Genomic DNA, 67,387 nt, shown 5'->3' with positions numbered 1-67,387 from the left:
GGGCTCACATTGTAAAAGAACCAGGACTTCCTATATTCGAGTTAATATCTGGTGATTGTGATGTTTTCAAAAAGACAGAGAGAGAGTGTGTGTGTGAGAGAGAACTAAACAGCCATGGGGTGGGATTGGCTATAGCTCAATAGCACAGCACATGCTTCCCCCCCCCCCCTGAAGAAGCATGTGAATCTCTACGTGGCATTTCTAATTAAAATGACCCTCAGATATAGAGTGAAATGGTCAGCTCATTGCGCGGACAGGCAGAGTCCCCCAAACTTTAGGCAACCCCCGAGCGGAATAATGACACACGACAACGTGCTATGGGATTAAAATTGGCCACAACTTTATTAAGATTCAGATGTAGGGAGACCTTGGCTCAGGCATTGGGTGTTTATCCTTCCCAGCCCTCAGCCGGGGATCTGGGAAACTGCAGGGTTATCCAGAATGTGTGGGGATTGGGCTAGCTCTGGAGAACATATGTTCAAGCAGATAGCCTGCCCCCGTTTGCTGCCACTGGTGGGGGAAGAGTTTGGATTTGATATCCCGCTTTTCACTACCCGAAGGAGTCTCAAAGCGGCTAACATTCTCCTTTCCCTTCCTCCCCCACAACAAACACTCTGTGAGGTGAGTGAGGCTGAGAGACTTCAGAGAAGTGTGACTAGCCCAAGGTCACCCAGCAGCTGCATGTGGAGGAGTGGAGACATGAACCCGGTTCCCCAGATTACGAGTTTACCACTCTTAACCACTACACCACACTGGGGAGAGCAATGACAGCCTCTCAGCGTATGGACAATGCCTCCCCCCAATACCCCTTTAACGGGGAACCCTGGTATCGCCACCACACTGGGGGCATGGAGTCACCACCCCACGCCCCCCCCCATTTAGGAAGATGACTAAAGGATTCCGCCCAAGGCCTGAAACCACCAAAGTTGTGACAAATTGCTACGGGAAAGGTGAAACCTGCCAATGCAGGGAAATTCCTTTCCGGCCCTTCAACAGTGGCCTTGGCATAGCAGCACCTGCATGCCTGTGTGCCTGTGGAAAAAAGGTTAACCTGTAAAGTAAGCATTAATTGAGGGAGTGGAGGGTGGGAGAAGCTCTGGAGCCGACTGCTGCTTCTCAGGTAAGCTACACTCTGTATTGTGCGGGCTGGGTAGTCCCTCCCCTTACCTGGCCAATCCCTTGGCAATGCCTCCCCCAGGCGGGATTGGACAGTTAACTGGGCAGGCGGAGACCTCAGGTATCCCTTCTGGGGGAGGTCGCAGCCAGCCAAACTACCAGGTGTCGCCCAGGAATTCAGGGGGCTGCGCGCGACCACACAAATGTCGCCCCCCATTTAATGTGGGGAGCGGTCATTACTACGTGGTGCACAGTGTTCAGTGGGGTTTGCTGAGACCCTTGGGGGGTCCAATGCCCTCAGACCTGAAGAAAAGCCCTGTTTGTGTTCTAAAAGCTGGGAGTGGATGGTGAGAGTGAGTGGTTGTCTGAATACTATAGTGTGTTTTATTTTGTACATTCTGCTGCCTTGCAATGCTCTTCAACGTCACGTTGGTATTGTCAATATGAATATTGTTTATGGATCTTTAATGTAATTTTTTAATGTAAATTGTTTGACATTGGTTTTATTATACTTTGTGTGTGTGTCACCATCATCAGTAAATTTATATACTGTTCAAAATCCATAAGTGATTTACATAAAACATGGTAACGATAATTTAATTTTAAAAAGTAAAAAATGCATACGCAACATTTAAAAAAAATACAAAGAAACATATCAGCAAAACCACAGAAGCCGTCAATAAAAAGTCAGTTTTGTTGTTGTTCAGTCATTCAGTCGTGTCCGACTCTTCGTGACCCCATGGACCAGAGCACGCCAGGCACGCCTATCCTTCACTGCCTCTCGCAGTTTGGCCAAACTCATGTAAGTAGCTTCGAGAACACTATCCAACCATCTCATCCTCTGTCATCCCCTTCTCCTTGTGCCCTCCATCTTTCATAACATCAGGGTAATTCAAAAGCATCAATTCTTCGGCGATCAGCCTTCTTTATGGTCCAGCTCTCACTTCCATACATTACTACTGGGAAAACCATAGCTTTAACTATACGGACCTTTGTTGGCAAGGTGGTGTCTCTGCTTTTTAAGATACTGTCTAGGTTTGTCATTGCTTTTCTCCCAAGAAGCAGGCATCTTCTAATTTCGTGACTGCTGTCAAGTCAGTTAAATACCAATAAATAATAAAACAGAACAATGTGGTGAATCTTAGGAGGCTGGGAATGCCTGCATACAGGGGTGCCAACTTGAATTAAATATTGGGGGGGAGGTAAGCCGTGCCCCCATATAATCAATCACATGACGTGGTACACGCACACCATTTGAATGGCAAGGCCCATCAACTCTGGGGGGGGGGGCATGCTCCTCTCAAATATTGTACTGGGGAGGCCAAAGGGACCTTGGCCCTTAAGAGTTGGCTCCTATGCCTGCTTAAATAAAGGGGTTTGGTGTTTAAAGCTTGCTTCTGCCTCATGAACAGCACATGGAAGGGTGTTTGACCACTGGCCATGTTGACTGAGGCAGATGAGAGTCCAACAATAGCTGGCCACAGGTTCCTCATCCTTGTATATTATAGGTATACTACAATATACACCAGGGGTCAGCAAACTTTTTAAGCAGGGGGCCGGTCCACTGTCCCTCAGACCTTGTGGAAGGCAGGACTATATTTTGAAGAAGAAGAAAAAGAACGAATTCCTATGCCCCACAAATAACCCCAGAGGTGCATTTTAAATAAAAGGATACATTCTACTCATGTAAAAACAAGCTGATTCCTGGACCGTCCGCAGGCTGGATTTAGAAGGTGATTGGGCTGGATCCGGCCCCCGGGCCTTAGTTTGCCTACCCATGATATACACACTACTGTAAAGTGCTTTGAGATCTACAGATAGCAAGCTATCAATAAATGGAATTCATAATAAGAACAATTATAGGACCATCACACACACACACCCAACACAAAATCCACTTGCAGTGTCCTGGGTTTCTTTGAAGACAGGCTTCTATAGTTCATAGTCATGTGGTCTTGCCAGGAATGTCTGCAGGCTGGAATCCTTTCTTCATTGAGTGCTGCAATGCTGCAAGTGCAAGCAGGATGTTGTAAACCTGCCTTAAAAGGATGAGTGGAGTCCCCCAGCCACTTCATTACTTACATCAGGTAGTCACAAGCACATGCAAATTTCTTTTCTTTTCTTTTCAAAAAACATTTACCGGTACTTTGTTCCCAACTTTTCTCAAATGGTCCAAAGAAAGACCATTTGAAAGCTGAAACAGTGAGAATTTGTTGGAAAAGATGGACCACATGGTCTTTTCAGGGTCCACCAAGAAATTTCCATTCAGCCTCCATGAAGGGCCACCAGCCATAGCCTCCACCATTAACTCAAGGTGGGAGAGCAGGTGGCTGCACTGAGGGAAATAAGGCAAGTTCCAGGTGGTAGAAGCCCCATCTCCCTGCAAACCATCCCAGCTGAAGACTCAATACATTCCCTCTTCACATTCCATCCAAAAGTGGGAAGCAAATGCCTCCCCATTTATGCCAATAGCAATGGGGCTTGAGCAAACAGCCCTTTGAACCAAGTGCTGATTCCCTATTCCCAGGGGTGCTGATTGGTGTAGATACCTACAGAGTTTGAGGCAGAACAATGAGCAGCCTAGAATCTTCATGACCCAAGGAATCAGGCGGTCCCCGAGCACCAATCACATGCCACTGCTACTATAATGCCCCCATATTTGCTGCACTCTTTCACTATATATAAGGGTCTGGTGACTTCTGTTTCAGTGTATCTGAAGAAGTGTGCATGCACACGAAAGCTCCTACCAAGAACAAACTTAGTTGGTCTCTAAAGTGCTACTCGAAGGATTTTTTTATTTTTTATTTTGTCTTTCAGTATTGTTAGGGGCAGGCACCAGGCCGCAGGGCCTCAGTACCTTCTGTAACACATTGGGTGACTAGAATCATAGAGTTGGAAGAGAATCATAGAGTTGGAAGAGACCACAAGGGCCATCCAGTCCAACCCCCTGCCAAGCAGGAAACACATCAAAGCATTCCTGACAGATGGCTTTCAAGCCTCTGCTTAAAGACCTCCAAAGAAGGAGACTCCACCATGCTCCTTGGCAGCAAATTCCACTGTTGAACAGCTGTTACTGTCAGGAAGTTCTTCCTAATGTTTAGGTGGAATCTTCTTTCTTGTAGTTTGAATCCATTGCCCCATGTCCGCTTCTCTGGAGCAGCAGAAAACAACCTTTCTCCCTCCTCTATATGACATCCTTTTATATATTTGAACATGGCTATCATATCACCCCTTAACCTTCTCTTCTCCAGGCTAAACATACCCAGCTCCCTAAGTCGTTCCTCATAAGGCATCGTTTCCAGGCCTTTGACCATTTTGGTTGCCCTCCTCTGGACACGTTCCAGCTTGTCAGTATCGTTCTTGAACTGTGGTGCCCAGAACTGGACACAGTACTACAGATGAGGTCTGACCAGAGCGGAATACAGTGGTACTATTACTATCCTTGATCTAGATGCTATACTCTATTGATACAGCCAAGAATTGCATTGGCTTTTTTAGCTGCTGCATCACACTGTCGACTCATGTCAAGTTTGTGGTCTACCAAGACTCCTAGATCCTAGGTGACGGCCAAGCCAGGCCAGCAACAAGCCAGCATCAGCACCACCAGGATTAAAGCACATAACGTGCATGGCCCTAAATATGGAAGTTGTTCATCTTCATCTGCAAAGTGCACCTGGCCTACATAGATGACAGGCCTGTTTGGTATCTCCTTTAACAGAGTCAAGCACAGGAAGACGCCACATGCCCATAGCAAATGTTAAGCCAGGCTTGGATTAAAAGTTTCCTGTCGCTAATGATGGGAAAACAGAGGTGGAATTCTGACTGTGTTCCTGCTAATGCTCTGGTCTTCCAGAATCACCCAATTATTATACGTATCTCTCAATCTGGACCTCGTGCCATTTCTGCTGGTTGCACGAGACCTTTACATTGGTCATAGAGTTTGTGCTCTTAATTAAATGCTGGGCATTCCCCGTGTTGCTCAATGACAGCGTTGTTGGCATGCCATGTTTTCGTTCTTTTGGATGCACTTGAAAGCCACAGTCACATCAGTGTCTGTGAGAAAATACTTTGGGTGTGCTCTTATACAGATGTGCTCATATATATGTATTTATGTGCTCACACAGAGAGACGCACATTGGTATTTATCTGTTGTAAAATGCTTTGAGATATTTCAGATAGTAAGTGGTCTATAAATATAAACAATGAGCAAACGGGCGAACAAATGAATAAATAAAAACAGTTTGGTGCATACAGATCCATGGTATCTAAGTCTCAGAAACCTAGAAACCCTTTTAAGAGCAGATATCCACGCAGTCTCACCACCATGTGAGAAGCTGGCCATGGGTCCCACCTGACGTCATGTCTCAGGTGGCTCCAAAATGCCTCAAATTGGTTTTAATGAGTGTGGTTTGCCTTTGTGCCAGCTCTGACGCTGATTGCATCAGCTGGATTTTGGGAGTCAGGAAGCAGCTCGTCAACTTGGATCTGTTGCTGAGAAGCGGAGCGTTTGTTGTCTTCCAAAAAGTGCCCTGCCCTTCCTTGACACACCCATGTAATACTTCCGTTTCCCTCCGCCTTTCCAGGGAATACAAGAGATGGGTTTTTTTAATACTCCCAGTGTTATCACTCTAGGTTGTTCGGAGCCCCAAAAGAAATGTGATTTGGCACTGTCAGGTGTGCTCAATTTGTATTGAAATGGTTTTTTTTTAAAAAAAAATGCATGCACATTAACAATATTAATTTAAATATTGTTCGACTTCCAAATCCTTCAACTTCCAAATCGTTTGGAAATCAAAGTGCGTCTTCTGGTTGGCTGCAGGAAGCTCCTGCAGCCAATCGGAAGCTGCGGAAGTGGGTTCCAAAGAACGTTCACAAACCTGGAACACTCACTTCCGTGTTTGCGGCATTCGGGAGCCAAAACGTTTGACTCACAAGGCGTTCGGGATCCAAGGTACTGCAAATGTTTTAGACAACCTCACATATACAAATAATATTTGCCTCCTTTGCAAATCCCCCAGGGACTGCGCGCCAAAATTTGGTGGCCCCAAAGTAAAAGAAAGTAGAGAAATCAAGTGTTACAGGCAGATTCACTAGGTGGCTGGCAAGACATTAAATAAAACAGAGGTTGGTTCATGTTTGTAAGCTAGTGGTTCACCATTCTTACCACTCTTTATGGAGAATGAGACGATCAGTGACTACTAGCTATTATGGCTATGCTCTGCTTCCATAGTGAGAGGTTGTAATGCTTCTGAATACCAGTTTCTGGAAACCACAGCTGGGTAGGATAGTCTTGTGCTCAGGTATTGCCTGCGAGTTTCCAGCAGGCATCTGACTGGCCACTGTGAGTGCAGGAAGCTAGACTAGAGGGGCCATTGGCCTGATCCAGCAAACTCTTCTCATTTTATTATGCCATAAGTCATGGATTGCCAATCTGGTGCCCACACAAGCACAGGCAACCCACAGAGACCTTCGCTGGCACCCACAGGGTCCCTCCCCACTCCTCCCTCCAGCCTGTGTTGAAATTAGGCTCGAAAGAAGTATTCTCTTGTAGCCAATGAAGCAACATGTGCTCAATTGTGGTGCATCTCCAGATTGCAGATGTGTCCATGGGCTCAAAGTTTGATGACTCCTATGATTGGTGTTGGAAAAAGCAAAGTCATTCGAAAGAAAGCGCCTCAGGTAAGCTGGCTGGTCAGTTTGGGAGAAGGGGGGGCACATCAGGGGAGGGAGAGTTGGTGACAGTGGTGGTAGGTAAACATCAATGCATGGAGCATACCACTCTTCAAATATCTCAAGGGCTCTCACATGGAAGATGGAGCAAGCTTGTTTTCTCTTGCTCCAGAGGGTAGGATTCGAACCAGTGGCTTAAAGTTACAAGAAAGGAGATTCCTATGAAACATCAGGAAGAGCTTTCTGATGGTAACAGCTGTGGAATGGACTCTCTTGAAGGTGGTGGACTCTCCTCCCTTGGAGGATTTTAAGCAGAAGTTGGATGGTCATCTGCCATGGATGCCTGAGATTCCTGCATTTCTAGGGTTGGACTGAATGACCCTTAAGGTCCCAACTCTACAGTTCTATGATTCTTCCTGCCATGGTACGCAAGTCTGTACTATTATGTTCATAGCTGAGTAGGAGAATCAATGCCAGGTTCAGAATAAAGCAAGCGACAAAGTGTGTATTTTTGCAAAATAAGCAAATGTCCACAAACGTTTATTTATATGATCCGTTCTAGGTTTAGATTTCATTCCCCCCCCTTTTTATTGCAAAGCCTCATTTTTTAAAATTTTCATTATGTGCAATGTATGAATTGCTTGATTCAGAGCTAAGCTACCAAAGATAAATCTACACAGCTTTGATTCACTGGATTCCTTCTCTGCTTTCACCCGAGTGCAGCTGTCAGCAATGTGTGTGGTAAGATCAACCATTGCAATCCACCCCATTGGGAAGGCTTGGCGAGTTAATGCTCCATTCAGTGTTTCACCTGTGAAAACAAGGATTGTTCTGGGTGTGGGTGAAAAAAAAAGTCTATGCCTCAAGCTTCCTACTGTGGGGGGGGGGGGTGTCTGCCTCCCTTCACAGGCTCCCATTCATTAGCATAGTCAAACACTCCAGTTGTGCGTTCCCTCCATCCATTAAGAATAAAGGCTGGGTTAGTGGGAAGAGTTTATTTCTTGCCGTTTCCCAAGAGAGGAGATTTCAGGATAAATGTATGAAGCTGCCCTCTCATTGCTGCTTGGAATACTTTGCTTAGGAACAAGCTGCGTTGGGAGTTATTTCGTACATATGCGAATGGTGCCTTTCGGGTTGCCACCACCTGTCCTATATAATACAGGATTGTCCCGTATTCCAATGTAAAATGTGAGGTCCTGTATTGCCGCCCGCCCTCTCTGCCAGGTTAGGGATCCTTTCCAAATCCATGTGTTTAAAAGGGTGTGTGGAAGATCATGTATTTAAGCTTGGGTAGCCAAGCACACAGATTTACAAATTCGTGTGTGCGCGCGTGAATGTGTGACAAATTCCAGAGGGGCCATCCTGCTGTAGATTGCAATGGATTGCTTTGAAGTCACTTCAGCACCAGATTTTTTTTTTGGGGGGGGGGTTGTTCCCCAACTGCCCCACCCTGTATTTTGCCGGAACAAAGATGGCAACCCTAGCGTATGCATGAATTTTTAACAATACAAGTGGGACTGCATAAAAATGTTGCAGTGAGATCTCCCTGTTTGAGATTCCAGCCACTCTGTTCTATCCCCTTCCCTCCCATCAACTTTTCTGCTTAATCAGAGAGACCGAGACAAAGAGGAAGGGGAAAAGATTAAGATCCGTTGTCCTATTTCCCGCCACAGGAAGTAGGTGATGTGACATCAAACAGTCTTGTCTTCTCTAAAAAATACAGGAACTAGGTGACTCTTGGGTCCCTTCAACTCTACAATTCTACAAACCACTGAGTGAGTGCACAGTCCTCTATTGGGCTGTTTGTAGGGGAGATTCCCATTGTACTTCAGTAAGCCAGGGGCTTCCCCCACCACCATGACTGCCAATGACTCCCTCTTGAGCATGGGCGACACCATTTTGGTTACCTAAGACAGTGTTTTTCAACCACTGTTCCGTGGCACACTAGTGTGCCACGAGATGTTGCCTGGTGTGCCGTGGGAAAAATTGAAAAATTACTTTATATATAGTCAATATAGGCACAGAGTTAACATTTTTAACATTTTCTAATGGTGGTGTGCCTCGTGATTTTTTTCATGAAACAAGTGTGCCTTTGCCCAAAAAAGGTTGAAAAACACTGACCTAAGAGGCAACACTCACAGCCTAGCATCATAAATTGATGGAGTGACTATAGTAGCAGCTACTTTGAAATAAGCCCCACTGAATTCACTATGACTTTCTAGTAGTAGTTTTCAGTTTACTGTACAGTATTCACTTTATTGCCAAGTTTGCACAACTGGTGAGATAAGGATTGAGCAAAAGCAGTTAAGAGACTTTCTCCTTTAAGGGGTAAATGGGGAGTCGTGACATCATCCATCAGCCATTGCCATAGAATTTAGACTGATGTGAGATGGAATCCAGCAAAATCTGGAAGATCTCATGTTCCCCTTTCCCTTGCTGTAGGTACCAGCTTACTTATTATTTTCCAAGGGTCCACACTTGAAAAGACAACAGAAGCCAATTAGAAATCTTCAGCAAGTTTATTGGGTCCATTTATTAAAAATTTACATATAAAAATGATTGTTTAAAAATAAGACTACCCTGCCCTGCTTTTCACACACATATTTATATATATAACTTTTTTTAAAAAAAAAAACTGTTTCTTTTTCTTTTTTTAAAGAGGAGGGAAAACAACAAATTCTCCATCAATACTGTCAAAGTCAAGTTGTGGAGTGGGAGCAGAGTATTCCAATCAGAGATGGCCCAGTTTGGGTTTGTTTTGGAGCATCTTATTCTAACTTACATATTTTAAAATAATATTTCCTTTTTTTGAAAAGCAGGTATTTGTGTGCAACTGAAGCAGAAAGCTGTAGACAAAGGAGCTGATGGGGCTGCTTTTCACAGTGGAGGATAACAAAGGAGAAAGCAGCACGGTGTTCAGCTTGAAAATGTGAGAAGCTGCCAATGTCTCTCCCTCCATAAGCAAGCCTTTTCTTAAAAAAATGAAAATGAAATATGAAATTTAGCAAGGAAAGGGATTTCTTTTTTCAACCAGGCATGTTGAGGTCCGAGGCCCTTGAGTTCTCCGCAAAGCCCCAGGAGAGACTTCATTGGCTGCCAACTAACCCCGGTCGCTCTTGAAGATGCTGTCTGCCTCACTTCCTGCGTCTTCTCAGAACCATCCACCCGTTGGGGGCTCAACCAGTTCCGACCATCCATTTCAAGCCAAGGCAGGGAAAGTATTCCAACACAGGGTTTCTTTGGTTTTTTTTTAAAAAAAGTTTTTTGTCTTTGTTTTTTTTATTATTATCTAGGCAAGTATGGAGCAGTTTCAGCTTCCCCTCAGGCTCGTGTTATATGAAAACCAACAACCATTTACAACAGGAACGCCAATGATGAGTTAACAGGATGTGTCTGCGCCTGTAAGGTGAGGTGTCTCTCAGCCCCGATCATTTTCTGCCAACCTGGTTTTCCAGCTGGTCAATTCTGGCAGTCATCTGAGCAAGTGGCTGCGTTAAGGAAACCAGCGCACGCAAGATGGTGTGAACAGCCATTCACAACTTAAGGCAGGGGAAACTAACCCCCCACTTTGGTGCCTGACACACACACACACACACACCAACAACAACAACAACAACAATTTTTTCCTGTCTCCCAACTATTATGTATTTATTTGCTGGCTGCATTTCTACCTGATCTTTTTCTCCAAGGAAGGAACTGAAGTTGGCTTACTGTCAGGGGCTGGACTGAGCAGGAATGGTGGGGAGCGCCGCCCCCCTTTCTCCTGAATCTTCCCGAGAACAGGAGGATAGTGTAGATTTAGAACAGTGGTTTGCAGAAGGACATAGTTCATAGTCTGCAGAGGGCAGAAGCTGGGAAATACTGGAAGAGGAACAGCAAGAAGGAGAAGCACCAGGGGAGAGACATCTGACAGACTCAGTGTCCTTGGAAAGCATTCCTGGACCCCCCCCCCTCCCAGGACTAGGCAGGCATTGCGGGTAGTAGAACAGAGAGCTCAGAGGCAGAAAACTCAGATTAACAGGGGTGATGTTGAATAGGAAAGAGGTAAGGGGGTGGGACTTGGAGCAATGCCATTATTTAGGGAATACTACCTTCCTTCGTCACTCTCTCTGAATTATTGAATAAATTGCTTGGTTAGAACTTTTATCATTTCTCTGCTTCTTGGCTGCTACCGTGGGAAGGATCTGATTCCTCGAAGCCTGACACTTACGTGGTTAACTCACCCTCCTCATTTAATCCCCAACACCTTACTTTGAAATAAATCTGGCGGGAAGGTAAATGGCGTTTCCGTGCGCTGCTCTGGTTCACCAGAAGCGGCTAAGTCATGCTGGCCACATGACCCGGAAGCTGTACGCCGGCTCTCTCGGCTAGTAAAGCGAGATGAGCGCTGCAACTCCAGAGTTGTCCATGACTGGACCTAGGGGTCAGGGGTCCCTTTACCTTTACCTTACTTTGAGGTAGGTTAGGCTGAAAGGCAGCAAGCCTGAACCAAGGTCACCCAGTGAGCTTCATGGCCAAGTGGGGATTGGAACCCTGGTTAGACACAGAACGCTGATGGGGATGCAAATCCCCGTGTGATGGCCTGGGACTCGGGCTCAGACTCGGAACCAGAGGAGTCTCAGTCTGCACCAGATCATCTGCCCCAGACATCATCTTAGCTAAGTCTGGTGCCTGATCCTGAAGAGTCCCAGTCTGCACAAATCCCCCTGCAGCTGGGCCGAGTCAGGGGCCTGAGCCGGTCCTGGCTCCAGATGCGGAGATTACCTCGTTGCCTTCAGCTGGGCCATCACTTACAGCTGTTCCACCACCAGTTTGGTCAGGGGAGCCTGAGGCGGCCCCTGGGTCCAGTAACCCACCGGTGTCTCCCAAGCTGCGGAGACTCAGGTCTGAGAGAAGGAGAGACCTGAGTACTCGCAGGAGGAGTGCTCGCCTTTGGGCGAGACAGGGAGGTGAGTCGCCGGGGAATCGGGATTGGCCGTTGCCCCAACAAAGATAAAAGGCTGTCGGACCCCACCCCAGGTTGCGGGAGCAACATTGCTGTAAGCCAGATCCTGCACCTGTCCTTGACTGGTTTCCTGCCCTGTGTCTTGCCCTGGCTCTGTCGGACTGACCCCTCACTGAACCTTCGGATTCTGGACCAGACCTGGACTTCATTTCTTGGATTACCCCCGGGCCCAGCACACACCCCTTCTGTCCAGGTAATCAGATAATTATATGATGAATGGAGAGGCACAACCCTTTCTCAGCTCAGCTAAAGAATGGGGACTGTGTGCATGTGCCTGCCTGAATGAGCACGCAGGGATGTGAAAGTGTGTCCATGAGTGTGGCATGGCTACACCCACCACTGACATGTGAACCCTGCAGAGTTGGCTAAGGGTGAATGTTCACCCTGCAGGGGCTTTTTCCCTTCATGGTGGAGTCTTCGCCATTTCGGGCAGCTGGCTTTGGGAACAAAACCATGAAGACAATTCAAAATCTCATTAGGATAGCGTGCAGAAATGCATTACCTTGCGGGAAACTACTTGGGGGAAAAAAGGTGCATATATTGGAAGAAATTCACACAGAAATGTTGGCAAATTTTCATGCCTTTTTTTTTTTTAAAGAATCCACAAAATGATGCAAAAATGTGGGGACCTGAATTTAAGGTTATAAAAATGAGAAAACTGAAAGTAACAGGTTCACTCATGCCTAGTTCCACCCCAAAAGCATGATTTTAGCCTAACATAATCAGAATGAGTGACAGTGACTTGCATAGGTCATCGAGTAAGCTTCATAGCTGAATGGGGCTTTGGGCTTGGCTTTCCCCACACCCAAACCCATCCATTCTAGCCGCTGGACCACATTCCCACCCCTGAAGTTATTGCTTGTCACAAAGGTGGCATCAAGAGCACTCAACTTCAGCAGACACTCTGTTGCGCCTGGTGAGCACTTCCCCCAATACTCTGCCCTTTTAGGCACAATTTGCCCTCTAAAACCCTGGGGAATGGGATACTTAAAATGAGAATCTAAATCCTTCCAAGAAAGGGGGGGGGGAGGCAACATAACAAATGTTTCTGCCCGCTTTCACTTTTTGCGAAGGTTATACCAAAAAGGATATTTTTATCAGTGAGGTCTTCCAGGATTGCAAGACTGTTTGTCTGGAACTGTACCAGGGCCTCACATTCACACGGGTTGCGGAATTCAGTTTCTCCCTTGCCTTCCTCTGAAATAACATAAAATATATTAGAAACATATTCAGATCAGCACTATCGACACTTGATAGCACCAGAGGCCCCTGATTCCATAGAAAACCTTCTTTGGTCTGATGTGATCATCACCTTGCCACTGACTTCTGCACAATGTCTGGGCTAAGTTGGTTAACTGAAGGCAACCAAAATGTGAAATGCAGTTAGCTTTCTGTGATTAAAAAAAAATTGTCCAAGGGCTGCAATGAAGAACTGAAAGGAGTCGGGGGAACAATTCTCAAATTGCCACAGGCTCCTGTTGTGAACTTAATTGACATACTGCATACGATATCTGCAATGCTCTAACTTTCTGATAGGGAAAAGCCTTATTTATTATTATTATTATTATTATTATTATTATTATTATTGAAAGTCTACCCCTTACCATCTCTAAGTCTCTGTGCTATGAGGCTTATTCACACATGCACTGAACAGGGATACAAGCTGCCTCTGCAGGTGTAGAATTGTTAATGTGACCAATAATAATAATAATAATAATTTATTATTTATACCCCGCCCATCTGGCCGAGTTTCCCCAGCCACTCTGAGTGGCTTCCAATCGAGTGTTAAAAACAATACAGCATTAAATATTAAAAACTTCCCTAAACAGGGCTGCCTTCAGATGTCTTTTAAAAATAGGATAGCTGCTTATTTCCTTGACATCTGATGGGAGGGCGTTCCACAAGACGGGCGCCACTACCGAGAAGGCCCTCTGTCTGGTTCCCTGTAACCTCACTTCTCACAATGAGGGAACCACTAGAAGGCCCTCGGTGCTGGATCTCAGTGTCCGGGCTGAATGATGGGGGTGGAGACGCTCCTTCAGGTATATAGGACCGAGACCGTTTAGGGCTTTAAAGGTCAGCACCAAGTGTGTGCTTGTTGATTTATACAGCTCAATTGTTGTGCACATGGCCACACAGATTCCACACCTGTGGAGCACCACAAGTGAAGAATTGTACCGCAGCTCAACCACTAGACATGTTCACATGATACACACTGAACACAGGTTCAGGCTGTCTCTACACAGCTTCCCCCTTTCTTTTAGGGGGATACTAAATTTAGCGTTAAATGACCTGGAAAGCGATGTAATGTGAGACAGGACACAGGATCGTGTGCAGAATGAGCTATTTGCTCACAGGATTTACTGGAACACGGCATTCAAATATCTAACGGTAGAAGCACAGTGGCAAAGGTTGCCGCCCAGATTCCGCCATCGCTTACCAGGACAGATGTTGACTTTGAGATTGTCGACAATGTTAGTCATGGTGTTGAAATCTGCAGAGTACGAGAAGTGCTTATCTACTGGCTCAGAAGCAATCGCTCTCAGTTCCTCTTCAACAGCTTTGCCGACTCCGACTGCAAACATGGTAATTCCTGCAGAACCGGCAACATGTACAGGATACAAGGGTTTCAGTTTTGGGGAACTCAGGCAATTTGTTTGAATCTCAATAGCCAGTGCTATGGGATGCCATTCATACACAGTGCATGAAGACAGAACCAATCGTTTCTCAGAGAGGGAGGAGTTCCAGAGCTGGGGTACCACCACCAAGAAGGCTCTCCTTTGCTGATGCAGCCAGGAGAGCCTTCCTGGCCAGTCTTCATAGTTGGTCAGGTCTGCATGGAAGTAGGTCTCTCGGGTATTAGTAGTCACTATTATTATCACTATAATTTGTGGATTTCTATACTGCTTAATGCCAAACTAGGCTTCTGCACAGTTTAGAAGTACAGAAACCAAAGGCACAAACATTAAAACGCAAAAGATCCATAATTAAAATACACAATAAAACAATCCCATTAAAATATGAACATCCATCGCTGAAATATGCAATAAAACAATTCCATTAAAGCAACACAGCAATTAAAGCAGGAGACTCAGGTCAAGAGACCCAGGGGATGACTGGGCAATGAGGTGCATCATCGATAGCTGGTGGAAAGCCAATACAGATGAGGCCTCTCTTGTTTCTGTAGCACATGTGTTCCATAACACCAGTGCTACCAGTAAACAAGCCTGCCTCTGCATCACCACACGCTGGTCATAATTAGGATGGGGCAAATCTAACACCCCTTCGCCTTCTTAACCTCAGTTCTTGCACCAACCACAGAGCGCTCTTCCAATACCTCCGCCCACAACATGAGGGAAGGGTTCGTGACAAAAAACAACTGAAGTGGGAGAGAATCATGGGAGTTCTATGGGACTGGGTCAATAGTGGAGTCCAGATTAGGAGCCCTTGAGGTCCCAGGATACAAAATGGCTCATCCCTGTCATGTAGGCAATGAAGTGGAATATCACGCAAGAAGAGAGTGTTATAGACAGGAGAGCACAGAATTAAATAATTAATATTGTGTGTTCAGTTTGATCTGCCTTGCTCTGTCCCATCGTGATCATGCTCTTATCCACCTATGGGAAAAGAACAAGTCTGGAAAACCTGGAACCAAATGACTGAAAAACAGAAAAAGACACAACTTTCAATGAGAAGTAAGCTGCAGCTTCCAGGCATAACATTGGCAAAGGATGAAAACTTCTTTTTCCTCCATTTCTTGTTTTGGGTTTAAGCTGCCTGTCCTCTTCTGGGCAGGGATAAGGAAGGCTGCTGGACCTTCCCTTTTCCTCATCTCTTGGGAGTTCAGCAACTGACTAGAAAGCAGCATAACCGCCTCACTTTTTCTACGCCCTGTAATTTGACACTCCTCTGCATTTTCCTTTTGGCAATAACAGGAGGAAACGAGAGAATTCGCTAATTAGCCACAAATTCCTTACACTGCTCAGAAATACAGAGGCAGAACAAACTGGCTGGAATGCTCTAGCAAACCTCTGGCCAGCCTGGTGCCAAGAGCAATGGAGTTATTTGGCTCAAACCCTTAGAATGCAGGCACTGCCATGCCAGACAGTCGTCCTATAAAGTAGCTCAGCCCTGTCTGCACTGCAGCTTTCAAACTGGTTTCAAATAAACAAGCATTCCCTCTCCCCATGAGATCCTGAGAACTGTAGTTCTGTGATGAAGGGGTCTCTAACAGAATCCTCAGCAAGCCCAACTGGCTACAATTCCCAGCATCCTTTCAGGGAAACCATAACAGCTCATGAAAGAAACCTATTAGAATTTGTAGGTGCTAGAAGGAGGAGAGAGAAGGGAGCGTCTCTTGGTGGTACAGCATGTCTGCATGCAGAAACTCTAGGTTCAATCCCTAACACATGAGTCGGGAATCTTTTCCTGCCAACTGGATGGATCCCACACTCCTCTACCCCTGATGGACCATGTTGCCACATGGGAGAGGGGCTGCCCATCTGTCAATCACCGGGCTTCACAAGGACATCAAGGTGACAACTTCTAAGGGGCTAGCAGGGGGGGGGGAATATTATCTCAACCAGCTTCAAAATTTCCAGAAATCTTACATCTCTCCTGGCAGTGGCTTTCCATGGTTTCTTTCAGACAGCCCTACTTGGAGATAATGGAGACTGAACCTGGGACCTTCTGCATGTAAAGCAGGTGTCCTACCACTGAGACACAGCAGCAATTCATAGTCCAACCTCTATGGTCAGAACATACCTAGAGAAAAGAGTTGTATGGCAAAATGCGTACAGTTAGAGATCAAGTGCTTTAACTGATTGGAGAAATTCAGAAGCAACCTCCTTTCAGCTCCTCACCCATGAATAAAAGCTCCGCAATACCTATAGACAGATCCTAGTTACACATCCCTGCTGCATCCTCACCTGACTCCTTTGCTCTTCTCGCCCACTCAGAGATGTCATCTTGAGAGCGGCCATCTGTGAAGACCAGGCCCACTCTGGGCACATTCTGGGAAAGGGGCCGGGCCCCTTCTGCCTCCGAGAAGCTGTGCTCCAGCATGTGCTTGAGGGCCAGGCCTGTCATGGTGCCCTTCTCCATGTACTGCACCCTCTGCACCGCTTTCTTGACGTCAGCCACCGTCGTGTGCTTGTTGAGAGGGAACTCCGTGCGCACACGGCTTGAGTACTGGACCAGCCCCACGCGCGTGCCATGAGGGGACACGTCCAGGAAGTCCACAATCTGGTTCACAAACTGCTTCACCAGCTCGAAGTTCTGAGGCCGGACGCTCTTGGAGCCATCGATCACCAGGACCAAGTCAATGTGCCCAGCTTTGCACTCTATAGCCCAAGGAGAAAAGGGGAGGCGAACGGAGACAAGCGTTAGCCTTTTCTTCTGAAATAGCAGCAAAGTGAGATATATGGTGGATATTGGGCCATCACCCTCAAGTTGCTGAAAAGTCCAGACTGGGCACCTCCAAGCTTCACACAGTTGGAGAATTCCCTCACAATCCTGTAGCACTTCTGCTACACTTTACAAGACCTTTGGAAACCCAATCCCAGTACAACTACAATGTACCTCACACACACGATTTTCAGCAGGCAATCTCTTGTGCCTTGCCTCTTGCATCACCAGCATTCTGGTTCCTCAGCAAACCACACAGACAAACTGTGGGTCAACAGTGCCCTCTTGCTACCAACTGACACCACAGCCTAATTAGGACATGCAAATCCCTCTGTGAGATTGGGTTACAACCTGACATCCTGGATATTGTTATTATAATTACTATTCCTTTTAAAGTTACTTTTAAGTACATCATTTAAAAAAACTTGAAAATGAACATGAAGTAAATTTCATACAAATACAATACTGATACTGTTCATCTCTACATTTTAGCCAATGTTTTTCAGTAAGAGATTATGGTAAGCACAACTTTAGAAAGTTAAAAGCCAACCTGAGGTTCCGGAAGGTAGCAGTTCTCTTGGCAGAATTGTATGAAAGGAGACCAGCTCCCCCTGAATTTGTTCCTATAATACATCAGGTACTCTTGCTCTTAGATAAGATGTTAATTTCGTCTTTATAGAAAAATGCTAAACTCTGATAAACTGCTCTTTCCAACGAGGGAGTACTATGTCTTTTCATCTTTGGGCAAATAATTTTTGTGCAGCTGTTAAAATATGAGACGCAAGTACTATGTGTTCCTTCTATATAGGAAGTGGTGTGTGTGTGTGTGTGAATACAACAGCACCAATGCAAGAACTAGTGGTACATCATGATTCAGGATTCTGCTTAGTATTTTAATGATCTCACTATTCTGAACACCTCATATTAACTTTATTTATTTAATCTTTTGCTTCCTGTCACATATTTTTGCAAATAATACACAAACTCCTCTGTTGAAACCTTAGATCCCATGATACAGGAGGCATTCTGTCTTCTCTGAGGCCATTGCCACCCAACTCAGCAAATCCAGTCTAATAACACACAGCAACTAATGCATCCTTCAGCTCCTCCTAACCAATCATGCATTTCTGTTATGTGCCAACTGGGGCACTTTTTGTTGTATTTTCAAAAGTATCTCTGAATGTGTGTCCATCTAAGAGATATCAGGAATAGTGATCCGTCAGGATCAAGACATCGCCACTTACCTGCCTGCCATCTATTTGAAATACTCTGTGTCATGTGAGTTGTCATGGCTAGGAATCTGTTTCAGGTATCAAAGAGGAGCCACGCATGAAGAACATTCCATAGCAAGGGAAACCCCTAATACTCACTGTTGCATGTCTTCTTGTCTGCCTGGAGCTGCTGACCCTCTGGGCAAAGACAGTGGTAAGAGCCTGCAGAGCTGACGCACTTAAATTCACATCCATGCTCTACGCTATTGCAGAGGTCGCTGGCTGAAACACAAATCATGGGGATAATTTCATTTAGCTACGGAGTTCAGCATGTTGCACCAGGCGGAGAACCATTAGGATCATATGGTGAAGAAACTATAAACTATGTTCTCTGCTGCTCCCAGAGGGGAGGACCAGAACCAACGGAATCAAATGACAAGAAAGGCAATTCCAACTAAATTTTGGGATTTACTTTCTGACAATAATAATAATAATTTATTTATACCCCGCCCATCTGGCTGGGTTTCCCCAGCCACTCTGGGCGGCTTCCAACAAAATATTAAAATACAATAGTCTATTGAACATTAAAAGCTTCCCTAAACAGGGCTGCCTTCAGATGTCTACTAAAAGTCTGGTAGTTGTTTTTCTCTTTGACATCTGGTGGGAGGGCGTTCCACAGGGCGGGTGCCACTACCGAGAAAGCCCTCTGCCTGGTTCCCTGTAACTTGGCTTCTCACAGCAAGGGACCCACCAGAAGGCCCTCGGCACTGGACCTCAGTGTGCAGGCAGAACGTTGGGGGTGGAGACGCTCCTTCAGGTATACTGGACCGAGGCCGTTTAGGGTAAAAGGTGTTCAAAAGGGGAACAGGCCAACATGGAAGGTGGTTGACTCTCCTTCATTGGAGGTTTTTTAACCAGCTGGATGGATTATTTGGTTGTAATTCCTCCATTGCAGGGGGCTGGACTAAATGGCCCTTGTGGTCCCTTCCAATTCCACAATTCTATGGTTCCAAGGCAAATTAGAAAGGCAATATTGCCTTTGGTTATGTTGATCACCAGGATTCTCCAGCACTCTAAGCAACATGTTTTATACTGAAGTCACAGCCCATAAATCCAGTGCATCACAGTCCTTTCCACCAACTCTATGGGTGTCTTCTTTTGAGACATCCCAACTCATTTTCAAAACAGTCATTTGGCAAACCTAGTAATGAATCATAGCCAGATGTCGCACTCTACGTTTTAGCTCACTTGTTTGCTTTTCTTTTTTGCTCACCCCCCACGCACCAATGCATATGGTGTCCTCCGCCACAGCAACACAATGCAGCACTTACCCTGGCATGACTTGCCATCACCCTGCAGGGTGTAACCATCACGGCACCGACAATAGTACCCGTTGAGGATATTCACACAATCATGCTGGCAGCTGTGGTTGCCGAAGTTGCAGAAATTGATCACTGGAAGAAAGTGAGGGGGAAATGCTTTCGAGGTGATCAGGACTCATTGCTCTTCCCTCCTGCAAAATGTCTCCATTCCTCCTAGATCCCAGTTCCCTTTTAATAGCTACCAACCCAGCCACCCCTTCCCTAATATTATGAATAATAATTGTTGTTTGTTTGTTTGTTTGCTTGTTTGTTTGTTTATATATATCCCGCTCATCTGGCTGGGTTTTCCCAGCCACTCTGGGTGGCTTCTAATAAAAGATTAAAAATACATTAAAACATCAGTCATTAAAAACTTCCCTAAACAGGGCTGTATTATGGCATACAGAGGCAGAAAAGGGCAGCCAAAATTAACAGGGGGCTGGAGAAACTCCCCTATCAGGAACGACCACAATGTCAGGGACCAAGAGATGACATGATCTATTATGATGGCAATATACTAGTTCCATGCCTCTTGATACCAATTGCTGGGGGTGGGGGCAACAGTGGGGGGAGTCCTGCTTCTGGGCTCCGCAGGGGAACCTGATCAGCCACTGTGAAAAAGAAGATCCAGTTCTAGAGAGGTTTCTTATCTGATCCAGCAGGACCCTTCTTATGCCCTTAGATGCAAGATTACTCACTGCTACATGTCTTCTTGTCCTGGTTGAGCTGGTAGCCTGTCCGACAGCGGCAAGTGTAGGAGCCGAGAGAGCTGACGCATTGATGCTCACAACCGTGTCTCCCATCAGCACAGGCATCGATGACTGCAGAGGTTTAAAAAAAGGACATGTCATGGTCTGGGCAAACAAAAGCCATAGGTAAAGCTTGTCCACCCTTGTGTACTTGGGCACTGGGAGTGCCACCAGAGGGTATCAGGTACAGTGATTTATGTTGATAAGAAGCTAGGGGGTAGTAGGCAGATCTGCTGGTTTTTGACTTCTCATTTTTCCAGTTCCGTCCTCCACATTTCCTCTTCGTTTTGCAATTCATTTATTTTTGAAGTCTTTGTGAAAATTCATCAGCATTTTTGTTTGGATTTCTCCTAATATATGCACTATTGCATGCAAATTTTGCCCAAAATATGCATTTCTAAAAAGCAATTTACCCAAATCCAATGCACATCCGTATGCTATTTCCCCTTATACTCCAGGATGTGCATTTTTGTCCACATTGCTCAGCCAGAAAGCTTCACTGCAAAATCCAGAGAAGTGCATTTTCATTTATAAATTGTTTTGGAAACTGCAGACTAGGAAGGTTCCTCCTTAAATGTTCACTGAATCCAATTTCTCTCACATGCTTACAAGAGGTCACAGGCACAGGCACATTCTCACTTTCACAGAATAACAAAATTGTAGAGTCGGATGGGAACCCAAGTGTCATCAAGAATCTTTAACCTTTTCAGACTCAGGACCCACTTTTAACCAAAACATGCATCTGGGAAAACTCTTCTCAGTCTTTTACCATATATTTGCATGTTGGTATTGCTGCTGTTGCAACCCGCCCTGGATCAGCCAGTGATCCACGAGGGTCCTGACCCACCAGCTGAAGTCCAGTGATCCAGCACCACAACCTACAATGCAGTTATCACAGCTGTTTCTCTTATTTCTTTCCTGCACAAGATGATAAAGAGTCTGGAATCCAAGCCTTGTGAGGAACGGTTGAGGGAGTTGGGGATGTGTAGCCTGGAGAAGACTGAGAGTGGTATGATAGCCAGCTTCAAATATCTTAGCACCTGTCGCATGCAAGATATGAGCAAGCTTGTTTTCTGCTGCTCCAGGGACAGGACACAGATCAATGGATTCAAGGAGGCTCCAACTAACCATGAGGAAGAACTTCCTGATAGTAAGGACTGTTCTACTGTCCACCTTAGAAGGTGGTGAACTTGCCTTCATTGGAGGTTTTTAAACAGAGGTTGGATGGTCATCTTTAGCTGTGATTCCAGTATTTCAGGAGGTTGGATTAGATGACCTTGGGATCCCCTCCCAACTCTACAATTCTATTATCTATGTAGAATCTATTATCTACAGATCCATTTCTGAGTCTCCCTCCCACCCAGCACTGCTTGTTTTACAAGGGATTCTTACACAGAATAAACAGTCTCGGCTAATGAAAGCCACATTTTTTCCATATCGGCACATGTTCAGCTTGCATCCACATTATACAGATGGTTCATTGTTGAACCTTATTACTCGTTGGCAGATCAGCAATGACACGGTTGCAAAACAAAATTCATCCAATGTGCAAGTTGCATTGTAATCTAGGCTTAGGAACTGGGAGAATTACTGTCCATCTCATCAGCCCTAATAACTGTCTGACTGAATGTACTGATCTTACTTACTGGAGCACGTCTTTCCATCAGCATTGAGCTTGTATCCTGGGTTACACTGACAATAGAAGGAGCCTGGGACACTGACACAAGTGTGCTGGCAGCCGTGATCCAGTTCTGTGCACATATCAACACCTGGAAGATGCAAGATGGCACAAGGTAAATAGGGGTTCGCCCACTTACATTACACATGAGAATGGATATACCAGGGTGAAGACAGAGAGTAATGTTTTTAGTTAGTGGGGCCAATTTGGAAGTTTGGAAGCATATCTCTCTCCGGGCTAAGCACTGCAGTGCGGGTGGGGGGGTGATATTACAGGCTGGTAGCAGAAGCTGGCTGTGCACAACACTGACTGGCTGGTGCCTGTGGCGCGACCAGGTATGTCTCTCTCCCCCTTGTACATGCAGCAATCCCCAGAGCATTTTGTACACTTAAAAATGTTTTAAAAACTTAATAAGACAACGGATGAAGGGATAAACCCTCGCAATTGCTTTAGATTCACATTTATAAACGGGGCAGGCAGATTGTCCGAAACTCGCAGAGAGCGGCCAAGACTGATGGATGAACCAGCATTTGATTACCCCTGAATCAATTCACTGGCTTACATCCACCCCATCTCCACCTCTATTACAGGTTGCGGGCAACACAAGAAGCAAGAACGCATGTACAACGCTTGAGTTATCTTCTATCCTGGTAACCTCAAAGGGGGAGTATGCCATCCTACCCTTCCCCTCATGTTCTGATCTCACACTGAATCACTTTTGAATGTCAACAATGGCCACGAGAGGTGGCTTGACCACCCTGCCACTGCCGCCATCACTCACCGCACAGCTTGTCCTGGAACTGCTTGCCGAACTGTTGGATGAGGTCAAAGGACTCCACCAAGAACACATGCTCCTCCAGTGGGGGAGAAGCCATGGCCCGGAGGGAGTTCATGTCTGCCCGCTGCACGCCCACGGCATAGATTTCAATGCCGGCTGCTCGTGCCTGAGCTGCCACATCCGTCACGCGGTCCTGGGGCCGCCCGTCAGTCACGATCACTGCCACACGAGGGATCTTCTTGTGAAGTGGCCGCGCCCCCTCCTGGGTGGTAAAGGCCACGTTCATGGCATACTGGATTGCCAGCCCCGTCATGGTGCCTTGAGCCAAGGGGACAATGGCATTGATGGCCTTCTCCATGTCCGCCCGGGTGAAGAAGGACTTGAGAGAGAAGACGTTCTGGACCTGGCTGGAATACTGGATCACCCCTACCCGGGTGGCGTTGGGCCCTATATCCAGGTTGTGAATGATGTCAATCATGAAGCGCCGCATGGTCTCGAACTCAAAGGGGCGGACGCTGCGTGAGCTGTCAATCACAAAGACAATGTCCAGGGGGCCAGTCTTACACTTTGTCGTCCCTGGAGGAGGGAAATAAGAGAGATCTCATTTCACAACTTTCTCTACCAAGGTGGGGGAAACCTCTGGCCCTCCCAAGTATTTGCTGGAATCCAGCTCCCATTATCCCTGACCATGCTGGCTGGGACTGATGGGAGCAACATTTGCAATTTGTATGCCACCTTTTCCCTCTAAGGAGCTCTGGGTGCCGTACATGGTTTGCCCCCTCCTCATTTAATCCCCACAAAAACCCTGTGAGGTAGGTTAGGCTAAGGGGCAATGTGATTAGCCCAAGGTCACCCAGTGAGCTTCATGGTCTCCCATGTGTGCATGGTCCAGTATAAATCCAACATTCGTGCACTTTTATTATGTCAAGGACATGCTGCAGAATACCCCCTCAAAAAACCCAGAAGTGATCATATTCCCTTCGTGAGAATTAATTCACGGGGTACTCCTTGCTATGATTAATACAGCTCTGATTCAATTGGTATCTGTTGTCTATATATCTTTTTGACTGGCAGCTTACCTAAGAGTTTCGGTCGGGCTTCCAATGCTGTAAAGGCAAAGAGGAGGAGAGGGGCAACGTATAGCAGCTTCATCATTCAGTTTTGAGATGGCAGAATCCCAGGAAGAAGTCTAGAGGATTTTCTGGGGGGAAAGAGAGAACTTCCAATGAGATTCTGCAACGTTTCCTTCACTTTTTCTGCACTCTATGCTGCTTTAAGCTGCAAATGCTTACCATGTCTACTCAGAAGTGAATCCTATTCAAATCAATGGGGCTTGCTCCCAGGTAAGTGGAAGAGTAAGGACTGCAGCCCAACTCCAAAACCAGAATTTTGAAGGTAAGTGTTCCAACTTGCTATGAACTGGGCAAGTACAAACGACAGCACAATCCTAATGATGTTTTACTCAGAAGGAAGCCCCACGGAATTCAGCAGGCCTTACTTCCTGGTGAGTGTGTACTTAGGATTGAGACCACCACCATCATCTGCTTTTGATCTGTGCTGGGGGAAACAAGCAGACACAGATCCAGTGCCTGGATCCATTTTGGAACACAACATACAGTAAGTATCCACGCCCTTTCAGCAACTCTGCAAATTTCAGCACGTTGGGCTCCAAGTTACTGAACAAAGTACGGTACTCTTAATGCAAGGGCATTTCACCCCCACCCCCACCAATTTTGTGGTTTAGTAGTATTGCTGCAGAAATACTGTGTTACAGTTCCCCATCCATAAGGCACTGTAAAATTGCAGTCTGCCTTTCAGGCACAGAGCTGTCCTGGCAGCTGGACAAACCTTGTTTCAGCATATAAACCGGGAACAATTTATTGAGGACAGGCGCTCTTTTCAGCCTCCTTTGAGTCAAGCATCTTGCTTATGCCTCTGAAGGGCAGAAGGAGACTGTGCAAAAAGGAAAAGTCCAACGGGCAGCCCTATACTCAAGATGCTATTCTATGGAAGGAAGTTACCACCCTTGAGTATCAGAGCCAAACTGCACATAATGTTGGTCACGTACGTAGCTGTGCTCTTAAGTGCAGGGGCTGTTGGTGTTTTGGCAAATGGCTAGCATGGGTTACCTGATCCAGATCGGAACCCTAGTGTGGGGAGTACAGTGATTTAACCCACCCTTTGCACTCCCCTCCCTCTGCTAACATCGTGCGATGCCAGGCAGATATGACCCTGGCCAAAGCCATGTGGCTTGCATTTGGCACCAAACTTAAATGGCACTGAACACAAGCTGGGAGCACACTTTGCCTGCCCCACATCGGATGTCGCATGAACCCTGGCAGGCCTAATTTGGTCCATGGGCTGGCGATCCTTCCCCATGTTGTAAATCAAGCAACAGAGCAACCCAAAGCAAGGAATAGGATCAGCATCAGACCCTTCCAAGAACAGGAACTTTCAGTGGGAAAAGAAGGGCTAGCAAGGGGAGTAATTTGAGACATACTGAGGTGAGGACAATGCAAGGATGGGCACCGTGCCCAGCTTGGCAAGAGTAGATAGGTTATCTGATCTGGAGTAGCAGAAAGCAAATAATGAGCAGTGCTCTGGAGATGAAATGTGACAGAGATAAAAGAGAAATTGGATGGCCCCAGCTCTTTGCTTCAAAGGATACAACTCTACCAATTGTTAAGGTCATGCCACTGGGCCATGAATCACACTCTCCCTACCACAGAGGCATAGCTCTCCTGTGATCAAATTCAGGATAAGCTTCTAAGTACGGTATCTTGCTAGAGAACCTTGGATGGTTTTCATGGAAGCATATTCAGGGTGCTGCTCTCAATGGACTCACAGACAGCAACCAAGCATTTCAGGCTCTTTTGGGGATGGAAACAGACAGACAGCCATTCTAAGGCCCTGTTTTTGGGGGCCAAGAATGAGCTATGTGCCTGCATGTAGCAGCTGAATCCTACTAGGCTTTACCTACTTAAATTGCAGAGTTGGGAAAGGTTCAGAAAAGGACAACCAAAAGGATCAAGGGATGGAGCTACTCTCCTAAGAGGAAAGGTTGTAGCATTTGGAATTTGGAAGGTTAACTACAGGCATCTGGTTGGCCACCGTGAGAACAAAGTGCTGGAGTAGATGGACCACTGGCCTGATCCAGCAGACTCTTCTTATGTTCTTATGTAATTGTTCCGCAGCATGGTGATCAAATTCATTTGGGTTGTTTTATTAGCTCTTCCTGCTAAATAAATTTACCGAAGAAGGGGGAGCACCATTGTGCAATGCTCACAAAACCACAATTCACATAGCAATGGTAGCTGCAATGGTAGCAGCAGCTTGGGGGGAGAGCACTGCATTTTCACCAGAAACAACTTTTGATATCTAAGAGGAGGGGGAAATGCAATTTTGCTACAACAGAAGCATATGGAAAAATGACCCAGATAGCTCCCCACAAAAGCTGCTAATATTTAGGATAACTGCAAACTGTCCCCAAAAGACCCCCAGAGTTTAATGACATCATGGAAATAGTGGCTTTGGCCAAAAATCATGGCTGAAATTGCTTGCAAACCCATGAGGTTGGGAAACGGTTTTCCAGCTTTCTAATAAGAGGGACAAGCTTTGAATTCTATATTATTATTTTTTAAGATGTGGTGTTTTGATATATCCACCAGGGGCCACTGCAATGCAAAGCAGCTTAGCCTGCTGGTTTCCTTGCTGGCTCTAGGGAGGATTTGTGAATGGGGGAGGAAGAGTGATACCCCGGCAAAAGGCAGTCAAAGGGAGCCAGAGGTGTAGGAAGGTCAGGTGGTGCCCGGTGCGGAAAATTTCTTGTCACCCCCCCCCCCCATTGATGTCCCCCCCCCTGCAAAAATGGTTTTCCGTTATTTCATATTTTCTTACAAAGGAATAATAACAAGTAATAGTAATAATAATAAAACTTTTATTTATATCCCACCCTCCCCGGCTGAAGTCGGGCTCAGGGTGGCTAACATCAGATACATAACATTGGTATAAAATCAAACAATAATTAAATTACCTCCTAAAAACATCTCAAAATCAAATTAAAAGTCTAATTAGATGGCTTTCCACAGGGTTAGGGTTGGGAACAGTAAGTGCTCCACTGAACTGAAATTTCAGCCTTCACGACATAGGAAAACAGCCAAGTAAACAGCTACTTTGGTGGAGGAGGGTCAAGATATTAACTGATTTGCCTGAAATTTCATATATAGGTATATAATCCCTAGTATAGTAAGATAAGACCTTTGGAGCAGATATTTTTAAAAAAAATTATGAACACTCTAGTATTTTTATGAACCACTCTAGTAGGGTAGTAGGCCTAATTGTTCCTTGATAATTTGTCACCCCTCCATTATGGAACCTGGGGCGAACCGCCCCCTATGCCCCCCTTGCTACGCCCCTGAAGGGAGCTTCTGCTTTTTCCCACGAGGAGATAGTTGGGAAGGGAAGGTTTAAAACACTCCTCCTGCTGCTATCTTGAAAACAATTGCATCCCCCCTCCCCATGATGCATTACCAACAAAACAGTTATGGGGCCTCGAATCCTGGAAGGCACCGCAGGTTGAGAGATGGAGTGAAACTAGCTATCCATGCCACCCAAATGCTGCTGTTGGCATCCGCCTGTCTCGGAAAGTAAACCGATGGGAATCAGCTGTGCATCAAGCGGGGAGAGAACAAGAGAAAGGAGACAGCCCCTGTTCCTTTCCCTTCTGGAAAGGAAAATAATGAAGAAAAGCAAACTTTCTTTGTATTTGCTTGGAAATGGGGGTGCAAGGTGGCTATCTGGCAGGCCTGGGCAACCTTCCGTGGATCTTAAGCTAGGTCCCATCTGCACTATACATTTAAAGTAGCTTCATACCACTTTAAACAGTCATGTCTTCCCCCCAAAGAATCCTGGGATCTGTTGTTTTATTAAGGGAGCTGAAGAGTTGTTAGGAGATACCCCCCCCCGCCCCATTCCCCTCAGTGAGCTACAGTTTCCAGAGTGGTTTTACATACTATCAATCCCTTTTCCCAGGGAACTCTTGTGAACTGTAGCTCTATGATGGAAATAAGGGTCTCCTAACAACCCTCAGCACCCTTAGCAAACTAAAGTTCCCAGGATCCTTTGGAGCGAAGCAAATTCAATGAAGCTGTCCTCTGTGCACTTGCAATGGCTGTCTGAACCATACACGCCTCACTTTTAATTGCAGCTTTTAGATGGAAAACACTGGAGGATTTCTCAAGAAACTGCAGAATTGTAGCCTACAGATTGTGGCTAACACCATGTCTTTACAGCTTCCAACACTAGTGATGGGAGCACACTGAAGCCAAAGTAAACAGTAATGTGTGTGCAGCCTGAGAGAAACCAGAACTAACAAAAATTTGTCCATCCCTACACTGGTCACCTGAAAAGGGGGAGTGATCAGTTATTTAGACTGCAATCTAAACGTATTTACTGGGATATAAGCATCACTGAGCACAATGGTGCCTACTCCTGAGTAAATATACATAGATTTGCTCCGCTAATCTTTCCCAATGTTCAAACGCTGCCTGGTCACCAAGAGGTGAATTTTATCCTCCACAGGCAACTAGGCTATTAACTCCGAACAAGACAGAACAGTGGCCCATTCTACAGATTTTCCCCAGCATCCATAAAACAGCATTCAAAATTAGCCTTCAAATGACCGCAAGCTAAACAAGATTTTGTTCACTGCTCCTAATCATTTTACACCTTGTCACTTCATGCCATTTCCTCATTTCTAAGAACTTGTATTGAGCACCTACAGTTAATCTAAAGGCTCTCTTTGTACGCATACAATATTCTCTCTTTGCACCAGAAAGCTTTCCTCCTTCATGCGTCTTCAAAGTTTGACACAAATTTGTCTCTGAGCCAAAAAGCAAACCCAAACACCTCCATTCATACAGCTGTCAGTTAAGAAAATTGGCAATTTTTCATTCATTGGGAACTGAATACTCCCTGAGGGGATGCCAGGGGATCCCGGTTCCTTCTGAGCATCAAAAGATTCCAGTCAAAAGGGGTTAAAAATGCAAATATATGCTAAGGAAAACATGCCAAAAAAGCAATTAAGGAAATCACATCTGAACTATTCTAACCAATAAGACTTTACTCAGGCAAGCCGTTTTTGAGAAGAAGAAAAACTGCCTTTGCAAAAAGATTTTTTTGGGGGGAAGTCTTAAGGTCTCATAGACACAAAAAGAAGCAGACAAGGTTTCTTACATTCATGATCTGACATTAGTGGATCCAGTGACATTTATCAGGACTCTTGAACTGCAAGCAGGAAGACTAAAACAGACAATCACAAACCAATCCTACCCATGTTTACTTAAGAATAAGTCCCGTGGCTAATTAAATACTTATGCTTAGAACTGTGTTTTTATTACTCTATGAATGAAGCTGCAATCCTAAAACATCTTATCCCATTCTTCAATAGAGTTTATTTCTAAGTTAGTGTATACAATTACAATCTTAGCCCCACTTACCTGGGAGTAAGTACCTTTGCATTCAATAGGACTAATTTCTGAGTGGACATAGTCAGGATTGTGCTATCTTAGGCTGTGATCCTAAACAACAGTAGGGCCCTATGCATGTCTGCTCAAAAAGTAAGTCCCAGCGACTTATTATTGGGGCTTATTACCATGTAAATTTTTGTAAGACTGCAACCTAAGTCCCTTTGAAATCAGCGTGTTGAGTAAGTTTCTATAGAACCAAGAAGTTCACAAAATATATTGTCCAGTAATCAAGAATACAGTGACTTCTATTATTCTATTCTATTATTCTATTAAAGGTAAAGGACCCCTGACAGTTTAGTCCAGTCGCGAACGACTCTGAGGTTGCGGCATTCATCTCGCTTTACTGGCCAAGGGAGCCAACATTTGTCCCCAGACAGTTTTTCCGGGTCTTGCAGCCAGCATGACTAAGCCACTTCTGGCGAAACCAGAGCAGCACACGGAAACGACGTTTACCTTCCCGCTGGAGCGGTACCTATTTATCTACTTGCACTTCGATGTGCTTTCAAACTGCTAGGTTGACAGGAGCTGGGACTCAGCAACGGGAGCTCACCCCGTTGCAGGGATTCGAACCACCAACCTTCCAATCGGCAAGCCCTAGGCTCAGTGGTTTAGGTCACAGTGCCACCCGATGCAAGGTACAAACAATATATATTAAGTGCAAATCATTAGATTTCCCCACCCCACTCTTTGGGGCCTCATTTACTATTGATAGTCTCTGGGGATGGAGTGATGAGCCACAGAGCCAGTCGAAAAGTCATGTGGGTTATCTTAATTTTGGAATCACGCATGGTGAGATAAAACCTCAGCTTCTACAAAAGCCATTTGCACGGAACACTTTCTACTTTAAAAAAAAACCTGCACTGTTTTTACCACTTCTTAAATTATTATTACTTCCATCTCTCTCTCTCTCTCTCTCTCTCTCTGGCAATGCAGCAATAACCACAAAAATTGTTTTGGGCAGCTGTGCCATGCATAACATTTCTTGCATTCTACAATGTCCAAACCTTGCTTCAATGACAGGGTAGCAAGCAGCCTGATTCTGTCTGGGTCCAGGTCATTTTGAAAGCTCAACTAGAGAAAGAAAAACTCGAGAAAAAGAAATGAGAGAAAAAGAGAGAAGTGAGGTGTTTATTTAAAAAATGAGGAGAGAACCAATTTATTTTAACCAGAGAGGAATCACATGGTAATACTGCTGCTACAGGATTATAGTAAGGATTACTGTGAGAGTGTGTGTGTGTGCGTAACGAAACTGAATACAGACAAGACAGAGGTGCTGTGTGTTGCAGGCTCTGAAGTGAGCAAAGTGAGTGGACAACCTGTTATTAATGGAGGTGGCGCTCCCCCGGACAGATTAGGTCAGTAGGCTGGGCATGCTTCTTGGCCAACTAATGTTGCTTGAGGGTCAGGTGGCTTCAGTGGCTACGAGCAACTGCCTCAAACTATGGGCCTTCCTTAGCAGAGGAAGCTTGGCTGCAGTGCTCCATGCTCAGATAACCTCAAGAATGGACTACTGCAATGCACTCCACGTGGGCTTGCCCCTTGAAGACAGTTCGAAAACTGCAACTGGTACAGAATGCAGTGGCCAGGATGCTGGCAGCCAGGACTGGTCCCAAATATCTCAAGGAGTGCATCCTCAAGATCTGCAGGGTCAAAATGCACCTTATTCAGCAGGCCTTGGTGGGGGGTGAGGGATGAGGTTGGTATATCCCTCCCATTTACATGCAACCCACTCTAGGACCCCATTACAAAGTGTGAGCTATAGATGCCTATGAATGAATGAGTAAATAAATCAATCTGACCGCTCAGATGCACCATACTATATTTGGGGAAGGGCCATAGCTCAGTGCTACAACATTTCCTGGCAGGCAGAAGGTCCAGGTTCGATCCCCAGCATCTCCAGGTAAGGTTAGGAGACTCCTTCCTGAAACCTTGGACCACAAGATGTCGTAGACAATGGGGATGGGGGAGAAACTCAATCCAATTCGCATTTGAAGATCAATTTATTCAATTCGCACTTTTGAAAATATGTGGGACTTGAAACACAGCCATCCTTTAGCCCAAGGGACACATCCCTTGCAGGTGGGCTGCATGCAGGTGATGGTAGGGGTCAGATGCAAAGGTGGGAGGCATATCAGACATGACTCTGACCTTTGCAATGACCTTTCAGCCATGCAAAGACCAGAGGTTTCTATGCATATTTGCTTCTAAACACATCTATATACACCAGAGGTATCTCTCAGTCTTGGCAAACAAGGGACTCCACAGTTCAAGGACACACTCAAGCCAGGGAAAAAAGCATTCAAGGAGGGTATAGCCCAAGGACAGCCCCAAGGGCCAAATAGGAAGTCCTGGAGAGCCACATTCAGTCCTCAGGACTCCCCACCCCTTGTCCTAAGCAGCAGGGAGATTTGGGCCCAGAGGCAAAGCGAGTGGGCAACGGCAAGAAGGGGAACAAGGAGGAAACCCACTTATTGCCCACAAGCCTGCTAAAAAAAAAAAAAAACCCCAAACAAAACCTGGAACAAGTGTTGCCCTCAACTCCCCGCCCCCATCGCTGCAGCCAGTTGTTCGGTGGTAGTGGGAGGTTTGTGTGAGAAGCCAAGAGCAGGAAAGCAGCTGGGGAAAGGATGTGCAAATATTGAGCAGCAGTGGAAGCATTTGAGCAGGAGGCCTTGGAGATTGTGGGCTGTTGTTTTTTTATTATTATTATTTAAAAAAGAGCTCTGCTGCAAAGCCAAGGATATTCCAATGGGTTGTCTAAAGCAAAGACCTTCACAACCTGTGCGGAGGGGATAAGGGTATTTGTGTTCGGGGGAAGCCAGTCAAGAGATAAGTGGCTCCACTGGAAAGGCAGCCTACGATTCCTAATTTTAAAAAGGCATGATGTGTGTTGGGGGGGGGGGAATTCCACGGAACTTGTGAGCAGCCAAAAAGCTTATCTCGGCCAGCAGTCCCCTTGCGAGTGCATAAAAAGAAGCAAAGACAGAGAAAGCCAAAGAGCGAATGGAGGCTGCAGGTGGTGCATTTCAGTTCCTGGAATGATCAAAAGCTAGAAGAAGGGGTCTCTGGTCACATAATGGAGCCAGGTATGTCAATGTGAAACCCAATAGGATTCCTGGCTCTCTCCCTCTCACTGCTCTACCCAGCAATGTCTTGCCCTGTTCCCATTTCGTACTGTCTGGACTAACAGCCAAATCCTGAGTTTCAAGAAAAGCAGCCGCTTTGGGTTTCAGTGTGGCCTGCCTAGTCAATTCTTTATTTAATCTTTTTTTCTCCCCTTTGCTGGATGCTGGTTAATAGAAATGCTTTGAATATTCCAATTGTGAATCACACGGTGAACACACTGTCTGCCCCAGAGCAGAGCAGAATAACACACAGCAAAGTTTCTGGACAGGATTCTCTTCCAGGTCTACCTGGAGATGCCAGGGATCAAACCTGGGAACATCTGTTTACATGGCAGCTGCTCTGCCACTGAGCTATGGGCTCTCACTTCTTTGGTAAAGAAAGTTACAATCATAAAATCATAGAGTTCATAGAATCATCTAGGCAAGGCTTCCTCAACCTCGCCCCCTCCAGATGTTTTTTGCCTACAACTCCCATGATCCCTAGCTAACAGGACCAGTGGTCAGGGATGATGGAAATTGTAGTCTCAAAACATCTGGAGGGCCGAGGTTGAGGAAGCCTGATCTAGTCCAACTCCCTGCAATGCAGGAATCTTTTGCCCAACGTGGGGCTCAAACCCACAACCCTGAGCATGAGAGTAAGAGTCCCATGCTCTACCGACTGGGCTATCCTCAGTTAAAACATTCCACAGTATATTTTGCATGGAATATACTTGGACAGTGATTCCGATGCAGAAGAATCCTTTACTGTGGTGGCACCCCAATTATGAACACCTCCACACAAGCTTTTTTTCCAGTGCCAGCTCAAAATTCATTCATCAGTTTACTAAAGGCATTTTTGGGATGCTAGCTGTGAAATTATTTTGAAGTATGAATCCGCTTCAGTGCTTTTGGAGAGTGCTGTTATTTACTCTGTTTTCAATTCCTGGTGACATTTATGGTAGTTTCTGGAACTTAATGCATTTATGGTTTTATGTTCTGTATTTTACTCTGCTTCGTAGACAGCTCTGGTATAGTTTTGGATGGAAGACTAGGTTAGAAATAGAAATAAATACATAAAACCCTCAATGCACATGCAACAGAAGGAAGAGGGGTGGCCCAGATTTAATGCCCAATGACTCAGTGGGAGGGGTCCCTGTATTCCCCACAAGAAGAGCCAGCACTGCTCAGGCATAGCTGCATGTGTGAAGGCTTCCCATTTGTAAAAGGTAAAGGTAAAGTACCCCTGACAGTTAAGTCCAGTCATGAACGACTCTGGGGTTGCAGCGCTCATCTCACTTTACTGGCTGAGGGAGCCGACGTTTGCCCGCAGTTTTTCTGGGTCATGTGGCCAGCATGACTAAGCTGCTTCTGGCGAAAGCAGAGCAGCACACGGAAACGCCATTTACCTTCCCGCTGGAGCGGTACCTATTTATCTACTTGCACTTTGACGTGCTTTCAAACTGCTACGTGGGCAGGAGCTGGGGCCGAGCAATGGGAGCTCACCCATCGTGGAGATTTGAACTGCCGACCTTCTGATCGGCAAGCCCTAGGCTCAGTGGTTTAGACCACAGCGGCACTCGTTTGTAGCTAGCCAAATTAATACGGAGCGAGTGGGAGGGAAGGGGGCAGTGGGGGCACACAGTGATGGAGGTGGGGCTAGCCAGCGAGGCCCTGCTCATGGATTTCATCAATGTGTAAGCTCCGGCTTCTGAAAAGGGCTTGATGAGCACTAGCCAGAGGGTTGACTCCAGCAAAGTCAATGCCTTTGCGCATTGAAATTGTCCCGTAAACTCAATGACTTCACTGCATACAACCCAGAATCACCCGCTGCAGGTCACCCAACTCCTGCTTGGTGGCTTCCTAGGCTGTGCTGGTTCCGAGTGCCTATTCTGAGTGTTGAGCACCAGGCACACTGGGCTGGCTCACGTAGGCGAGTTTCCTGGACACAGGACAGCTGCATTCCTAAGTACCTCCTGCCTCACGTTAGATAGTGTGGCTATACCTTCTTCTGAGTGTTACTGTGCTTTAACAAGGTTAGAATGTTTCAGGAAAAGCTGGCCAGGGGCTATGCTGGGCGCACAGCTTGAGATGTTATGTAAACAAAGAGAAAGGAACAAGCGCCGTGAGGATGGCCAGCAAGAGCTTTGCCTCTCGACCTCTAAAAGTGCCACAGTGGGGAATGACAACTAGCTTAGCCCAACACACGGCACTGAATGCTTCCCACCAGGCATGGTAATTATTTTTCCATACTTCTTTGCTCTTTGCCCCGTCCCCAGCCAGGCAAACCCACTGCAAACGGCTGAAACATGAACCTGCCTTTGCCTCCCTGACACAGTGACAAATTGTTTCCCACGTGGAAAGCCTGAGTTAGGCTCCCCGACTCAGCTCCCTCGCAGCCCGAATCAGCAGAGAGTAAGAGAGCTGAACAAAAAGCTCTTTATTAAAACAGAGAGATCGTTTTACCTTTTATGTTCTGCAGAGCAGGAGCTGATTTCTTCTGATTTTGAGCCAACCTGTTTTAACTTGCGCCAAATTATTACCCTAGTGAAGGATTAAAAACGTTACTCTGTAACAGCCAAAGGATCTGCATGTGTGTGACACCAACGCTGAGGGACCCAGGTCACATCCACAGCATTCATTTAATGCATATGGTTCTCCCCACCTAAAGAATCCTGGGAACTGTAGTTTGTGGAGGGCTTCAGAGGGCCTGAAAATGCTCTGCTACTGTAGCTGTTCAGTGCCACTTCGTGTGAGTTTTCCATCAACCTTCTTCCTACCCACAATGATGTTATCACACAAGCAATCACCATGTAGCTAAGTTGGCCTTCCCCATCCTGGTGCTATCTAGACACAGCTGGGTTCCAGCTCTCATTAGCCCCAACGGTCAGGGATGCTGGGGGTTGTAGCCCCATACCATATGGAAAGCATCCTGTTGGAGAAGGCTGGGCTATGTGATGCCCATCACTATGGGCAGATAGAAGTCCTTCAGAATGAGTGTGTGCTGGTTGGAAATGCAGCAGGGAGAGAATAGTGCAAGAGCAGCAATCAACAGGGGCTTCAAAGAGGATCTGGAGAACCCAAATAATGCCAGGCACCTGAGAGAAGAATGCTGAAGGTGTTATGGGTGCAGAAAAACGGACACTTCTGCAACTTGTCATACACACCCCTAAAAATTGGGAAGCAGGTATTTCAAGAGGTGTTCACGATATGCACACATGCCTGCTTCAGCACTAACTTGAACTTTCTTCTGGACTCCCAATAAACCAGCATGCAGGAAGATGTCTAAAGAGCTTCTCGCATGTGCGAAGGTTTCACTCTCAAAGACATACAGCCAGGAACTCCAGTCTGATCCTCTCTTCTGTCGATATTATCACAAGCATTGCATTCATTCAAGGTCTGCTTGTAGGTTTTCCCACAGGCATCAGCTTGGCTACTGTGAGAACAAAACACTGAACTTGATGGGCCTTTTGGCCTGATTCAGCAGGGCTCTTATTGTGTTCTTACAACATTCAACAAGGCTGCAAATCCTAATCCCAATTACTTTGGAGTAAGACCTACCAAATTCAATGGGGATTGCTTCTGAGGAGACATAGTTAGGATTGCAGCCTTAGGCCCAAATGTGCCAAGGAGACACATAACAGTAATGTGGTTCGGAAAAGCACCCTCAAGTGTTCTATCAGCTACCGTAAACTGTCAACACCAATATCCTGTCATCAAATCTTTATCATTCCCACAATTACTTCGTACTGATTCAATGAAATTTGCTTTATGCCATTTTGATTCTGTTAGCCATCTGGAGCAACTAAATGCAAAGCTGGGATATGTAAATATGGATTTAGGATAATGTGCATACAAGCAGGTGTCAAAATTCAGCACAGTGTATTGTTAGGGAGAACCATATTCATTCACCTTTGGCTTCCCTGAACCAAAGAATTAAGCTTCCATGTGTATCTGGTGGAATGATGTTGGTTCTCCAGAAGAAGATGCAAAGAGACTTGCAGCACAATACTACGGATGTCTACTCGAAAGTTATGTCCCATTTAGCTCAATGAAATTTATTCCCAGGTAATACTGGGAATCGTAGCTCTGTGAAGGGTAAAATAGAGTTCCCAAGATTATCTGGGGTAAGCCATGTGCTTTAAATGTGCTTACTTGGGAGTAAGCCCCAATATACACAGTAAGGCTTACTTAAGAGTAAACATAGAAATGAACTGCTTACTCGCAATCTTTAGTAAGGCATTCAGGTTTTAGATGGTTATCGTTCTTAGTCCTACCATAGGTCTACAAAGTCATAATTCAACACTACACCAAAGCAGCTCCAGTGAAGCATCAAAGAAAGATGCTGCTCAACAGTGAGAACTCTTTGGGCAATATGGCTTGATGTTTACCAAAAACCCACCCTAACCTGCACATTTTGATGGACACTGCCCTCATTAATTTTCTGTTCTGAGGTGTCACTAGAACTGGCTGCTTTGATCTTCCCACGAACATTTGGATTTTCCATTTGTGTACACATCTCTGCTGGTTACAGGGATCAAAAGCGTGGCGCAGGGACCCTGTGCAGTAAGCTGGTAGGAATGCAGGCATCTTGTCCAAGTTCCTTTGCAGACTGAGAGGAGTATCTAAATCACAGTCTCAGGCCAGCTTTGTGAGTGAATTTACTGTACTCTGTGCCCTTTAGCTTTTAAGTAAAGGGTGAAGTTTGCAGCGCTTCTGGAAAAGGGGATAAATCTCAGCAGTGAAATGCTGGGTGGGTTTCCTCTTCTGAGCTTTTGCGGGTTTTGCCTAAGATAAAGTTGCTTCCCTATCAAATATCTGCCTGTGACCGAGCTAAGCTGCAGCATGACTCTTGTCTAACCCGTGCAATTTTGGAAACAAACACACATGCGCAGCAAATGAAAGCCTAAATTCTCTTTTAAGCATTTCTGAGGTTTTGAACAAATAGGATTTAACTCTGCAAATGCTATACGCTGCTAGACATCAGAATGTCAATTCCCTTGGGAACAACCTTTGGAGATCAAGAGGTGATCTTGCACAAAGCGCTGCATCCCTAGGAGAGATCTTGCACCAGGAGCCACAATGGGTACCAGCAAACGGCCTACTTGGGCAGCCCCATAAGGTCTCACTGCTGATGTCTGTCCAGAGGGACCCTTTAGCTGGTGCTCAAATCTGAGTGCCTGGCAGCTGAATCTAGAATCATTTTAATTTCTCACAATGCCCTGATGTAATCGTGCTCTGGGGCCTTGCAGAAAATGTCAATGGCAAACCCATTGGAGCACTGCTGCTGTCACCAAGTAAGCCCACTGACATATAAGAGGGCCAATCAGAAAGCGCTTTGCTAAGAGCCCCCTCACACCTGGATCTGTCCCTATCAGAGGCTGCACAGTTTTCATTCTCCATCTTTGCCTTACATAACGGAGAGAGGCCCTGGTCAAGATTTCTCTCCCACCTGCCTCCACTAAATTCCTGAAGATGTAATGGAGCTCCATGAGAAAGCCCTGCAAGCCTGAGGCGTTTTTCTATACTCCAGTGCCAATGCATTAGATATCTGGTGTGGAGGAAAGGGAGAAGAAGTTAGGCAATGCCAGGTTTGCACTGAGAGAGCTGTCAAATCAGTTGTAACTAGAGCTGACCCAAATGTTCTCAGAGGAAGTTTTTTTTATGAGAAAATTTCTGTTTTGTTTGTCTCTCTACCCTTCCTCAGAAAAAGGCCACTTTAAAAGAATTTATTTGTGTGTGTGTGTGTGTGGTTCCCCACCACACACACACATGCACAGCCTTAGAATAACAACAGGTCCAGGGCATTGTGGGAGCATTTGCCGGGGGGGGGATACAAAATGGCGGCCAGGTTGCCAACACCATTGTCGCTACCGTCTCTTGCAGCAGCAGGCAGGCAGACAGGAAGTTATAGTAGGAAAAGAAAGCTGGGCAGCTACCACTGCTAATTAGAGTGGCCAGTTATGCATTGATGATTTACATGCATGGATGCAAATTTAGAAATAATTGTTGTTGTTGTTCAGTCGTTCAGTCGTGTCCGACTCTTCGTGACCCCATGGACCAGAGCACGCCAGGCACGCCTATCCTTCACTGCCTCTCGCAGTTTGGCCAAACTCATGCTAGTCGCTTCGAGAACACTGTCCAACCATCTCATCCTCTGTCGTCCCCTTCTCCTTGTGCCCTCCATCTTTCCCAACATCAGGGTCTTTTCTAGGGAGTCTTCTCTTCTCATGAGGTGGCCAAAGTACTGGAGCCTCAACTTCAGGATCTGTCCTTCTAGTGAGCACTCAGGGCTGATTTCTTTGAGAATGGATAGGTTTGATCTTCTTGCAGTCCATGGGACTCTCAAGAGTCTCCTCCAGCACCATAATTCAAAAGCATCAATTCTTCGGCGATCAGCCTTCTTTATGGTCCAGCTCTCAATTCCGTACATTACTACTGGGAAAACCATAGCTTTAACTATACGGACCTTTGTCGGCAAGGTGATGTCTCTGCTTTTTAGAAATAATTACTATTATTTAAAAAGAAACACAACCGACAATATGCCACTCTGCCACTTCCTTGCAGAGAAGCTGTCTGGACAGGCAGCAGCTGAATCTTACCTCTCTCATAGCACTAGGACTCGGGCAGAATTCAGGAGAGACAAAAGAAAGTAGTTCTTCACGCAGTGCATACTTGAATGATGGAATTTGCTCCCACAAGAGGCAGTGATGTCCACCACCTTGGATGCCTTTAAAACAGGACTAGACACTTCTTGCCCATTTAGCTCAGTTGGTTAGAGCAGGCATCCCCAAACTCGGCCCTCCAGCTGTTTTGGGACTACAACTCCCATAACAGGACCAGTGGTCAGGGATGATGGGAACTGTAGTACCAAAACAGCTGGAGGGCCAAGTTTGGGGATGCCTGGGTTAGAGCATGGTCCTGGTGATGCCAACACCACAGGTTCGATCCCCGTATGGGACAGCTGCATATTCTATCATTGCAAGGGGTTGAATTAGATCATGGGAAGGCAAACTAAAGTACGGGGGCCGAATCCGGGCCAATCGCCTTATAAATCCAGCCCACGGACGGTCCAGGAATCAGCGTGTTTTTACATGAGTAGAATGTGTCCTTTTATTTAAAATGCATCTCTGGGTTATTTGTGGGGCATAGGAATTCTTTCATTTCCCCTCCCCCCCCCAAAAAAAATATAGTCTGGCCCCCCACAAGGTCTGAGGGACAGTGGACCGGCCCCCTGCTGAAAAAGTTTGCTGACCCCTGAACTAGATTGTCCTCAGGGTCCCCTTCCAACTCTACAATTTTATGATTCTATGAAATTCATGGAGGATGGCAGTAGTCTGCCTCCGCTGTCAGAGGGTGTATGCTTCTACGAGTACCAGTTGCTGAGAATTATAAGCAGAGAAAGAGAACTGCTATGTTCAGGCCCTTCTTGTATGCTGCCCATCCCGTGAGAATAGGATGCCTGACTAGATGGGCCATTGGCCTGATCCAGCAAGCTCTTATTATTTTCTTTCGATCCTAGCAGCGTGACACTGTCCTTCAGCACATCTGAGGACAGCAGAGTAGCTTAGAAGGCATGGGGCACACACATCTGCCCTCCCGCAGGTTACCACCACTCCCCACACCCTTCAGCATCTGCTGTCTGAGGCAGCTGCCTTGCTTTGCCTAATAGCAGGGCTGGCCCCAGGAAAATCTAATTTTGGGAGGGAGTACTTAATGCTCTTCTTGCCCACCAATTCTCCCCTTCCGACGTCCCCTAGCAAAACAACCTAGGAGGGAAACGAGACTGGGGTTGGAGGGAAGGATCCGTGGCATTTCTCCCCTGCGAATCTGCCTCCTGACTTGTGCATTATCTTGGCAAAAGCAGGTCTGGAAGCAGCCATTTGCCATGTAGCATACAATTCTGTTCTTAGAATAACCGTTGTACCATGTTTGCTTGCTGAAAGAAGGGGGGGCGTGAAGCTCTTGGTATATATGTAACACCTCCTACACCCATTTCTATTCCAAGCCCTGTTTTAACAAGGCTATTTCAAAACAATCTGCCCATTTTGCCAAGATGCATGAAGGCGGGGTGTGGAGTGGGGAGACTGCTTCCAACCGCTTGAAAAATATAAAATGTTATATGATACTTAAAGCTATGTCTGTGTTGCAAAAACCCACAGAAGACTAATTCTTCCACCTCACAAGCGGGTAACATAGAAGTGTGAAGGGCGATTCGTAGGGGCAAGCCTCTGAATGAAACCTTTATGAAGTCCCTGATCCAAATCTGGGTGACAGACATTCAGTGGATTGAACCCACATCGTCAAAGCTCCTTCTGTCTGGAGGAAGCTGGAAGAAGGCTGAGGGAGAAGCAGGGAGAACTTAATTGCTCTACAATAATTACAGATCTATATCTGGGGGAATCCTATGTTTCCACAAAAAGCTCATCCAGGGATTTGGGAGAGTTCCTCAGTGAGATGATAACACACAGCAGATAAAACTTTCCTCAAAACCATTACAGTACCAATATTCTTCCCCTGCAATGTACAACTGCAAGAGGTTATTGGGCTCATGGATTGCCTTTCTCCAGATAAATCATGACCTGTAACCAAGGTCTGTTCTTGGTTTTCATCTCACAGTTTGTCTGGGGAAGACAAAGCACGAGTTTGAATTCAGACACAATGCTAATCCAAACCATGGTTTAGCTCACAGCAGTGTGGCAACAGCAAGACCAGAGGAATAGGAAAAAAGTTGCCACAGACAATCTCCCAGTTAATCAGAATGTTTAGCATTATGGGTAAATGATGTCAGTGAGAGCCACCAAGCTTTGCAACTGCCTGTCCTAAGAGTATGTCCTTGCCAGAATATGCCTACATAATCCTCTGCAGCACAAAACACCAGGGGTTCTGGAGCAGAGACATAAAACAGACCCACAGGCAGAAACATTGCGATGAGGAAACCTAAGGTAACAGTAGTTCAGGAAGGGAGAATCAATGCTGAGCAACTGTAACCTAAATATTGGCATTGTTTGCACTTCACATTAAACCATGGTTTGGCATTGCAGGGAGGAGCACAGAAAAGCCTTATGCTTGCATGATTCCCACCCCCGCCCCACTCTTCCAGTAGAACCACAAGGAGATTGGAAGCTTCCATTCATTTTAATTAGCTACAGGGAAGTGTTAACATCTGATCCATGAGATTTTTGAAATATTAAGAAATATACGAATTCCTTTAAGCAAACAAACTGTGGTCAATGTCAACTATGGTTTGTGGAAACAAGGCACATTCTTATTTCTGGTATGGTATCTTTGTAAACCACTTAGGAACAACTGTTTCTTCACAGTAGGGCTGTAGCTCAGTGGCACAGCATCCTGCTTTACATGCAGGAGTCCCCGGGTTCAATTCCCATCGTCTCCGGGCAGGGCAGAAAGAGACCCTTGTCTGAAACCCTGGAGAGCTGCTGCCAGCCAGTGCAAACAAAACTGAGCTAGATTGACTTGTAGTCTCACTCAGTGTTAGAAACTTAAGATATATGACCTAATCACCAAATGGCACCTTAAACTGAGGTTACAGTCACCATAACAGAATGTCTAGGCATCTTTTTTTGCAGTGAAATTTATGATGATTTCTATACCACTTTATATTTTAAAGAAGAAAATCTCAAATGCAGTGACTAAGCTCTTCTTCTTACCTGCTTAAGAAAGCTAGAGGGGCCAGACAGGTAGAGATGTCAGTTGCCAACTTGGCATCCAGAGATCTCCATGTGGTTGCAACTAGACCTGTGCAAGCTGCAAACTGGGTGATTGCTATCACTGGTCTGACTCAGTATAATACAGCTCCCCATTTTCCAGCCTTGTTCTGCACCTACTTCGAGTGCTTCTGCCTAACTGCAACGTGTGCTTGAAAAGTGGTCATCCCTCTTGCTTGTCTAGATGGAAGTTGGAGAGGGGTGTATGCCACCCACTTTTGCAATAGGTGTTGGAACGCCAGCAGTGGGACAGAGGCAAAGAAGAGGGACATAGGAAGTTGCCTTATTCCAAGCCAGACTGTGCCACCGGCATTTAAAAGATGGAACAGAAGCCCTTCATCAGAAGCCTGAGACTGCTATTCTATGTGCACTTACCTGGGAGTAAGAACCACCAAATATGATGGGACTTATTCCCAAATCACATAACACCAGTCCTGAGAGATCTACATTGGCGCCCGGTACGTTTCCGAGCACAATTCAAAGTGTTGGTGCTGACCTTTAAAGCCCTAAATGGACTCAGTCCTGTATACCTGAAGGAGCGTCTCCACCCCCATCGTTCAGCCCGGACACTGAGATCCAGCGCCGAGGGCCTTCTGGCGGTTCCCTCACTGCAAGAAGCAAAGCTACAGGGAACCAGGCAGAGGGCCTTCTCGGTAGTGGCACCCGTCCTGCAGAACACCTTCCTATCAGAGGTCAAAGAGATAAGCAACTACCTGACATTCAGAAAATACCTGAAGGCAGCCCTGTTTAGGGAAGTTTTTAATCTGTGATATTTTAATGTATTTTAATATTTGTTGGAAGCCGCCCAGAGTGGCTGGGGAGACTCAGCCAGATGGGCGGGGTACAAATATATTATTATTATTATTATTATTATTATTATTAGCTTTGCACCATTAACTCACCCTAAATCAGAGCACTCCAGTCTAAGCACTTAGCAGATCAAGTATCTCTTATTTGTTCTCCCAGCAGCAGTAGCAGACTATAACTCATCTATGCCAGCTACTTTCTTCAGATGTTGCAGCCACACACTTGAGAGCAAAGCAGTCCCCCCCTCCCACCTCTCAAAATGAGGTTAGATGCATACCTAGGAAATTTTAGCAAAGGGCCCCTGTTGGAGACATTGAGGAATGTTTTAAGCTTTGCTTGAGAAGCCTTGCAGGAAACCTCAGGAGACGTATTGAGTTCTGAACAACCAAAGGACAAATTCTATTTTAAAGAAATACAATTGTCTGGTGAAAAAGGAATCCAAAAGAAAAGAAAGGACTCTCTACCAAATGTCATCTGATGAAATAATAATTATTTTTTAAAGGAGGGAAATATATCTTTATTTTTTCTTCCTTCCTTTCTTTTTTTGTTATGAAAGATTTGAACAACAGATGGCTTCAGTAAAAGCCTATTAGTTTAGGTAGATAGTGTCATTTTACTTGGGGGGGGGGGACAAAACACCAAACTCTCCTGCCCGGATTCCAGACAGGAATTCATATTTCATGCGGGGCCAATTCCATCTCCGAAGCAAATCCACTTACTGTACAGAGCCACCCTCTGAGAGGCAAATACCAAAGCTGAGCTCTGCAAGCGAACCATAAAGATTCGCTTCAGAAAAGTTTTCTTTGCTGCCAGGTCCTAAACACCATCCTCAAGGCAGCTTATTCCCCTGGCTTTTACAAGATTTCATTCTTAGAGGTTTGGCGATTCCAGTGTGGGATGCCGGCAAGGTTTTTCGAAGGATAATTTATTGTGCCGCTTTTAACCACTGGGTTTATGGGACAAAAGTCCCATTGACTCCAGCAGCATGGAGCCATGCCTTTCCTGTCTGCCTTCTCGGCACTAAAACCACTAGACTTTTTCTGGTAAGCAAGGCCCCTATAGAACATGCTTCTGCCTCTTACATAGGAGCTCTTTCTGTGCTGCCATTATACATGCAATGGTTTTCTTCCAGGAACAGGTTTGCCCAATTACAGAGAATTCTTTTATAGGTCCTAACCTCGCCAAAATGTTTCAGGTCTGCAACATTTATAGTCTTGGACGCTGCACACTGACTTGTAAGGAAACCCCACTGTGTTCAAGTGTAAATAGCAACATGCCATTACTTGATTGTTTGGTTATTAATGAGCAATTTTTACGGTGAGTGAGCCTATTAACAGGAATAATACGGTTTTAAATATAAGTACATACAAAAATCACAGGTGCTAGGCATCGTCTTAGAAGATGCAACCCTTCATCATTGTTGTCCCCCACACAACAGAATGCAACCGAGTACCCCCTTTTCATAATAATAATAATAATAATTTATTATTTATACCCCGCCTATCTGGCTGGGTCTCCCCGGCCACTCTGGGTGGCCTCCAACAAATACTAAAATACAATACAAAGTCACAAATTAAAAACTTCCCTAAACAGGGCTGCCTTCAGGTATTTTCTAAATGACAGGTAGTTGTTTATTTGTTTCAGAACTGTTCATACATATGCAAATGTATGCAGATTTATTGGCCCAAATCCAGAGGTTAGTTGTGCTTAAATCCCATTGCAATAAACTAATTTGCAATTGTAAAAGTTCTGTCCCATCTATTCCAATGGGTCTTAAACACTATTAATTTACCCTGGGTTTGGGTTGCTGCAATAATTGATTAGTTAAACCCCACATTATGAACTGGCATGTTTTGTGTAACAGGGCAGGAGCCATACTGCACAATCCTATACATATCTTCTCAGACGTCATGTGTGCATTAGATTGCAGCCCTAGTCATTCTTGGCTGATGCCACAGCTAAAGATCCCATTGTATCTGCTACACAGGAAATAATTAAGTGTAGGGCACACGACCGCCTACCAACACCAGCTTTGGTCACAAATGCTACACATAAGAACAAGAAACTGCAGTGACATATGAGCCGGATACAGCAAACAATCCCCTACTCACAGCTGCTGAATTTATTTCACCTGCTCACATACCTAGGCAGCAAATGACTGCCTGTACAAACTTGCCTACCACGTGCATTGTACATTGTTGCAGGTACAATTTCAGCCAATGCACAGCAGATGTAAAAGCTAAACAGTCAGGCATGGAAGAAGACATGATAGCCTTGGAGAGATCTTGTTGCACTCAGAGCACTGCAGTGAAGCATGTATCAGTCTTAACAGTCATGTGTGGGGCAACGCTACAGAGTTAACAGCTGCAAAAAGCATTCAAGGTCCCAGACAAGTTCGGTTACCTTCAAGATTAAGAGCAGATTGCTAACCACTACTGTAAGCAGCTCTAGATAATCAGGACCATACTAAGAAGTAGGCATCATTTCTTACTTAAACTCCAACAAGGAGATGTTAGGAAATTCGTCACCAGCACCACTGGGCCTGAGGTGATAAGGAAATCATTCCAGATTGCAACAGGGAAAATGGCTGGAGAAAACAAAGGTGGCTCAAAAATCTTAATGCTTTTATACACAGCATTTCTGTTGGAAAATTTGTACATTGCATGTGCACCACCATGTGCAATGCACAGGTATGCATTTATTTATTTTACAGAAGGCGTGTGTGCATTCATGGCATGTGATGGTGCACACATTTCCTATTCAGGCGTCATACCTGTGCAAGTAAATCACCATGCACGAAGCATCCCTGAGCCAAGCACCTGCATTTCCAAATTTACCCCCAACAAGCCTTGGGATGTTGCTTGAAGGTCTGAAATGTCCAAGGCCAGAGGGAGCTTAGAAGAAGGGAAGGGAAGTCTGTGCTCTGTAAGGAGCCACAGTTCTTAGGAACCAACCCTCTGGTGTTGTGTGAGGAACAGGAGTGGTCAAAAGGAGCTTTATTTATTGGCAGGATCTCTATGCACATGCTTTGCACATAAAAAGTCCCAGGTTCAGTTCCTGGCATCTCCAGGTAGATTTAGAAAAGCCTTAAAGTACAGCATACTAGGCTAGATGGACCAGCGAACTGACCCCATTCTTATTCATAGCAGTGAGTGGCATACCTGGCTCTAGGCTTGCTCCTCTTAGCAGATCATAGCATAGCATTGGAAGGGACCACAAGAGTCATCTAGTCCAACCCCCTGCAATTCAGGAACCTTTTGCCCAATGTCAGACTCAAACCCACAATCCTAAGATTAAGAGACTCACATGAATTAGTAGATAGGTGAGAATAGGGAGTGAGAGGATGGCATAATAAGAAGGCAGTAGGCTCTTCTATCCCAATACTGCCATCCATTTCCTGGCAAACAATGCCCTATACAAAAACTCAGAATGGAGCTACAGCTTTCTGGGTATTATAAATATTTATTAAATTGAATTTCTGCACCGCCCTTCATCCAAAGATCACAGGGAGGTTTACAATATAAAAACACGAAAAGGGATACCATAGTAACAAACAAAAACCATAACCCCCCCCCCACACACGCTGCTATTATTATTATTATTATTATTATTATTTATAAAAGGATATGAAAGGCAGGAACTCTGCAATTCTTATCTTCTACCCGAGAAGATGGGATAGATTTTCCCCAAAAGATAAACAAATAAATCTGATGAGCAACTGGGATGAAGCTGCATGGAACTGGATAGGGAGGGAAAGACCTTCTCAGAAAAGGTGTGCAATCTCTTTTTATGGAGGTTTAAAAGGCTTGGGTGTTTATCTATATCCTCCCATCATGGTATTTAAGTCAAGGAAAAGTAGAATGCCTGGGGTAGGAGGAGGAAGAGACGATCCCTCGTGCTCTTTCCAAAAACTTCTCTGTCTGTCTGTCTGACACACACCCCTCTTCCTACGCATTAACATGACCTTGAGCCAGTCACCATATCTCAGCCTAACCTACCTCACAGGGTTGTTATGAGGATAAAATGGGGAGAAGAACCATGTGCACCTCCTTGAGCTCCTTGGGAGAAAAGGTGACATAGAAATACAATTAATAAAATAATACGTGGAAACCCCACATGGCTTCCGGGACCCCCCCCCCCACCTTGGTGCACACACACGCATCTCCCTGCTCCCTCCAGTCTTCCAACTGCACTCGATCAGAAGGTCGACGGTTCGAACCCAGCTTCTGCCAACCTAGCAGTTTGAAAGCACACCAGTGCAAGTAGATAAATAGGTACTGCTGCGGCGGGAAGGTAAATGGCATTTCCGTTGCGCCAGAAGTGGGTTTAGTCATGCTGGCCACAAGGCCCAGAAAGCTGTCTGTGGACAAACTCTGGCCTGAAAAGCGAGATGAGCACCGCACCCCCATAGTCGCCTTTGACTGGACTTAACCGGTCCAGGGGTCCTTTACCTTTTACCTACTGCTATATGCAACAAGCAGAGGAGATGCTCCAGCTTGGCTTTGCCTTTTGCCAGGGGAGTGGCGGGGGAAAAGAGTTTCTCGGGGGGTGAGGAAGGAATTTTTTTCAGGATTGAGGGGACTCACCTCCTCACCGCCCTCCCCCCTGCGCCCCGTTATCAGCAGGATACCTAGCCTGCCCCCTTGCCCGTGGGGGGGGGGAAGGTCATGAATCCTGGTGCCATGCGCTCCCTCAGCCCCGCGCTCTCTCGCCCTCAGGTGCCCAGCTCTCCCCGGAGCCCCTCACTCACCTCGGCCGTCTGGAAGGCGAAGAGGGGCGGCCACGCGACGCCGAGGAGAGCGGCAGCCGAACGACGCCTCCCTGGTCCTGGTGCAGGTAAAGGCGGCGGGGTGGGGCGCAGAGAAGGGAAGCCGCTGCTTGGCGGTGCCGTTGCGCTCTGGCCGCTTGCTCGGGACTGAGAGGAGGCAGAGCGGCGGGCGCCGCATTTAACCGGGGCGGCGTGGGGAGCGGCTGGGGGCCGAGCCCTCCCCCTGGAGGCTGCAGAGAGTGGGGCTGCAGCCCCATGGCGAGTGGCGGGGCTGCGTGGGTCCGGCCCCACCCACGCCCACGCCGCCTGGCAACGCTCAGGGTGGGTGGGTGGGTGGCGCCGTCGCCTTCCCGCCCTCTCCCACGAAGATCTTCGGGGTGGGGAGTGGGTGTGTTCCCCGAAGCTGTCTCGCAAGGTCAAGGAAGGCGGGAGAGACAGGAGCCGGAGTCTCCAAGAAAGAGACAGGTCAAATCAGGCTGACAGTTCATAGAATCATGGAATCGTAGAGCTGGAAGGGACCCCCAGGGGTCATCTAGTCCAACCCCCTGCGACGGAGGAATCCCAGCTAAAGCATGCATGACAGATGGCTATCCAATCTCTGCTTGGAAACCTCCGAGGAAGGAGAGTCTACCACCTTCCCATGGAGTTGGTTGGTTCTCCTGTCCAACAGCAGCTCTTAACTGTCAGAAAATTCTTCCTGGTGTTTAATTGGAATCTCTTTTCCTGTAGCTTAAAGCCAGTGGTTTGAGTCTTACCCTCCAGAGCAGGAGGAAACAAACTTGCTCCATCTTCCACGTGACAGCCCTTTAGATATTTGAAGATGATTCAAAGGAGCGGGAGTTTATTATTATTATTATTATTTATTTTAAAATTTGCATGCCGCGCTTCATCAGTGCCCAGCATAAAAACACAAGATAAAAACACAAAATACATAAGAAAAGTAAGAAAAGAAAACAGTAACCCCCAACCCCTCAGAAACACATTTAAAAGTATGGCATGTGAAGGGAAATGCATGTTTTCACACATGTTCTCTGCCTGGGTCAGTCAACCTGGAGCCCTCTAGATAAGGTGGACTACAACTCCCATTCCCATTGGCCAGTAGTTCGGTTGTCTGGGGCTGATGGGAGCTGGCATCTAATAACAACCAGAGGATGCGGTGTTGGTTATCTCTGGTTTCTGCTCTCCCCAACCACATGTCCTCCAGATTTCTAGCTCCCATCATCCCTCACCATTGGGATGTGCTGACAGAGGTAGAGGACACCAAGGAAAGGCTTACAGCAAGCATCACTATCCTAGCTCCCATCACCAGGTACTTGCTTCATCCCACACACCCGATTTTGCAAATTTGATGGATAGAACATGGGACCTATCCCTGTCATAGAATATCTTAAATGTGCATCCAAGGATCTCGTCGGCATCACTCTGACACACGAAGTTTGTTGAATGGGCACTGACATTCTACATTTCCCCACAGATTTTTTTTAAAAAAAGCAACAGTAGGGACCGCTTCCCACAACACAGACATAACAGCATGACAAACACCTGGACTGCCTGCCCCTAAATTCGACCCCCACACCACCATAGTCTCTGTTGTTAATATCCTTATTGTTGTTGTTATGTGTGGATTTATATTCCACTTGATACCAATATGGATCCATCTCATCCGGGATACAGTCTTTTTGCACCACAGCCTTCAGGCAAGAGATATAGAACAATTAAAGCAAGAACAAATAGATTAAAAATAGTTTCTACCCCAGAGCTATAACCATCTCAAATGCTGTAACCAGATAATATGACCTTGGAGAGTTGTGATGGGTGTGTATGTATGTGTTTGTGTGTGTGTGTGTGTGTGTGTGTGCATGTGTTGCTGAAAATGTGTTTTTTGTTTTTTGTCTTGTTTTTATGGGATGGCATTCAATTTCATTGCACTTGTACAACGTTGTACTTGTACTTGTACAATGACAATAAATAGTTTCAGTTACAGGTAGGTAGCCATGTTGGTCTGCCATAGTAAAAAATAAAATAAAAAAATAAAAAGTTCCTTCCAGTAGCACCTTAGAGACCAACTAAGTTTGTTCTTGGTATGAGCTTTCGTGTGCATGCATGGTATCTGAAGAAGTGTGCATGCACACGAAAGCTCATACAAAGAACAAACTTAGTTGGTCTCTAAGGTGCTACTGGAAGGAATTTTTTTATTTTTTATTTTGTTTTGACAATGACAGTTGCACAGCATTGTTAAAATACAGAGCAATTAATATTGCCCCCTGAAATACTCCTGAATATATGGGAAAATAATATCTGGGATACAGCAATGTCTCAGCATCTCACCAGACACAGGAGGGCGATTAAAGACAAAGCAAAAAGAGATACCGTACCATTCAAGAAACGTGGACCCCTCTCTTTAACTATGTTATTGACCAGAATCAAGACCTTGTTACAACCAACTGCTCAGTCTTCTGCGTGGGTAGATGATGTTAAGTAATGTGTTTGAACGTTGAATGTGAAAGTCTAAAGTCAATGGACAAAACAAACAGCATTAGATGTGCTGCTGGATAAGTGTTGAATGGTTCTTGTTTCCATATTTATCTGAAACCAAAAACAATTACACCATGCACAATGAAATGATCCCATCCAAACATTAAAATATAAACACCCATTATTAAATCTAACGTAAAACAGCCCCATTAAAGCAGCTCAGCAGTTAAAATAGGACAAGAGGGTAAAGAGTCAATGGGTGTTGTCAGCATTGCAGCTCCTATTAAAGATTGGGGGTGCCTGCATATGAGGTGATCAGGCATTAAGCTATCCAATCTGTATTGGTCTTTTAAAGGTTTAGGGCCTTCTAGTACACCTTCTGTGCAAAGAATGTATGACCCACATTTGGCTCTGGGTGGCTTTAAGCTTCATCACTTAAATTGGGGGTAAACAGGACTTTGGGCCCAATTTGAACATTATAGCTGACTTTTGGGGTGGCAGCCCAGAAGTTCAAGAAGTTCAAGAACAGGGAATCCAACAGGAACTTGAGAGTGGGGAAATGAAATCTTGTTATGATTTTATTGAAACAAGTTATCAAGAAGAATGCTACATTCTGGAGAAGAAGCTACATCTGAAGGGAAGTGCAGAAGTGAAAGTGAAGGAAGTTAAATCAACCTTGAATGAGATAATAGGAGAAGGAGAATCTGGACTGGTGGAAGGTTGGGGGGGAGACTGGGGTGTGTGTGGGAAAGTTGAAGGATGAGAAACAAATGGGCAGGAGAGGGGTGGGGTAATGGGTGAATTATTAGAAAGGAAGGATTGATCACGGTATCCGACACCAGAGGGAAAATGGAATATGAGATTGGAAGAAATATTTAGGTATAGGTTAATTTGGGTTTTTTAATAGACTGAGAATTGGAATCAGAAGAAATATAGGCTATAGCATAACAAAGTTAAGTTAAGAAAGGATATAAGAGGTAGTGATGTGTAATTTGATGTTTGTTTTATAGAATAAGATTTTGTAGTTAAAATGTGTTGATAAGAATGAGGTTTAAGATTTAAGATATAATGAATATGATTGTATGATTAAGATTAGAGTAGATATTACAATGTTACAAAGTTACTAAAAGAGGATTAGAAATGAACGCAGAGGAGAGGACGTGAGGAGGTCCCAATAGAATGTTAAAAACCTAGGAAAGATAATGAGATTTTTGTATTTTTGTAGTATTATAGTTTTGTATTTTTGTTTTTGTTTTTTGTAGTTTTGTAGTTTTGATATTTTTTGTTATTGTTTGTTTGATTGTGGTTTGTATTTTGTCTTATTGGGAGATTTAATAATTTTTTATAATAAAAAAAAAATTGGGGTAAACAGGAGTAATCGAGTGTAGACGTGTGAAGGAAATCAGACCCAGGACCTGCTGAAGTACATGTGACTCCTACAAATGTAAACAAGAATCTTGGCACAGATTAGACTCGTACTGTCCTGAGAGTGCTTGACTGGCCAGCACATGAACTGGACATTAATAGCATTTCATTGCTTTTTATGTTAGTGATGTGTTTAATTGCATGGAATTTCCTTGGCAGGACAGCAATCATGCCTCCATTTAATTTATCTTGAGCGCTTCGTGTTGCTACCTGTCCAGAAGAGGGTGGTAAGGACAGCTGTGTTCAGGTGGAAATATCAATCATGAAACATGTCCATCAAATTCTGACTTTACATAATTGAAAAATTATTCACACGTTCTCAGCCTTTGTATCCACAGTCCTCAATAGCCAGGGAGGGGTTTTGTTTTTCTTCTTTATTCCACTGTTGGTATGTGTTTGGAAACATGTTTTCTGTTTGGTGGTGCAGAGCTGGACCTGGGGGGGGGGGGAGCCAGAGCTTAGCCAAGTGAGTAGAAACTGGCAAGGATGATATTTTCAGGTGTCAAATAAACTACCAGGATATAAGAAGAGTATCTGCTCTCAGGAAGTTGTCTCTTGGACTAGGTACAACCTGATTCTGGATATGGCCAGGCCTCACCTGGAGGTATCATGTACAGTTCTGGCCCCTGCAGTTTAGGAAGGATATCAACAAACGAAGAGGTTCAGAGGAGAGCAACAAAGATAGAAGAGATGATAAAGAGGTGATACGATAGCCACTTTCAAATATTTGAAGGACTATCACATAGATGATGGAGCAAAGTTGTTCTCTGGTGCTCTAGGGGGCAGGCCCTGGACCAATAGGTTCAACTTACAAGCTATGGGATTTGAAGTAAACATGGACTGCCTTGGGAAGTGGCAGGTTCTCTTTCATTAGATGTTTTTAAGCAGAGACTGGATGGCCAGCTATCCGTGATCTCATAGCAGCAGCTTCCCTGCAATGGCAGAGGGTTAGACTAGATGCAGGCACGTCCAACAGGTAGATCTATATACCGGTAGATCACTGGACGTTTGTGGTAGATCACAGGCTGATCACTGGCTCCCCCCAAAGAAGCTCAACAAGTTTGCCTCCCCTAAAAAAGGCTCAAAATTTTTGCCCTGAACCCCACAAACGAGGCTTTCCTCCTCCCTGAAAATAGTTCAACAACTTTGACCTGAACCCCCGAAAAGGGGGTAGATCACTGCCAGTCTTTAACTCAGTGAGTAGATCACAGTCTCTTGGGAGTTGGCCACCCCTGGACTAGAGAACCTTTTGAGATATCTTCCATCTCTACAGTTCTGTAGTTAAAATTAGTCGTTTGCAAATACCCTTTAATACTGATAGTGATAATGGCTTGCAGCTGTAGAAGCCCCACTCATGTGTTAATTATCCGTTGGCATACCATTCACATGGGACCATAGGGAAGGAAAATGGTGGAGCTGTGCATTTTGATCAAAAGTGGCAGTTCCACATTAAGTTACATTATGAATTAATAAATAGGTCACCAGGTTGATCAATAGATGTATAGATAAAAATTGCATAACATCATGTGAATTATAGATCCATGAAAAGGGCCAAATGGTTCTGAACCCCATGTAGCCACTGGACAAGATTCTGTGATGTCATGGAATATTCATGGCTGAAAAACAATTGCCTCATCAGGAAGATAGCCTGGCTTACATTTTAACACTTGCTGGATCCAGGGGTTAGAAGGGTCTCTACATGCAGCCTACTCCTCCAAACTCATAACATTATGTTTCCTAGCACTGCTTTGCAGAGCCATCTGAATCCTGGATGGGAGCTCAAGCACTGGAAGAGAAGTGCTTTAGAGACATTAAAGCTCCATCCCAGCTAACAGCGCAACACATTGGTGCAGACATGACCAAGTAATAATATGACACAATACTCAAAGCCTTGTATGGATTCGCTATAATCAATGTCAGAAGGAACGAATAATTCCCTGTAATCCTAAACATATACCATGTGCCAGAAAGCCCATAGACTTTGACGAATGTAAATTTAAACCAGATGATGGATGTTGGGTGGTCTCCAGTAGATTTGAAATCTGAAGATGGAACATGGAAATAATTCAGCCAACAAAAATTTTAAGAACAATAGACCGTTGTGGTGTAAGAAAAGGGTAGATGTGGTACACTGGGTTGAGCATGCCAAGTGACTGGGCTTCCAAACTGCATTTCACAAGGTGAAACAAAGAGCAGAAAGAGACAAGAGTTTTACAGTGAGGCAAAGGTGGTATGATAGAAGCACAAGGAATATAGGAAGCTTCCTTCTACTGAGTCAGACCCATGGTTCATCTAGCCCAGTGTTTTTCAACCACTGTTCCGCGGCACACTAGTGTGCCGGGAGATGTTGCCTGGTGTGCCGTGGGGAAAATTGAAAAATTCAAGAGAATTACTTTATATATAGTTAATATAGGCACAGAGTTAATTTTTTTTACATTTTCTAATGGTGGTGTGCCTCATGATTTTTTTCATGAAACAAGTGTGCCTTTGCCCAAAAAAGGTTGAAAAACACTGATCTAGCCTTATATTGCTTGCATAGGCTGGCAGTGACTCTCAAAGCTTTCAATCATGAATTTTTCCCGACCCTACCTGGAGATGCGGGGGATTGAACCTGCGACCTTCTGCATGGAAAGCAGATGCTCTACCAATGAGCTATGCCTCTTTCACTAATACAGCCTTCCCTATCCCTATATTATATAATCAACACTGCTTTCGCTGTGATTATTTTACAGACCTTTAAGCCAGGGATAAGGAACCTGTGGCCCTCCAGATGTGGGTGGACTACAGTTCCCATCATTCCTGACCATTGACGAGAGCTGATGGGAATTGGAGTTTAACAACATCTGGAGGGCAAGTTTCACCACCCCTCATTTAAGCTTTGATGTAATTGTCAGTTTGTAATTTCATTTCCCTCTAACCTTACTGTTTACAATGTACACACACAGAGCATGCTCTCTCTCTCTCGCTCTGTGTGTGTGTGTGTGTACCTACACCTGTCATCTTAGGATAACACTTTATGCTACTCTTGTACACAAAAACCTATTCCACAATAAATTCGCTCATCTCTAAGGCGCTTTGTTTTCATAAAGCACGGGCTGTTTCTGAATTCAATTCAGGTGTCACAGAGTTCTAGGAATGCAGCAAAGAGATAGAGCTAGGATCAAAGCTGTCATTACAGGAGCTGAGATGCTGGGTAATTTGCAAAACATACCAAAAAGAGTTCAGTCAATTTCTGTGTCCTTGTATAATTACCCAGCTGCTGGCCGTTTAGGCTTTTAAGCCCTATCAGATCAAAGTGCATGCTTATGAGTGTTTACTTGGAAGCAAGTCCCATTGTGTTCAGCAAGGTTTTCTCCCAGGTAAGCATATACAGGATTGCAGTCTTGTTGCAGACTTTCTTTTCCCTCCTTCCATCAGTGAACACACATGCATAAAACAGACGAGCAAAAGAAACTTCAGTGCTTATAGCTTTGTACCAGAGTGATCTGCAGCATGAAGTGTTTTTCTATCACCAGGCATCCCAGTTCCTGTATATGTCAGCAGAAATGTGATCGATGTTGAGTTTTTTCATAACGTGCTACCGTCAGATATACCCACCACACCACGGCTGTCAGTTTTAAAATGCCATACCTGGATAAAGGAAACAGTTTTGCACAAGTCCTGGTATGGATTGTTCAGGATTCGAAAGGTTTCAGCTTCAAGGAGTAGAGAATTGTCAGCATGTTGTCAGTCCAGTTTATGTGAGGGCAAGCATCATTGTCAGCTTTGCTTGGGATAAAGCCTCATACTGGCCCAAAGGACAGAAGTGGTTTATGAGGAAGTTAGAGGACTGGAAGTAGGTCACAGGAGATAGGACAGTTGAGGAGAAGGAAGCCCAGAGGAAAAGATGGCTGAGAAAGGGAGTAGAAAACAGACAAGGAACCTAGAACTTGGGAAAAGGGCAGAGGAGACAGAGGACTGAGCAAAAAGAGAACAATGAGAGGAGATAACCAGCCAGTTGGCTGAAGCCTTCGGGTGGCTTAATAACATTGTTGGATGTTGCAAAGAACAGTGTTCTTTCCTGTTGGATTTATGTTTCCTTACCAAAGCACATCCTTGGTAGATGAGCCATCTTAAAGGGATTCTCATTTAATAGAGTACAATTCAGCTATTATTCTTCTATTTTTTGCCAAGATACGTTATTCAACAGGCAACAGGAGGTTTATATAACCACGCCTGGAATTTAAGGGCTGAATCAAAGAAATAATTTCTCCTGGGCCTTTTGACACGCTAATAAATTAATGCGGTATTATCACCTTGTTATTTCACACTATGGAAGTATACCTAGAGAAAGAGAGAGAGGCATGTTGCTGAACGGTACAATATCACAGGCCAGTGGAGGAATCCAGCAATCAATGTGATACATGAGGCTGCTGATCATGTGCTCTGGCTTTTCAAATGATACACCTGAGCTCCCTTTACTTATACCTGTGGTTCTACTCTGCTGCCTCCAATGTAGATCAAATCCAGAGCGAGCTGAGCCTCTCCAAAATGGAGTGCGCAGGTACCTCCAGCTCCCATCTGACCGAACTGTGCTGATAGTCCATGCAAAAGTTGCTCAGAAATCGTATGGCAGTGAAAAGAGGTAGGAAATCACCTTGAACTCCCTGTTAAAATCAGAATTTTCATGGGGCTCTCCACAGTAGAGAGACTAAACAGGTGGCATGTGCGCGCGTATGTGCTTTACATGAAATGAATTGTGGGTCTCATGGTGTTCCAGTAGTTTTTCAAGCACACCCAGCTCTGCTTCTGAGGTATCCGATTCCCTTTCTTAGGTCACATCCACACACTATAACATATAAGGCAGCGGTGGCCAAACTTGGCCCTCCAGCTGTTTTGGGACTACAATTCCCATCATCCCTGACTACTGGTCCTGTTAGGGATGATGGGAGTTGTAGTCCAAAAACAGCTGGAGGGCCAAGTTTGGCCACCACTGATATAAGGCATGTGGCTTCTCCCAAAGAATCCTGAAAGTGGTAGTTTACCTCCTCACTGAGCTACAATTCCCACCACCTATAACAAACTATAGTTCACAGGATTCTTTGGTGGAATCACCATTTCCAGGAAATGCATAGATCCAGAATTCCCTCGTGTTGCCAATGTATACCTTTTGCGGTAGATTCCCCCACTTGCACTCTTGCTTAACACTTATTACACTGTGTTGCTGAAACCTGAATTGTTTCCACTAGCAATGGAGGATAAATTATTGTTTTATATGACCTTTCAAACACATCTGAAGGCAGCCCTGTTTCAGGAACCTTTTAATGTTTGATGTTTTGTTTTGTTCCTTTATATTTTGTTGGAAACCACCCAGAGTGGCTGGGGTAACCCAGTCAGATAGGCGAGGTACAAGAAATAAACCATCATTATTATAAATTATTGCTATTATTAGTTTGAATTATAATGCAAAACTCCCTAATTTGTACCTCCAGTAACAATACATGAACTGAAACACAGCTATCTTTCAAAAGAACTGGCCCTAAACTTGTTAGGCTAAAGTCTAAATGAGTCAGATTGGTCCCCGTTCTGTCATTAACATCTTTTTTAAAAAAATACTATTATGGCATCGGAGTATAAAACCACCCATTCTGGTGTGTTTTATTACCAACATTTTTACGCACTACCAATGCAGCATGAATCCTAGCCATTCACGTGAGTTTAAAGACAGCGGAAACCCAAATAAAACACAGGAAAACACGTTTCCAAACCTTTGGACCTCAATTTATTTGTGTTGGTCTAAGGATCTCGCTGTGAATGTAAACTCTGTTCTCAACCTGTGAAACTTCCACATAACTTCCACATTCCAGGCTGAGACAGTCACATGGACAAGTCCTCCCTCTGCTCAAGGAGAAGTGAAGAAACGGAGAGCTTTCCCCTCTGTATGTTGTTGTTGTTGTTCAGTCATTCAGTCGTGTCCGACTCTTCATGACCCCATGGACCAGAGCACGCCAGGCACGCCTATCCTGCACCGCCTCCCGCAGTTTGGCCAAACTCATGTTAGTAGCTTCGAGAATACTGTCCAACCATCTCATCCTCTGTCGTCCCCTTCTCCTTGTGCCCTCCATCTTTCCCAACATCAGGGTCTTTTCCAGGGAGTCTTCTCTTCTCATGAGGTGGCCAAAGTACTGGAGCCTCAACTTCAGGATCTGTCCTTCTAGTGAGCACTCAGGGCCGATTTCCTTGAGAATGGATAGGTTTGATCTTCTTGCAGTCCATGGGACTCTCAAGAGTCTCCTCCAGCACCATAATTCAAAAGCATCAATTCTTCGGCGATCAGCCTTCTTGATGGTCCAGCTCTCACTTCCGTACATTACTACTGGGAAAACCATAGCTTTAACTATACGGACCTTTGTTGGCAAGGTGATGTCTTTGCTTTTTAAGATGCTGTCTAGGTTTGTCATTGCTTTTCTCCCAAGAAGCAGGCGTCTTCTAATTTCGTGACTGCTGTCACCATCTGCAGTGATCATGGAACCCAAGAAAGTGAAATCTCTCACTGCCTCCATTTCTTCCCCTTCTATTTGCCAGGAGGTGATGGGACCAGTGGCCATGATCTTAGTTTTTTTGATGTTGAGCTTGAGACCATATTTTGCGCTTTCCTCTTTCACCCTCATTAAAAGGTTCTTCAATTCCTCCTCACTTTCTGCCATCAAGGTTGTATCATCAGCATATCTGAGGTTGTTGATATTTTTTCCGGCAATCTTAATTCCGGTTTGGGATTCATCCAGCCCAGCCTTTCACATGATGAATTCTGCATATAAGTTAAATAAGCAGGGAGACAATATACAGCCTTGTCGTACTCCTTTCCCAATTCCCCTCTGTATAATCACCACCATCTTCCACAGCAGGGGGCATGTTGAGCTTGCTGCGCCTCTGATAGTTGTGGCTGCTCCATGTTGCTGTCTGGAGCCCAGATCATAGCAAGAGACCCCTGTGCCTGTTCAGCACTATGGAAAGAAATTTTGTAAAAACATGAACAATGAGAACAATTCCGTATGTTGGAAACAATTAAAAACAATTCCATGTGCAAAGTAATGACCTGTCCAAGGTTATCCTGCGAATGTTATGGCTCAGCAGGAATCGGAACATGTGTGTCCCAGATTGAACCATGACAGTTTAGTCATTTCCCCATGCCACCACTCTTTAATAGTGGTGATCATTTAGTTATCCAGAAGGTTGTAATAGAAATTCTGTGTGTATATTGTACACAAATCCTTGTACAATATACATAGTAATGCTATATTGGTATTAAATCTTATAGAAATTAATAAGAAGGGGGGGAATTCTGAAAAGTTTTATTTATAGGTGCCCCTTCATATTTTCTTTTTCTTTTTTAGTTTATTGATTTTAGAGCTATATCAAGCATAAATCATAAAAAACAAGATTCCAAGGAATCTCCTGGATGTTCATCCTCCCTTTTGTGGGTCTTATTATTAATAATTTCCTCTTGCATCTTTTATGATGATCCAAATCTTTTGCATCTCCATTGTGTCAAGAATTCACCCTTAAACTGCAAGTGATATTCCAATCCTACTAACGATTTTACCTGTTTAAACAGCACCTTCATATTTTCTAACCTTGTGGGTGTACTTAGGAAAGGAATTAATATATGGCCCACTTTGTTTGTTTGCTTGTTGTACTTATCCCACCCCTGCCCCATTTTTTGCTTAAAAAAATTTATTATCCTTTTTTTCCCTGTGTGTTGCCTTGTACAAGCCTTCATTGTATCTTTTTTTTATAAAATAATGGTGATGAATTCTCCAGGGGGGCAGGGACCACAACTCTTGGCAGAGAAGTTTTCTTAGCTTACCGGTAATCATTTTCACTACTGACAAAATACTTGTTCTTTTCTTCTCAGGTTTTTCTGCCCTCCACCTTGCGTTTACCTGACTGGACCAGGATGGAAGTTGAAGAAGGAGGACATGAAAGGTATTGCCCAGCTGGCACATGTCATCTGAAGTCTTCTCTGCTGTTGCCATTAATCCTTCTCCTAGCGATAATGGACTTGGGGGGCACTGAGTCCCTTGGTGGGGAGTCGGGCTGCGCAACCCCAAATGTTTCTTATATCACTGTATTTCTATTTAAATAATAGTAATTATTTCTAAGTTTGCCTCTATACATAAAAGTCACCATCATGGGCAAATTGTTGTTCTCTTTTTTAGTGATGTAGCTGCTCCTTTTTGCCATTGAATGAATAAGTGCCTAGTTTAGAATCAGGAGGTGCCCAGTTTGGATCTCACCTCTGCCCTGAACTTGCTAGGTGTCCTTAGGCAAGCTCAGCCCCAGTTGCTTCCATCTGCAATAGGGTGTGTGTGTGTGTAATAATATTTACTCAACTCACACTGTTATGTATTGAAGTTCTCACCCTAGGCCACTAGGGGTGTTGTGTATATAGTTTCACTCTGCCTACCGTGGCTGCAGTTCTCACTCAGGTCCGCGCATGCAAATGAAGGATTGAGAGGGCCACTCACAGATTGGGTAGCTAGAAAGAGAGTTGCTACTGTTGCATGTTACTGAGTACTATATAAGCAGGCTGGCTCAGCCCTTCAGTTCAGTTCAGTTCCAGGCTGAGAATAAAGAGAGCTGCTTGGAGAATCACTGTATTGTCTGCTATGTCCACCCACTATTTAATACACACGGCTCTTGCAAAGATTGCAGCTAGATAATGCACATGGGGCGCTTTGAATGTTGAAAAGCGCTATATGCTCAATGCCACCCGTTCTCAACTGAGCCACCACTATGTTCTCATGCCATGCGACTATGTTTTTCAACCAGAGCCATGCAGAGTCCCTGTTGATACTTCCTTTCTTAGCCTAAGGGTGTCCCTGCTCCTTTTGACCAGTCTTTGTCATAGGACACCGAGGGGAATCAACAGGACATGTGTCTACTTCGGTCAAAGTTTGCCTTGGCCTCTGCTTCCTAGTAGACTTGACAGATTATTGACTGCAGTGGCTACAGAAAAGTCCACTACCACCCGACTATCAGCCTGTAAAAACACCACAAAATCTGGAGCAGTTAGGCTGCAGGTTGAGCTGCCAACTACAGGAAATGTGTCCAGACCACAGGGAGAGTTTTACAGCCTCAGGATTTGCTGACGCCTCAAGGGGCAGAAGAAGGTGATAACACAAAGACCGTCATTGCTTTGAAAGGGGAGATCTGGGTCTGCATTTGAGCATTATTTAGCTGTTAATCCACTTTCCCTTCCTTCAAATTAGACCAGAGCAGTCCACACCTGCATGTGTTTGGAATTTGTATATGTGAAGCAACTTCAGTCTTTCCTGTTCTTGCCTGCAGGCTTTCTCTTTTGCGTTTGAATCATAGAATTGTAATGCTTTCTAATTCTTGATTCGGTTATGTCAGCTAAGTATGAACAGGGCATGCACACAAATAACTGTACGTGCATTTTTTTTGGGGGGGGGGTTAATTAAAAGAAATCCCCAGGCAAAAAGTGTGCAAAGGCACCCAGTCAGGCAATTGTAAATGTGCTTGTGCAGTTTTCTGGCTTTGTGCAAATCAGGTGAACCCGAATTTACAGGGGGAAAGCAATGAGATTGGTGCTGTTTGAGGGAACACAAAACAGCTGCAAGCACACAGTAAACGCCAGTGTGAACAAGCCCTGCTATGCTGGGACATAGGAGGTCCTATGCTCTCTTTTCAACACCCTCTTTTTAGATGGAGATAAAAACTGACCACAAAGAATTCTTTGAGAATATCAACCAGGCATGTGGACAGGGTTGGTTTTGCATATCAGGTGTAGCTAGTGAGGTACTCTGCATATGTTGCTGCTTCCTAAGGGTCATCGTGAGATCTCTGCTTCACTTCCTTTCCTTTTCCTGCCAAAGATCCAACAGATTTGAATTCCAAAGTATGTGGCTATATAGGACTCGATGGCACAAGCGGCAGCCACGTGGAGACCCAGAAGCTAAACTTTGAGGAGCAGCTAGATTCCAAGGTAAGCAGCAAATTAAGGCTCAGTTGTAGAACATCTGCATTGCACTACCATCCTATTACCTGAGAATAAGTCCCATTGAACTCTGAGCTTACTTCTGAGTAGGTATGCATTGGATTGTGCCCTCTTTGCCCTGCCCCATACATGCCATTCTTTTTCTCTGTGTTTTTTGTTTTTACAGTATTTTAAATACTATAGTTTACAGTGAAATCTTTTATGTCTTGCAAGGGCAATTACATATTAGAAATTATTCTTTATCAATTGATTAGTGCCAAAAAAATCCAAATGCAGACTTGAGACATGCCAAGGAAAGAAGATGTGGAGCATGGCTCAAGTTGTAGTGAGAGTTCAAACAAGTTGATGCCTCATAAACAGTGACATTTTGCAAGAAAACAGAGCTCAAAGGGGATTGTTTGAGCCAAGGACTCAGGTAAAAAGGTAAAGGTAAAGGGACCTCTGACCATCAGTCCAGTCGTGTCCGACTCTGGGGTTGCGGCGCTCATCTCGCATTACTGGCTGAGGGAGCTGGTGTACAGCTTCCAGTTCATGTGGCCAGCATGACTAAGCCGCTTCTGGGGAACCAGAGCAGTGCACGGATACGCCGTTTACCTTCCCGCTGGAGCAGTACCTATTTATCTACTTGCACTTTGACGTGCTTTTGAACTGCTAGGTGGGCAGGAGCTGGGACTGAGCAACGGGAGCTCACCCCATCGCGGGGATTCAAACCGCCGACCTTCTGATCAGCAAGCCAAATCTAGCAGGTGGTGTTATGTGTACAGCCATTCAAAGGGTTCCACTGTGCACAGGGAGAAAGGCAAGGTCCATAACTTGTGTAACTTGGCACTATGTCGTCATGATGACCGATGTGTATGAAAGGTATAGATTAGCAGAGAACAGAATCAGATAATGTATACCACACATCATACAACCCAGCCAATGTGATCCTCACTGGGACTGCCAGTGAGTTGGAAGTTGGGCCTTTCCATCTACCATGCAATGGCAGTTAGAATCCGTTTGTTTGTTTGTTTGTGTTTTATAAATTCCACTCCTCGGCCAGATAAGGCTCCCAGATAAGATTATTATTAAAACAAACAAACAAACAAACAAACAAACAAACAAACCCAACTCCCTGCCCTAAGGCTCACAATTTTAAAAGGCAAAGCACAAAAGGAAAATGAACAGGAAGGGAGGAGGAAATAGGCAAACTCCAGCTCAAGTTTTTAGTTGTAAGTTCTAATGACAAGCTGGGATGGAAAGGAGAGGGGACAACAAAAGTCACTGGTCTCTAATATAATAGCCCTGAATACCTTCTTTTTCCTTCCCTAATGCTACCATGTTGTTGGCTGTCTCATTGAACATGCAAACTTTAGTGGTGTGTTGTTGTTTTTTAAAAAAAGATTTTATTGGATTTTTACAGTTTTATATTCAATTAAACAACACAATATAACATTTGTCATATAAAAGAAAAAGAACCCCCCCTTCTGGTTCTTTAAATATTTACTACTTCTGCTTAATTATTATCTTATTTTTATAATCTTATACCTTAATACTCTTGTTTTCTTATCAGTTTTATACCAAATTTTCCTTCATGATAGCATCTTACAGTCAATTTCATTCCATGTTATCCTTACTTAACCTTTGGTCTTATTTTCTTACTTGTAAGTGTTTAATCAAACCCTGCTAGTGAGGCCATATATTTACAGTATTTCTGCAAATACAACATAAAAGGTTCCCAGTCTTTTTTAAGTTCTTCATTATCATTGTCTCTGATTATTTCCATCAGTTTTACCATTTCTGCATATTCCGTAAGCTTGACTTGCCATTCTTCTTTCATTGGTATCTTGTCGTCCTTCCGTTTTTGGGCTAGTAGAATCCGAGCCGATGTTGTAGCATACAAAAACAACTTCTTCCGCTCTTTTGGTAGTTCCTGTCCTATTATACCCAACAGACGAGCTTCTGGTTTTTTTAAACAAAGGTTATTTTAAACATCCTCTTCAGTTCATCATACATCATTTCCCAATAACTTTTAATTATTTTACAATTCCACCACATGTGGTAAAATGTACCTTCTTTCTCTTTACGCTTCCAGCACTTATTAGCACTTGTTCTATACATTTTTGCCAGTTTGACAGGAGTAAGCTTTGTTTCCTTTTAAAACTGCAAATCCCCTCCTGTGGTTTTGATTTTAAAAAAAAAAATCCCTCCTCTGAAGCTGGCATTGGGAGAGAATCGGTCATTGGCGTCAGAAAACAGACGATGCATGCCACAGACTGCCGGGACACAGACTGGCCCCACAGACTGCCGGGACACAGACTGGCCCCACAGACTGCCGGGACACAGGCTCACGCCTCCTTCCCCCAAGCCCTGGAAGTGTTTGCCCAGCTTAGGGAAGAAGACGCAATGCTTTGACAGAGTCTGAGAGCCCACCTGCTTCCTCCCCCACCCCACCCCACCCACCCACCCCAAAAAAGGTGGCGGTACTGCATACCATTGCGTACTGCTAGGAAGAAAAAGCTGTGCCACAATCCAATATGGAATCTGAATGTTGTGAAATTTCGACACACTGCTTGTATTTACCATCCTTTTCAGTTCTGATTCTTTATGAGCTGTGGAGCCTCTTTGGAGCCGAGCCACCAAAATATAGCCACCAGATTAAAAGGATATGGGGTCAATTCCTATAAATAAACGTGTGATGTTATTGGAACACCAAGTGATTTGCCATTACCACTCCTTTGCCATTGGATAAACAAGCATTGTGACATCTTAAACATGGCCTCAGCCAAGAGGCGAATGAAATGCTGGGCTTGGTGTGGGGGGCATTAAGTCTCTAAGGAGATCAGCTAGTGCCTTGAGCAGGAAGAGGCAACACCCATCTTAGATCGTAAAGTCTTGGTAACTTGATAGGAGAACGATCCCTCGGGGCACAGTGGCTTGAGAGACTAAAAGGCCTTTGATTTGCTCAAATGTCTTTTGCGTTCCTGTAACGGAAACTTGCAGGAAGCCGGCCCCCAGACAGGCACACTGCCCTTGGATGAAGTCTAGTCTAGCATCATGCTAAGGCTGGCATGTGCCGCAAGGACATATATGTCAGATGACACAGAGACTAGCCTACAAAATGTCAGGGCCCTAGGACAGGAGCCTCCCACTAGGAGGAAGGGGTGGCAATTCACTTCCCACACAAACCATGGCAGATGCCAACAGCTTAGGACATTCAATCAATGTTCAACTAACAGAGAAAGGGCCTTACTTTTTTTTGTTAACAATTTTTTATTGAATTTTCAAAAGTTTAACGTGTACTTCAACGCAAGGCACCTTACATTTTTGCACACCGCTCCCTTCACACGTATTTGCTGTACACTGAAGATGCTTTAGGCGTGCACCTTAAAATAAGGGTGAATGACACAACTGTGAGTTCACCAGTGCATGTATCATGCAGGTAGAAGCATAAAATTGTGGAGTTCAACGGGACCCCAGGGGTCATCTAGTCTAACCCCCTGCAATTCAGGAATCTCAACTAAAGCATTATTTTCAGATGGCCATCCAAACTCTGCTTAATAAACCTCCAATGAAGAAGAGTCCACAACCTCCCAAAGGATAGCTACAGGTATCCACATAGAAGTGCTCAAATGTTGACCATTTTCCAGAGGACTTGATCAAATGTATTGGTTCTCCTCTGCCTTCTTCTGCAGCATTCGCAGTTTCTCCCTCCATAAAAGTCAGTTTTGTTTACTCCTTCACATCAATATCCTCTTGCATGTGGCCTCCAGAAAGAAAGCCAGGCTCTCCGGAGCTTCAAAGAAACCCATCTGCCTTCATCGCTGCCTTTGTCCTCCCACAGCTGGTTTTCCGTGGTTGGTGATCTGCCAGGGATTACGCAGCTTGCAAAGCTGTAGGTTTCTGCTGATGAACATAGATACTGCTCGCTGCCAAGCGAAAGAACCTTCTTTCGTTGGCAGATAAGCGGTGAAAGAAACCCCTAAATGGTCCCAAAAGATCAAGAGCGGGAGCGATAGCTTGGCACCTTTTTTATAGAACCAAAATGTCTGTGGCATTATCTCCAGCCTTGGAAGAATGCTGGGACCAGGAGAAGGGCCAAGAAGGCTACAGAAGGGACCTTTGTCTCTGCAATGCTTAACTCATTGTGAAAGCAAAGCCTATCAGAAGAGAGAGAGAGAGGGAGAAGGAGCGCCAAGATGACTGGGAACTGTAAACCTAGGAGATTCCTTGTGCTGTGCACAGCCAATTGCACATGATCATTAATTTTCCATTTGGATTTCCCTAACCCCAAAGTAAATAAAGCCTTTCCCATCCCCAAGTTTTTCATCCCACCTGTAATAACATCTCTAATCACATTCCCCTTTAAATGAACCTCAAAGGGCTGTGAATGGTGACCATTATGAGTTCTGCTGGGAGTTGCTTCGTCCCACATTTCATTCTTGCTAGTGACAAGCTGAGCTAGTGATAGTTCACGCTGATGCGATTCCCTGAGAAGGCCAGTTGGTTTTTCTGCTCATTGGTCCTGGAGACAAAACAATGCCTTACCATCTCATTTCTTTATATTTCTTGCTTGGAAGGTTCCTTCCCCCCCACCACCATTCCTTCCTTTCATCTTGTTAAAACATTGCTGCTTCCCCCCCCCCCAGGAGTTGTATAACCTAATCTCTCTATCAAAGCAAGACGGTTTGTAATCCAATTTACACAGTTGCTATTAAAGTCTTCCTGTTCTGCACTTTGAGGACGCTAACAGTTTGATCATGTTTGTGTCTACCTGTAAGTAAGACCCTTTGAGTACAATGGGCTTTACACCAAGGTAAGTGTGGTCCTCAAGCTTTTTCTTCTCTGGGTCCCACTTTCAGGATAAAAATTTGCTCACGCCACAGTGGATTATTTTTTATTATTGAAAAGGAATGCATTGGAAAACTAAAAGAAACAACTCCTAGCACTGCTTGATTTATAACACAGAACATGGGATATCCAGAAAGTATAGCAATGCAGCTACATAAGAACATGCATCGTTCCCAAAATATAATTATAAACAAGCCTCTTCCACCCTTTGAGAACCACTGGTGTACAGGATTGTAGCCATAACAATCTGTGTCCCGCCCCCCCCCCTTTGATGCAGGTGTTCAGCTGTGCCAAAGCTCTGTACATTTCAGACTCAGACAAGAGGAAGCACTTCCGGCTGGTCGTCAAGCTCTTCTTCAGCAACGGGCTGGAGATCGGCACATTCCACAGCAAGCTGATCAAAGTGATCTCCAAGCCCTCCCAGAAGAAGCAATCCCTGAAGAATACGGACTGTAAGTGGACATGGGCTCCTGGGTGCCAGCAAAAGGAGCCTTCCTTGTGTCTTTGGAGGCAGCCACCTTGCCAGGAAGCCACAAGAAAGGATGGTAGACTGGTTGTAGTTGGAGAAGGTAACGCAGCAGGCTAGGAAGGAGGCATAGCATGGAGGTAGAGCACATGTTTAAAAGGAGCAGATGGGAGAAGCTGGTTCAGGCTCTGAATCTGAGATCCCAGATGGCTGCTACCAGTAAGTAAGAGTAGTCCAGAGGTGAGGAACCTTTCTCAGCTCAAGGGCCACGTCTTCTTCTGGGCAG

At 45.0% G+C, this 67,387-nt stretch overlaps 2 protein-coding genes across 2 annotated transcripts in view; one reads left to right on the top strand and one right to left on the bottom strand.

Annotated features, from left to right (window-relative positions):
• Positions 1-10,071: 10,071 nt before the first annotated feature.
• MATN4 (matrilin 4) lies at positions 10,072-48,206 on the bottom strand. Its single transcript, XM_033153429.1, has 11 exons — positions 47,888-48,206; positions 24,054-24,175; positions 22,978-23,550; positions 22,165-22,287; positions 20,468-20,590; positions 19,740-19,862; positions 18,568-18,690; positions 16,720-17,133; positions 14,232-14,384; positions 12,884-12,988; positions 10,072-10,270 (listed from the first exon to the last, which is right to left on the bottom strand). The coding sequence occupies exons 2-11, from the start codon at positions 24,127-24,129 to the stop codon at positions 10,215-10,217; spliced, it is 1,869 nt and encodes a 622-aa protein (XP_033009320.1). The 5' UTR covers positions 24,130-24,175; positions 47,888-48,206; the 3' UTR covers positions 10,072-10,214.
• A 7,964-nt stretch (positions 48,207-56,170) lies between these two features.
• RBPJL (recombination signal binding protein for immunoglobulin kappa J region like) overlaps positions 56,171-67,387 on the top strand; it is a 17,791-nt gene continuing 6,574 nt past the window's right edge. The window contains exons 1-4 of the mRNA XM_033153430.1: positions 56,171-56,429; positions 59,700-59,771; positions 61,679-61,793; positions 66,913-67,087. Coding sequence (XP_033009321.1) covers positions 56,209-56,429; positions 59,700-59,771; positions 61,679-61,793; positions 66,913-67,087 — 583 coding nt within the window. The 5' untranslated portion in view covers positions 56,171-56,208. The remainder of the gene's footprint in view (positions 56,430-59,699; positions 59,772-61,678; positions 61,794-66,912; positions 67,088-67,387) is intronic.

This window comes from Lacerta agilis, chromosome 6, assembly GCF_009819535.1.
Source record: "Lacerta agilis isolate rLacAgi1 chromosome 6, rLacAgi1.pri, whole genome shotgun sequence".
NCBI lineage: Eukaryota > Metazoa > Chordata > Lepidosauria > Squamata > Lacertidae > Lacerta > Lacerta agilis.
This window is presented reverse-complemented; position numbering and strand designations above follow the sequence as displayed.

Bases quoted from the DNA above. Each gene is read 5' to 3' on its own strand.
- MATN4 (XM_033153429.1), bottom strand. From the start codon at position 24,129: ATGATGAAGCTGCTATACGTTGCCCCTCTCCTCCTCTTTGCCTTTACA. The intron at 17,134-18,567 runs GTGAGTATTAGG...CTTGGGCTATAG, and splicing joins AGACAAGAAGACATGCAACA to AGTGCAAAGCTGGGCACATT. The intron at 10,271-12,883 runs ATATCCTTTTTG...TAACGCAGCCAC, and splicing joins GGAAGACCTCACTGATAAAA to TTGCTCAGATGACTGCCAGA.